This window comes from Triticum aestivum, chromosome 4B (genome assembly GCF_018294505.1).
Source record: "Triticum aestivum cultivar Chinese Spring chromosome 4B, IWGSC CS RefSeq v2.1, whole genome shotgun sequence".
NCBI classification, from domain to species: Eukaryota; Viridiplantae; Streptophyta; class Magnoliopsida; order Poales; family Poaceae; genus Triticum; species Triticum aestivum.
Window position 1 is genome coordinate 635,691,338 of NC_057804.1, and position 72,089 is coordinate 635,763,426.

The 72,089-nt window shown below is 47.7% G+C and overlaps 2 protein-coding genes across 2 annotated transcripts; both read left to right on the forward strand.

Moving 5' to 3' along the window:
• Window positions 1-5,449: 5,449 nt before the first annotated feature.
• On the forward strand, window positions 5,450-7,228 carry LOC123093742 (nuclear receptor coactivator 2). The gene is made up of 2 exons (XM_044515773.1): window positions 5,450-6,402; window positions 6,542-7,228. Exons 1-2 carry the CDS (start codon window positions 5,758-5,760, stop codon window positions 6,842-6,844), a joined length of 948 nt encoding a protein of 315 aa, XP_044371708.1. The 5' UTR covers window positions 5,450-5,757; the 3' UTR covers window positions 6,845-7,228.
• Window positions 7,229-22,478: 15,250 nt separating this feature from the next.
• On the forward strand, window positions 22,479-25,432 carry LOC123089507 (cation/H(+) antiporter 15). The gene is made up of 3 exons (XM_044511172.1): window positions 22,479-22,750; window positions 22,852-23,844; window positions 23,932-25,432. The coding sequence occupies exons 1-3, from the start codon at window positions 22,547-22,549 to the stop codon at window positions 25,189-25,191; spliced, it is 2,457 nt and encodes an 818-aa protein (XP_044367107.1). The 5' UTR covers window positions 22,479-22,546; the 3' UTR covers window positions 25,192-25,432.
• Window positions 25,433-72,089: the final 46,657 nt, after the last annotated feature.

Below are 72,089 nucleotides of genomic sequence, written 5' to 3' on the forward strand. Positions count from 1 at the left end.
TCTATTTATTTAAGTTCTCCTATAGGAAATTAGAACATGAAGATAGAGAATTAATGAGAAAGATTATGGATGAAGAAATAAAAACAGATTTGGGAATGAAGGATGACAACACTTGAAACAATGTCTTATGTCTAGCTAGGGGCATAAACCAATAGCGCTTGTTGGGAGGCAACCCAATAGTTATCTTTATTTTTTTCTTTTTATTTCCTTTTTAGGAGTGTTGACACAATTATGCTACTGTTATGGTTGTGTTTTTATGTATTAATTAGTGTTCGTGCCAAGTAAAACCTTTGGGATGATTTGGTTGATAGTTGATTTGATTCCGTGTCCATGCTAATTTTTGGAGTAGAGGAAAACATCCACACATAAATGAACGGATGATCATGGCAAATTTAGCTTTGTAAGCATTTTTCAGTAGCATGGCAATCCTAAGTACGTATACCATGGTAAAATTAGCACTTTACTTAAGTTGTTCAAAAACATGGAAAACTTCTTTAATTCTTAAGATGTTCAAACACATGACATCTTAAGATGTTCAAAAACATGGCAAACTTGCCATGGCAACTTAAGATGTTCAAAAACATTTCCAACTTAAGATTTTCAAAAACATGGCAAACTTGCCATGGAAAACTTAATATGTTCAAAAGCATGGCACACTTCTTTAATTAAGTTATTCAAAAACATGCCAAACTTCTTTAATTTAGATGTTCAAAAACATGGCAAACTTGCCATGACAACTTAAGATGTTCAAAAACATGACATCTTAAGATGTTAAAAAACATGGCAAACTTGCCATGGAAAAGTTAATATGTTCAAAAACATGGCAAACTTTTTTAATTAAGTTATTCAGAAACATGGCAAACTTCTTTAATTAAGTTGTTCAAAAACATGGCAAACTTCTTTAATTAATATGTTCAAAAACATGGCAAACTTGCCATGTCAACTTAGGATGTTCAAAATCATGACATCTTAATATGTTGAAAAACATGGCAAAGTTGCCATGGCAACTTAAGATGTTCAAAAACATTTGCAACTTAAGATTTTCAAAATACATGGCAAACTTGCCATGGAAAACTTAATAGGTTCAAAAACATGGCAAACTTCTTTAATTAAGTTATTCAAAAACATGGCAAACTTTCTTTAGTTTAGATGTTCAAATAAATGGCAAACAGGCCATGGCAACTTAAGATGTTAAAAAACATGACATCTTAAGATGTTAGAAAACATGTCAAACTTGACATGGCATTTTAAGATGTTAAAAAACATGACATATTGATGTTCAAGACATGGCAAACTTGCCATGGCAACCTAAATCAGTAATTTTATAAATGTATCTTTTACCATTGCAATTTCAATTGGACCCCTATGGCAAATTTTAATTTCACACCATGGCAATTTTTAATTAAGACCCCATGGCAAATTTACATGTGCATTTTTGTCATGTCAATTTTTGTTCATAGTTTTGTGTTGATTTACACACTCGGCAGTTTTCTCATACAAAGCATGCCAATTTTAATTGGAATATGATGTTGGCAAAATTATATTATGGCCTATGGCAAATTTATTTTTATTACCATGGCATTTTTATTGTTTGAACTATGGCAAATTCATACTTCATAATACGACAAACAAATTGTACAAGTGTGAACCCTTATTAGCTAAGTTTCCCATGATATATAGAACATTTTCCATCAAAGGTTGACACGGCCAATGGCAAAAACTTTTAAATCTACCTGTTTTCTCATTTAATAACATATTGTGAAACTTTTCCAGTGCATGTTGTTTTCTCTGTTTTTTACCATGACAAATTTATTTTTATATTCTACGACAAATTCATCGAGTATGCCATGAATTGTTTTTTAATTGTGTCATGACATTTTTTTCCCTGTTTTTTTACTTTTCGTTTGTTGCATGCAAGTAATTTATGTGTTTGAAAGATGCCAAAGTTTAAGTAATTTTGATCTGTTGATATGGCATTTCTCAGAAATCTTTTTGTACCATCCTATATGTCCATTTTTAATGTGTTTTTTTCACAATATGAAGGCAAATTTTGCACACTCATATGTCACCAAGTGTGTTTGAACATCATGGCAACCTCATGATTTTTTTTTGTAATATAACTTCTTTTCATAAATATAGTATCTAAATATATGGTATTTGTTCACTAGAGCATCGCAACTTTTTGTCGCGTACTATGGATTTTATAGATCATTCTTTTTTTTTGCGGGGAGATTTTATAGATCATTCAAGGATAGTTTTCTTGGTCCAGTGCATTTTTAGGCCTATTTTGTTTCTCTCTATTTTTTTGGAGAGGCAGTACCAGTTTTTGGGCCTGCAGAAAATGCAATTCTTTGTTTTTTTATTCTTAATTCATTGCCATTTTTGGGCTGGTCCGTTCGATCCATTGGGCTGGCCCGATGAAGGCGAGTGGGAGAGGTAACGAAATCGTTCGTTCGGTCCTCTCTCCTGGATTTAATAAAACGTCCAATCTAATTCCTCCCCTCCCTAAATGTTAGGGTATTAACGAGGTCCAAAATTGAAGGTGTGACTGGTCGGCCAATGGTGCATTTTCACGGTCCTTGCTTGCCCCCGTTGAGAGTCTTCTCGTGCCTCACGTCTCTGCCCCTCTCCCTCTCTCTCTCCGGTGGTTCTGCCGTCCGGCGTGAGGATGGGTTAGGTGGTTGGCCTCCTGTTCATAGTAGTTTTAGGTTTAGTAGTACTGTGAGACTTGCCTCCGTGGCATTTGGCTTTATGCCGTTTTGGATCTCTCCATCGACGCGTCCGGGCAGCGTCTGGTGGTCTCCGGCTGCCTCCCAGGCTTGTCGTCCATGGTGGACGGAGGCAGTTGGGAGTGGATCTGGCACGAGCTCTCTTCCCCTAATAAGCCCGAGGTCTTCTTAGATATCGAGGATTGCCCTCTGCAGCAGCTTGCTCTTTCAGGTCACTTGGGTCGTGGATGAGGAGCAGGGGTGTTGCAGATACATGAAGCTTGCAGGTCGTGTTCGAGCATATCAGCAGCTGATTCCATGGTGGAGCGACGACGCCCTTGGTTGGCTGCCGGTCTCCGCTGGCTCGCTGCTTCTTCTGGCTGAATGGCGGCCGAATCCATTCCTCCCGGCGTGTGTGCCTTATGGAAGGCAGATTTAGCTGCGGTTCAGAGGCCGTGGTGTGCAGCTGATGCAGCCATGGCGATTTCGTCACGCCAAGTGGTTCGTCCCCGGCGGCGGCGAGGTTCAATCCGGGCGGTGGCTGCTAGGGACCCGATCGCGTTTCTTGCTTTCAGTTTGGGGTCCTCCATGTAAAAGTCAGGGGCTTAGTTGCAATTTCCTGTTTCATTTGGATCCTGATGTAAAATGTGCTTTGATGCTTATCTAATGAAAGACTGGGTCCTTCGGGACCCTTCTGCTGTTCAAAAAAAAAAGGTGTGACTGGTCACTTGGACGTATGCATGGCTTTATATGCACTAAAGTTCACACGTTCGCCAATCCCTCATTTTACACATGCATTCTTATTCAAATCCGGAACTTTTCTTCCATGTGTTTGTATAGAATCCCACAGGCCAAAGGAGACTAAAAAACTGGAAAAGGGATGGTTTTCAAAATCCAACATAAGACATCTCCAACAGTGACCCGCAAATTTCCTCCTACATCCGCCCGTGGAAAGGGGGCCCAGTCCACAGACACGGATACCGAAGGCCGCCATCCAACCATAGTCGCATACATTGCAAACACTTTTTCAACAAATCGGATGAAATTTATGCAAACATGGGCGGATTTCATATAAACATGACATATTTAATACAAGACGGACAAAAATGGTTACATTTTGGACATGTTTTTAACTAAAAGGATAAAACTATGTGCACGTACGGGCGCGCGGAGCTCCACTCCGGCGACATGGATATACTACACTAGTCTATGATCGGCCACGGAGGATCACTTTGTCTTCCTCATGGACTACGGGAGCCCCGGATGTATATTCTTCCCTCGTATCTTTACTATGTCCGGTTGCACCGCTCATCGAGGTGACAAAGAGGGTGCTTCATCCGGAAGGGAAGGGGGTCCGCTTTCGTGGAGCCCAGGATGGCCTGACAATGGTCTGAGATCAAGAAGAAACCGGACATGTCACCGGTTGTACAAGCCGGCGATGGCCATTTTGGAATCCAAGCAGCGGCGGCCTAACATATTCTTCTTTCCCTCGATGTTGCCAAGATGGACGCGACATCCACCAACTCGTCGATCTCCGTGCAACCGACATCTTTCTCTGTTGGCAAGGCGTGGTTACGTTGACGGCGGATGGCGCGGTCGCAGGCATAGGATGCGCAGTACGACGCGATGTCATCCACGGCGCGACGATGCCTTTGCCATCGTGTCGTCCTGGAGCAACTCGCTGCTCCTCCACGAGCTGGCTTGGAGCGGCGAAGTGCTGAACCACGCGCCAGCTTGGGGCTGCAACTTCCTCCGTCGGGCCAGGTGATGAACCCCAGCCGACTTTTATGCCAGAGCACTGCTCTTCCTGCTCGTGTGGAGCCATAAAAGGGTGAAGAAAATGGTGAAAGGAGGAGATGGGGAGCAAACTTGGTGGTGCGATTCTTGCGCAACGTTTGGCCTCGTTTAAATAGAGGACAGACAGGAGGAGCTTGCCTGGCGTTGCGTTTAATGTCGGCCCGCTCGTGAACGGGCATGTGGCCGGGTTAGGTTCCTCGGCTTCCACGCGGGTTTAATGGAGGCGTTTGAATGCGACGAGAAGGCTTGCTCAGCCGAGCGTGCAGCAGGCGGCGCCTTCGGCCGACTCACCGCTTCAATGGCAGATGCAGCGAAACGTTGCGTCCACCTTGAGCCGTCTTCAATATGGAGCGGGCTTTTTACAGTGGCATGAATACGGGCAGCTAGCGCTAGGCGGGAACGCGTGCGGGCGAGGAAAAAGAGGTTTGGGTGGACCAGGGCGGTCAGAAGCCGGCACGAGAGCGACCGGGACTCCCGCAAAGCCTCCTAATTTGTCTTAATTTTGCGGGAGAAAGTACGTGCGGACCACGTTGAATGGACCGCATTAGATGGCTTTCCATATGATGTTTGGACAACGTGATCCGAACCCATGCGGGAGGTTTGCGGGTCGGCGACGACCACACACACCCCCATTCGTGTAGTACCTCCCATCCGGAACCACCTTGACACGCGTTGCACCAGGGACACGTTAGGTGCTCCCGAGACCACACTACCACTACACTCCCTGACGCACAGGATAGCTGGAATGATTCTCCACAGAGCCACACACCACGCGAGACGTGACGACGGCTACGTGAGCCTCACTCCGCCGGATCACTCTCCGGTCTCCAGTATCCAGCTAGTAAAAAAGCGCAAAACAACACGGCCCGGAAAGGGAGCGGCCACACCGTAGACGGTAGACGGTAGACGGGACGTGTGGGCGAGGCCGTCCAGCCGAGCCAGAGGCCACCCGCACCGTCCGTTCCCGCGCCGCGCCCACACCCCACACCCCACACCCGCGCTCGGCCGTGCTTCACATGGCGGGCAGAGCAGAGGAGGCCAAACCCAAGCCGCCGTTCTTCTCCACCACCTGATTCATCTCGCCCGCGCCCATAAAACCGACGCCCTGCGCTACAACAACCTCCAACAACCAGTGTCAGCAACAACAGTCCCCACCGCCCACAAGACCCTCAACTGAATTCACACCACGCCGGTGCCGTAGTCTCAACCCAGCTGCTCGTGCCGGTGCCAGCGGCAGCGAGAACGAGGAGCGATGCTGGTCAGGAGCGCGTCCACGCCGGTGCTCGGCACGCTGCACGCGGCATCCGGGACCGGCGGCCACTCCCCGGCCGTCCACTTCGCCGAGTCCTCGCCCACGGTCGCCTACCACCCGCCGGCCATCTCCTGCAGCCTGTCCGCCGGCGGTGGCGGCGGCTCGGGCTCGGACCACGACCGCTCCCGCGGCGGCGGCCTGCGCCGCGCGTGCTCGGACGGCAACCTCGCCGCGCTGGGCGGCCCCGCGGACGACGACCACCACCACCTGCCGCCGCGCTCCAGGCCGGCGCTCGAGACGATCCAGTCGTTCACGGCGCGCGACGGGGCCAGGGACGAGGAGGAGGAGGAGGACGACGACGCTGACCAAGAGACGAGCTTTGGGCAGTTCGGCTTCGGCAGCACGTACGCGCAGGAGCACCCGCTGTTCCTGGCCAGGGGCCTCGGGATCGACCGGCTGGGCTCGGGCCTGCTGAGCGCCGACTGCGGGGGCGGCATCGACGGCGGCGCCGGGGGCAGCTACCTGGCGGCCTCCGGCGGCGGGGGAGGGGACCGCTCCGGCATCGAGATCCACTACAAGAGGCTCATCGGCGAGGACCCCTGCAACGGCCTCTTCCTCAGGAACTACGCGCAGTTCCTCAACCAGGTACGTACAGTACCACCCTCGCCGCTCTGCTCCGGCGCCGCCATTGCCGCCGCGGCCGGCGACTGCAGTTCAGAACTCAGATCCGGAGATGAATGTTCTAACAAAGGCGCCGGCCGACGCGATGATCGGAATGTTGCAGGTGAAAGGGGATCGGCGGAGGGCGGAGGAGTACTACTCCCGCGCGATCCTGGCGGACCCCGACGACGGCGAGCTGCTGTCGGAGTACGCGAGGCTGGTGTGGGAGGTGCACGGCGACGAGGAGCGCGCGTCCAGCTACTTCGACCGGGCGGCCAGGGCCGACCCGCACAACAGCCACGTCCTCGCCGCGCAGGCCGCCTTCCTGTGGGACACGGACGACGGCGCCGGGCCCGAGGACGACGATGCCATGAGCTACACCGGGTTCCCGGCCGCTCACCCGTCCATGGCTTCCGCCACGAGCTGAAAGAAAGGAACCTCGCCGCCGTGCCGTCCCTCTCTGAAGCTGACGTTGATCGGAGCTCGTGTGGTTGCTTGCTTCAGACCTTCAGTAGCAGATTCCCACATTGTCCTTGTAGGCGGTCAGCGTGACTTGCATCGGAGTCTCCGCCTTGTACTTCTGTGTCCTGGCGTTGAAATCCTTGCAGAAGGCCATCAGATTGAGCCTGTAGAAACCCAGAGCTGGCCCGACAGGCGGTGCGGGGCGCGCAGCTCCAGCAGGAACTAGGAGGCGGATTGTCGCTAGAATAGGCTTCCGTGTTGCCACATCTTTAAGTGTTGCCATGTTGCTCTCCTTTAGCAGATCTGCAGTGAAAACCGGCATCAATCAATATGACAGGTTTACTAGGAACTACTTATCTCAAGTTATCAGTACCTAGTGGGATATAATAAGTAACTGAAATGAATATCCACTCAAAAGAGTAATTTAAGTGAAGAACAAACAAAGATTTCTGAAACAAAATGTTCTTATCAAAACAAAAGGTTTCTGAAGTAAACTCAAAGTGTTCTTAGTCCGCCTTCTTAGAAACTTGTCACTTGAAAAAGGTGTACAATTTCCTAAAAAGGTGTACAATATCCATGCAATTTGTTGCAAAAATGTTCCCACATAATAAACTTTTCCTAAAGAGACTGTTTTAGTAAAGGGGGTTTCTTCAGCAAAAGCATGTGTCCAAGTCACAAAATGTAGTCTCCTCAGTTACTTCCCTCCAATCATTACCCTGAACTAAAACACCATTTAATAAACATAGCATAAGGCTACGATAGGCTAAATAACCATAATTGTATGTCTAAGTTACAAATTCAGACTTCGTCAGTTACTTGCCTCCAATCACTGCACTGAACTGAAAACACCATGTAACAGATATACTATAAGGGCAAGATATGTTAAATACCCACTAATTGTATGCCCTTTAGCACAGCCATAGGAACATAGCACAACACCTCCCACTTGGGAAAATTCAAACTACTAAGAACTTCCTAAAAATAGGCATGCCACAGCCGTTAATGTCTGAACTGTAACAAAGCAGGTACAGGAAAAAGTTCTTCCAAGCAATGTAATGCTTCAACCATGTTTCAGTATCTAAATAAACAAGATTCTACAATGAGCAAAGAAGCAGGTACAGAACTGTAACAAACCTCGTGATGCAATGGTATCTAAATAAACAAGATTCTACATTCACATTAAACACCAACTATCTGCAGGTCATTTTCCTGTAAATTGAGAAAAACGAGAAGGCTCCGGCTCTTCACCCCAAATGAGCAAAGAAACTGTTTTTGGAGGAGTTTAGTTAACAAAGGCATGCATCTAAGTGACAAATTCGGACTTCATATGTTACACACCACCAATCGTTAGTTCATTACTCTTGAACTGAAACGACACGTTGCAAACATACATTAGGCAAAGATATGCCTAATACAAAATAATTGCATGTCCTTTAGCACTGCCATAAGCATATAAAACAACACCTCCCGCCTAGAAAATACTACCAACTATAATGAGAAACTTCCTGAAAGTGGCATGGCACGGCAGTCAATTAACAGTCTGGAACTACACTAGCATCTGCTGATAGCCCAGGCAACGAAGCAAGTACACAGGACAAGGTTCTTCCTAGCAATGTAATGCTTGCTTGGAGCCAGTTTGAACCGAACCTCTTGGTGTGGTGGCATCTAAATAAACAAGATTTCTAGATTCACATTGAACACTAGCTAGCTATCTGCAGGCTGTTCTCAGGGATAAAAAAAAGGGTCATGGCTGAAACAGCCTATCATTTTATTTTAACCCAAAATTCTCACTGAAGCTACTACTAATAGACAGGTCAAATAATTTCTTGGCATGATCATGGACATTCTCTAACACTGAAGATGTAGCAGGGCACGGAAAACTTCACAAAGAATTTCAAGTCTGCCGCCAAGAAGGAGCACTCTCTGCAGCAGGAGTTCCAGCACGGCGTTCCTTCAGATCTAAACACGCAAATCTATTCAGACGCCATGGATGGATACACGCCAATGACATGAAGGGGATACCAAAATGGCGGCATTCTTCGCGGCCGCGGGCGATGGGCCAGAGTTTCTCTCGGGACGAGAACCTGAGTTCCGATCCCGTTGTGACGGAGCAACACTAACCTGCGTGTACGTCGTCCGGTCGCCCGCCGCCGTAGTTGCCGCCGGCCAGCCAGCCGCCTGCCGCACGGGGAGCAAAGCACGGACGAAGGTTGGAGAATGACTGCGGCTGGGCCAAAACCCTAAATCGGCCTTCTGTCGTCACATTATGCAGACCCAACAAGGGGAAGGAGGGCCGGGATGGGCTGGGAGTGTACAACAAGGGGAAGCTAGCCCACCAGAGCAGAGTGGGCCGGCCTGGCATAGACGACACTCATACACATGCACACACATTCATCCCTATGACTTGCATGCACGCACGCACACCTTACCATATAAGCAGCTCGTCTTGAGATTGACGAAGTCGCCACATACGCCTTCGTAGTCGCGGAAACTTAAACCCTAATGGGCTAGGGATAGCAGCTGTCCTTCTAACCATCCAATCACAGATTGGTTCACATTTTTGAAAACATTTCAACACCCCTTATTAGATGGTAATCAAAGTAGCGTCACTTACTAGCACAGGTGTGATGGCGGGCTCATCAAAAAGCACTAGGGGTGAAAATCTAGCAATTCTAACCAATTCATTTACTACAAAATTTTCTTCTCTATGGCAGTGCTCCTACCGAACTTGAGAAAAATCTTGATCCATGTGATAACAATTGTCAAATATTGCTGACACCACCCCCGAGAAAAAATGAGTTCTATATGGAAGTCGAAACCATGATACTTCGCGAGAGATTGTACAGTCTTGTGCATAAAGTTATCAACTTTTTTCATAATGTTCTCAACTTTTTACGACACCCTATAGGGGTCATATAATGACAGTATGACACTATGCCAAGTTTCATAATTTTCGGACCTCATTTGCATAGTTTCTTAAATCCCAAAGCATTTTGCTTATTTTAATGGCTAAAAATTCATTTAATGCGCTAAAAATAGCAAGCCAACCCAAAAGTGTGACCTGACTATATTTATGCAGTAAATACAACCCCACAATAAAATAGAATACAAAATATAGCTCAAACAAACTAACACCATATGATTTGCAAAAAGTCCAAAAAGAAACATTAGTGGCGGGGAACTAAGAGTACACGACATTGCTAATATTTTTCACTGTTGGGGGTTTTTTGTCGGCCCGCCACTGGTTGCTAATACCTCTTTGACACTTGACCAAAAACGCAGGCGGCCAACCCAAACCCTTATTTCCACAGATCCCCTTCTCCTTTTCCTAGTGAAGAGCCTGCTGGCTTGGTCATCTCGTCGACACCTACGTCCAGCGCCGCCCCAGCCCCGTCCCTCTCATCTTCCTCGTATTCCCCTTTTCTTCTCCTAGCTAGCTATTCTGCGTTGCGCCGGATGTGGGCGGGGCCGGGTTTGCGCCACCGTCGGATGTGTATGTGTGTGTGTGTGTGGGGGGGGGGGGGGGGGGCATCGGGGCAGGGCGCCACCGTATGTGGTTGGGGGTCCGCGTCACCAGCTGTGGGTAGGGTTTCACACCACCGGATGAGGGTGGGCTTCGCGCTGCCGGCACGTGGGGTGCACCTGGAGACTTTTGCTTGATAGGTGTTTGTGATAATGATTGTATAGAGGCAAAGACTTATAATTATGTTGTTCTTAATACATGTGAATGGGTTTTTTGATAATGTCTATAGGGGTAAAATGATTCATGTGCGTAACATGATGGTGTGCCAAATCTGTAAATTTGACAATGCAAACAACTTGTTATCTGGATTGTCATCCGGGCTCCACTTGAAGGAGGGATTCAAAGAATCAATAGTAATAATCTTTAACTTTAGCATACAATTGTAAACATATCTGTATTTCTTTTATTGTCTTTACATTAATTATTTACTGCAATTTTTCTATATTGTTGCATAGTGTATCCCATGCAACGTAAGGATGGAGTTCGATGATGCAAGATGTGGCACTGTGCTCTTCGAGGATGACGAGGAGCATTCATTCAAAGTTGAAGTGCACAAAGAACAAGAAAGGGACCTCGTATGCGATGATGGATGGGAGAAGTACATTACAGGATGAACTCATCAGAGGAGAGTATATATGTTTTTAGTTGAAGGAAGCGGTCCCCGGGTTAAGGATTTTTATATCAGCAGCCCTACTGAGGGTGATCCATTTGATTCTCCCAATTTCTCTCCAAGAATGAAGAAGCTTACAGAGAATGAGACCAGCAATCTCGGGGAGATCCTACCACCCACCGAGAACTTCCTGGGGGTGCCCTTTGTGCACCATTTGACTAAGACAAACATCGTCACACACATCATGGTATGATTTTAGTATTCTGTTCTTTTTTCTCTAACACTGTGGATATATCTAATTGCTATTTTTTTTGCTTTTAATCCAAAGGGGGTCTTAAAAATTACATCTTCTTTGAAGGTGATTTCCGCTCTGAACATCCCGTTGTATGCCTTGGAGTAGGGCCCGTCACAACTGTTAGTACAAGACAGACAAAGAGGGGCGCATATCCTTCAATGAGTCCGGCTGTGAGGAGTTTCTCACATGAAAGAGACTGAGGGTTAGCATACCTGTGTCAATCACACTACGAAACAATGGCCACAAGACTTGCAGATGATGGTTGTCTTTGACCTAATTTAGAAACAGGCAGCAGGACAGGAATAAGGCAATGAAGTGGTTGCTAGTTTCTTAAGATGAATGATACATTGTTATTTTTGTTTGCATTCTAGTGGAACAAAAATAGAGCATAGATGACTGCTTTGAAAATGGATAAAGATTGGTTCAACTATGTTAATAATTATTTGAGTATTTCACTCTTTACAAGTCATGTGTACAAACACTGCCACGACAACAATATTTTTTGGCCTGGATGCGCTACCAGTGGTGCTTTGGTCTGCTCGCAATTGCTACTATCACCTAGCAGCGGCGGACGCCCTTCTCACCATTGATGACCTATTAGCATCGGTGTGGGGTCAATGGTGGACGCCCTCCACAACAAAGCCCACTATTGTTGAGTGCGGGCTTTTGGTGGCCGCGCTACAGGCAGGCCGGTATCCTGTGCGTCTGCTTGGGCCTGGGGATTCGGAACCCGTCAATTCGTGGCAGTGTTGTGGCAGGCCTAGTGAAGAGAATACAGTCCGTGATACGCCTATCTGCCGCACAGGCGTATTCTGTTCCACCCATTTCTTTTACCTGTTCGCACGCCTAGAAAAGACGACGTGTCCTGCACCAGAAAGGCTGGCCCATGTCCGTGACCTTATCCCTAACTCGTGAACAAGCCGTCGCTGCACACCTGCTCTGCCCCTCCGTCTCTCTCTCTCTCTCTCTCAAATCCGACGGCGGCACTGGTTTCTCTCCGGCGAGCATCTCCCTGGCCCCTTGTCAGATTCCAAGTTAACTGACGAAGTGTAAGTTCAGATATCGCTTCAGTCATATGGGAGATCCAACGGCTAGCGCGATCTTGCCTGATCCAACGGCTCTGACAGACCCTGTAGCTTTCTACCCGTGGCTGCTCCTTTACTGTTTACTGTAACTGTCGGTGCTGTAACTTTCAGTTGTAAGTGACTATATAAACCCACGCCCAGCCGCGTGCGGAGTAATGAAAAATCATATCAGAAATACCTAGCTACTTTCCCTTCTGTTCTTAGTTTTAGTAGTTATAGTAGATAAATTCCCCACTGATCGAGGGTACTCCACATCGGGAGTCAGTTCGAGCTGTAGATCCATGTTGGGATCTGACAATTGGTATCAGTAGCCATCGATCCTCGGCGGCGTCGGGCGGCGGTGATCTGGTTCGTGGAGGCGTAGGCGGCGGTAGACAAATTCGGGCGCAGATCTATAGCTTGAGATGCGGTTGCTGGGCTCAATGTTACAGCAGTAAAATCCCGTGATCCAGGCAGGTTCGTGCGCCAAGGGAGGCGCATCAACGGGCAGCGGCAGCGGGCTGTGACAAGGAAGGGTTCCGGACCTGTTCCGTGGTAAAATTCCGGACCTTTCTTGCAGTTCGATGGCGAAATCGAAGACCCAAGAAGAGAAGGCGGACGCTCAAGAGGTGGCCGCCATGAAGCTCAATCTGGATCAAGTCGGGGCAAGGACAGAGGAAATCAGTAGCAAGGTGGATGGGATGCAAGAGCAAGTCACTGCCCTGAATGAAACCATGAAAAGAATGGAATCATTGCTGAAGGAAAATCGGACACCTAGCACTCCACCAAGAACCGGTGAAGGAGGAAGGGAAACAGAAGCAGGACAGAAACCCCAAACCCAACCCAACCCAGATCAGGCAGAAACGGTGTTGTGGCACACAGAGCCACCACACTGGAGAAGACGACCAGATCAAACAAGGGATGCTGTCAGGTATGAGCCCCTGGAGTCACTACAGGAGTTGCAGGCACATATGGAGGAAGCGCCTGAATACTGGGAGCGGGAGACATCACAATGGGAGCAACCTCAGGCTTACCACATGCCACAGATGCCTCACGCGCCACCAAATGCATACCAGGAGCAGTACCCCCCTTGGACTATGAACCAACAATCCCAATACCCCCATAACCCACCCTTTTTCCCACAACACCCACCCCAAATACCCAGCAATTACCCAAACCATTTCTACACAACATCCCTATACCCTGCAACCCAAGGACAACCACAGTATCCATATCAGCAACACAACCAACCACATAACTACCCACCTTGTAATCAGCCACCACCTCCTTATACACACCCTCAACCTCCACCACATCATACCCCGCCCCAACCTTGTTATCCCCCACCACCCCAGCAACCACAATTCCAACAACAAGTGCATGCTCCATATCGGCAGCCACAATTCCAACAACAAGTGCCTGCCCCATATCAACAGCCACAACACCACCAGCAGATACCTGCTCAAAATGCATACAACCAGAGAGGAGGGGGGTTTCCCAACAGAGAGGACAGGCCTCTCGGATTCGATAAAGAGGCCCAATTCTATAAATCAATTGCTAAAGCACCAAAAATGGATTTTCCAAGATTTGATGGCTCAAACCCCCATGAGTGGTTGAGGCTCACCGAAAAATATTTCTCCATGGTGTTCATACCTGAAAATGCAAAGTTTGACTATGCCCAAATGTACGTCATAGGAAAAGCTGACACCTGGCTCAGAAATTCAGGTATCCTGCAATCCAATCCCACCTGGGACTCCTTTTGCAAAGCCCTGTGCAAAAGGTTCTCAACCACCAGTTCATATGAGGCAGTAGCAAACTTCAACTCAATCAGACAAGGCTCTAGCTCTGTCACAGAATACACTGACAGATTCGAAGAGAAAATGGCTTGTTATAAAAAAGAAAATCCTGACGTCAATGAGCAATACTATGTCAAGTGTTACATCAATGGACTAAGGTAAGAAATCAAGCATTATCTGAAGCCATTCAAGCCAGCCACACTATATGATGCAGTGGAGACTGCTAGAGATATGGAGTTGGGAGCTAATGTAGCACAAGGGAAAAGATATCAAACCTCTGGGTTTTCCCAGAGAAGCACAACAAATAATACTTACCTGTCCAAGCCCAGATTGCCAGAAAATGTGCCTAACAAACTACCAGATAAAACTGGGACTAGACCAGAGGCTAGATATAAAGAACCGGGACAGTGCAGATATTGTGGACAAAGATGGTTCCTGGGACATAAATGTGCCCAATATAAAACATTGAACTTACTGGCAGCGGAGGAAGAAGTACAAACTGACTGGGAAGAGCAATTGCAGAACACAGACAACCCCAATGACACTGAGCAACCAGCCACTTCTCCTACTGAGGAAGAACAACTTATGCTCATTTCCATGCAAGCTATCAAAGGAAAAAGCATAGCGGCCACATTCACCTTATGGGTCAATATTGGTGGAAAAAGAGCCTTGGCCCTAGTAGACTCTGGGAGCACCAACACCTTTATTGACATGTCGTTCGCAACCAAAACAAACTGCACCATAACAAAGAACAATTTACAACCAGTACACATAGCTGGAGGAGGAAAATTGCAAACTGGAGCCCACATACCTGCTGCTTGTTACAACATCCAAAACCATCAGTTCGCCAATGATTTCAAACTCCTCCCTCTCAAGGGATATGATATCATCCTAGGATGTGATTGGTTGTTGGAGCACAGCTCGATATCTCTGGACTTCGGTGAAAGATTAATGACCATCAACTAGAAGAGGCAAAAGTCTGTCACACTCCAAGACAACACATTTGCAAAAGGAATTCCACCAATTACAGTGTCCAAGTTGATGTCCATTCAATCCAAGATCACAGAAGGATACCTTCTATTTCCTATGTCTAAAACAGCTGACACTGACACTGTGGTTCACCCTGAAATACAACAAGTGTTGGAAGAATTTCAGGATGTATTTGAGACACCTACAAGGTTGCCACCAGAGAGGGAATTTGACCATGCAATCCCCCTAAAGCAAGGTTCTGAACCCCCTAATCTTAGACCCTACAGAGTGCCCCACCAGCAAAAAGAAGAGATGGAGCAGCAAATTAAGAAATTGCTGGAGGCTTCCATAATCCGACCTAGTGATAGCCCGTATGCAGCGCCAGCACTGCTTGTTAAAAAGAAAGATGGCACCTGGAGGTTATGCACTGATTTTAGAAAATTAAATGACCAGACCACCAAGAATAAATTTCCAATACCCATTATTGAAGACTTGCTAGATGAGCTGCATGGGGCCAGTTTTTTCACAAAGTTGGATCTGAGATCTGGATATTACCAAATAAGGATGAGGAATGAAGATATCCATAAAACTGCTTTCACTACTTACCTGGGCCATTTTGAGTACTTGGTTATGCCTTTTGGCTTAACAAATGCACCAGCAACCTTTCAGGCACTCATGAATTTCATTTTCAAAAGGCACATCAGGAAATTTATCTTGGTATTCTTTGATGATATATTAGTCTACAGCAAAACTCTCAAAGAGCATATCCAACACCTCAGAGAAACACTTCAAATTCTCAGAGAGCAGCAACTTTATGCTAAGATGAGCAAGTGTGTATTTGCTGCCCCCCAGGTGGAATACTTGGGCCATATAATATCTTCAGAAGGAGTTGCCACAGACCCAAATAAAATTCTCACTGTCAAGACCTGGCCCTTGCCAAAAACCATCACACAGCTGAGGAGTTTTTTGGGAATGGTGGTTATTACAGAAGGTTTGTGCCCAACTTTGGTCTCATATGTAGGCCATTACATGATATGCTAAAAAAGAACTCTTTCAACTGGACCGAAGAGCAAACAACAGCATTTAACATGCTTAAACACAAACTGACTTCTGGACCAGTCTTGGCACTTCCTAATTTCAAAGACAAGTTTGTCTTAGAAACCGATGCAAGTGGGCAGGGAATAGGAGCAGTGCTAATGCAAAGTGGTAGACCACTTGCATATTTCAGCAAAACTCTGGGAGTTAAAGCCGCTGCTATGTCTACTTATGAGAAGGAAGCTCTAGCAATTCTGGAGGCCTTAAAGAAGTGGAGACACTACTTCCATGGCATGGAATTAATTATCAAGACTGATCAGAAAAGCCTCAAGTTCATTACTGAGCAGAAAGTTTCCGAGGGACTCCAGCACAAACTATTACTCAAACTCTTGGAATTTAACTATTCCATAGAATACAAGAAAGGGAGAGAAAACAAAGTTGCGGATGCCCTGAGTAGTAAGGATAATTCACTCATGGCAATTACAACTTTCACCCCCCTTTGGATTGAGGCGGTGGAAAAGAGCTATGAGCAAGATGACCATTGCAAACAACTCCTGCAACAACTCACTATTGCACCTGATCCAAATTCCGAATACACCTTATCAGGAGGAATATTGAGATACAAAGGGAGAATTTATATTGGCAAAGAGGATCATGTCAGGCAGCAAATTATCAATTCATTCCACACATCTGCTATAGGTGGTCACTCTGGTATGGTGGCTAACTATCAGAGGATAAAAAGGATATTCTACTGGCCTGGAATGAAAAAGGAGGTCCATAAATTCATTTCTGAATGTGCAATATGCCAACGAGCCAAAGGCAGAACACTGCCACTACCCAGGCCTATTAGAGCCACTGCCTCTCCCAACACAAGCTTGGACAGATATCACAATGGACTTTATTGAAGGATTGCCCAAATCCCAAGGGAAGGAAGTTATTCTGGTGGTAGTGGGCAGGTACACCAAATATGCTCACTTCATAGCATTATCACACCCATATACTGTTCACACTGTGGCACAAGCCTTTGTGGACACTGTGTTCAGGTTACATGGAACTCCTGTCAGCATTATCACTGATCGGGACAGAATTTTTACAAGCAATATGTGGCAAGGAATCTTTAAAGCTATGAAAATTGAGTTGAAGATGAGCACTGCACATCACCCCCAAACAGATGGGCAATCGGAAAGGGTGAATCAATGTCTCGAGTCATACTTACGATGTATGGCATTTCAAGAACCAAAGAAATGGGCAGCCTGGCTTCCACTAGCTGAATGGTGGTATAACACCTCTTACCATACTGCAACAAGAGAAACACCATTCAAAGCTCTCTATGGCTATGATCCACCTATGATCAGTGAAGTGGCTATCCCCGGCCCGTCTGATGCTCAAGCAAAAGATTTCCTAAGTGACAAACAGAACACCCTGCGCCAGCTCAAGCACAACTTACAACAAGCCCAAGAGAGGATGAAGAAATATGCTGATATCAACAGATCTGAGAGAAAATTCAAAGTGGGGGGCATGGTCTACTTACGAATGCAACCGTATAGAATGGCTTCTTTTGGACTCAGGCAAGTCATTAAACTCACAACCAAGTTCTGTGGGCCATTCCGAGTGATGGAAAAAATTGGGAACTGCTCATACAGGTTGCTACCCCCCCAAATCACTATTCATCCTGTGTTTCACGTGAGCCAATTGAAGGCACACAAGGGAACCCATGCTGTTCCTGCGCAAGAACTGCCACTGATTGGAGCTGATGGGAGAATCAGAACAGAGCCTGTACACGTACTGGAAACTCGATCACTGCCGCGCAATGGCGTTTTGGTCACCCAGTGGTTAATACAGTGGGCAAACTTGCCACCCGAGGAGCCCTCCTGGGAAGATGCCAATTTCATCAAAAGAGTATTTCCAGTATTCTTCAAAAGCACCATCCAATCTTGGTTTCCTGACAGTAACACTTGAGGACAAGTGTGTGCTTCACGGGGAGGTATTGTCAGATTCCAAGTTAACTGACGAAGTGTAAGTTCAGATATCGCTTCAGTCATATGGGAGATCCAACGGCTAGCGCGATCTTGCCTGATCCAACAGCTCTGACAGACCCTGTAGCTTTCTACCCGTGGCTGCTCCTTTACTGTTTACTGTAACTGTCGGTGCTGTAACTTTCAGTTGTAAGTGACTATATAAACCCACGCCCAGCCGCGTGCGGAGTAATGAAAAATCATATCAGAAATACCTAGCTACTTTCCCTTCTGTTCTTAGTTTTAGTAGTTATAGTAGATAAATTCCCCACTGATCGAGGGTACTCCACATCGGGAGTCAGTTCGAGCTGTAGATCCATGTTGGGATCTGACACCACGTACCCGGTGGTCGTGGGCAATTCGTCTCCACACGCCGGCTCTGCCGTTGGGTCTCTTTTCCCCCAACCTTGACGGCGCCAGGGTTTGTTCTCCGGCGAGATGTGCTCCTTTGGTGTTGAGGTGCCACGGGTGCGTCTTCTTATGGCCCGGCGGTCATGGCCGTGTTTAGATCCGCATCCTATTCTTTGGATTTGAGTTCAGTGCCTCACCACCAACTTTTCTGCAGGATCCATGTTTGGGACGTCAGAGCCGATTCCTGATGTATTCCCCGTGGAGTCGCGGGATTTCATGAGCATCGCCGATACCCAGCTGGGCCGCGGCAGCGAGGGCACACATCTGTGCGGGGACGCCTGCTTAGGTTTGCTCAGAAGCCACTAGCGGCTGGACCATTAGGTAATTACGGATCTAAAAATCTCTCATGTACCATTTTAAGTCGTTTGTTTTCCCGGATAATGGTAGATGCGCCTGTTTGAGATACAAACTTCTTGGCCGGAACGAACCATCACATCTAGTTTCAGTGTGAAGAAAGCTATTGTTGTTGTGTATAGATTGATTTTCAGTATGGAAATCCTGTGGTGAGAGCTGGAGATTTTTGTTTTGGTTGGTATTTCAGTTATGGGATTTGTCAACACCCCGCATCATTATTATTTGTGTCGGATTTTTAGTTGCTGCAGGTGATTTTGGGATCTGTATTCAATCTGGAAAAATCGATGGGCATCTCATATTTCTCCATTAAATCAGCCATGCTATACTTGACAATTACTGAAATATTAGGCCCTGCTGTGCAATTGTTTTTTTTTCGTATCATGTTTTTTGATGCAAATTGGTTAAATGACACTGATTCTGCCGTTTAGTGCCAACATTGAGAAAAAGTAGGATGCATTATGTGTTATGGTTTTGAAACAATTATATTCTTTTCTATTTTTCTATCATAAATATGCTATGATGTTCTTTTTGCGAAGAAAATGTCGTATGATGTTTACTGAACTGTCAAAGCATATTATAAATGGGCAAACAAATATATGTTACCACTGATTCATCTTCTTCCTCCCAATCCATCAGCGGCTGTCCCCCGTGGATGAGTTTGCCGAAGCGCGGCAAGGTGGACCATACATGTAATGAAGGGCCCCAAATCTTCCAGTCGGATGGAGTCAGGGGCTTCTCTTAGTATCATCGAAGCTGAAATTTGCAACGCTGCTGAGCTTGGAAGTGGTGGGCAAAGTGGTGGATTCCCCCCTGAAGCCGGTGTGTTCCAAGTTTGCGCTGAGTGGATGGACCATGTATTTTTGTCAAATTCTTAACGATGTCTCTGTAGTTCTTTGTGATTTACTACAACAATGGCTCCTATACTATTTAGTCGCTGAAAATTCCATTGTTATCAAGAGCTTCCTTTTATTCTTAGTAATTCATACGGCACAGTTCTGTCTATTGAAGCTGTCCTATTGACAACTGTTGCTGTTTCATATGATACTCTCTTGACAGCAGGAACCTGATTCATGTATGATTTTGAAATGGTCAATCCTTTTCTGGTCTGCACATTTGTTGGAATTTTATGGAGCCAACTCTATTGTAGGTTTCATCTTATAATCCAAACTAATAATTATGATCTTGTTGAAACATGTTTGGTGATTAGTACACTTCAGAAATCTTGAAAAGAGTATTTATGCTATTATTGCTGACCACAATTTATTTTACTTTTTGATAATCATGATTGAAAGAGCCTGAGTTATTTTTGTATTACATTTTGTTCTCTAGTGCGCAAGCTGCTTGTTTCATTGTTGAGTAGATGACATTGGCTTGATAGAAACCACATTAATCTCAAATTTTTGATATTCACCATGTGCTTTTCTTTGTTGGCAGCACGAATGATGCAATAATTGAAGATATGAAGAAGGCTTACATGGACGCGCAAGAGATCGAGGAGTAGAACAAATAAGCTTTATGCAATGGATAATTTGCAAGGCAAGGTTCTCCATGCCTGTATGTACGTTGCTGCTTTTGGAATTTGGCAGTTGCTTACTGGTAATGTTTCATGATTGATGCTGAATTCCTAGATGCATTTTGTAAACATTTGGATTTGTCCAGGGGCATGCCTGTATGTACTAGATGTTTACTTGTTTTCACTTATCTGCAGAAGTGGTATGTTTCCTGTGAGATTAAATTAACTAGGTCCTAATTATGTATTATGTGAAATGGTATATATTAATGGATGTGTATTTTCTGGTTACCATACCGTGGTACTTGTCCTGATGGAACGGATTACCTACTTCATTGTTATTGGGCGTGCGATTATGTTAATGCTGACTATAATTACTTCATCTCTCTAGCGGTGCTCTAACAAAATTTAGTCTTTGGAGTAGTCACGTACTCACATGCATGCTCAATATCCTCCAGTGGCCAGGGTGACAGACTGACATCACGTGAGCTTGGTCAGTTGGGCAGCACATGCTGGTATGGGGCATTGGGTGATCACCACCATAGAACAACTGTTGGACATGTACTACAAGCTAGATTCTGTCCCTATCGCTAGCCCGGAATACACGCGCTGGAAAGGCTCTACGATGGGGCAGCATGCGTGAATACAGGGCCAGCTCGGATCCCAAGCACGGACGGGCGGCCTGGATTCCGGCCTGCCTGATGTTCGGCCTCCATTCACATTTTCCGACTATTGTTGGGCAATTTGCGCGTGCCGCTGGTAGGCTATTCCGCAATAGTGCCAGTTTGCTCTCCCTCGCTACACCAAATATATCTCTTTTTGGTCCATGAGCTTCTGAATTAGCACTTGAACCTCCTTCTCACGCATACGGTTTCAAGAACTAAAAGGGCCAACCTTCAACTTTTCAGGTTTATTCTTTAGTTTTGAAATACGCTTTTCCTTGCCTTTAAAGTATCACAGTCCCACCTGTGAAAGTCCACATGCGCAACACGCGTATGTATAAAATAATGGTAAAGTAAAATAATGCTATGAGTTTGTACTTCTTTAACTTTTGCTTTGGTAAAAAACCTCATGAAAATTAGTAATTAGGGCATGTACAGTGGTCAATAAGATTGGTTTATCTTAATCCCACCATGTAATCTAGAGAAGACAACACAAAAGTTGTACGATCAGTTATTTCTTAATATTATCCCTGGTAACTAGATATTTCCAAATATGAGGTGAGATATATTGTTGCTAAGAGACCATTTTTTAATTAAAAGAAAGCATACTTTTTTTCTATGATTTCTCTCTCCTTCAAAATATAATTTATCTTATGTGCCCTCCTAAGATAGCATCATTGCGCATGCCCTTAGATTACCAAAGTACCGTACCAATTTATTGGTACCACGTTTGAGTTTTACCTGCTCAATGATGGGAAGTGCATCTTACCTCAGATTAACGATGAACGTGTGGTCAACAAATTGACAGGATCAACATAAGCAAGTCAATGATAAGCTGATACTCTCTTCGTCCCATAATATAAGATGTTTTTTTTTTCCAGTTCAATTGAACTGCAAAAACGTCTTATATTATAAGACAACTAGTTAAAAATCAAAATTTTAAATTAGTGCAGCTATATAGCAAACAGCAGCCAAAGTGTTAGCGCGCTAAATGACCCCAAATGGCGCTAAACAACTTAGCGTGATGCCCCTCCAAACGGTATAGCGCTGTAATAAGACATAGGAATTTGTTCAAGGACAACATAAATTGCTAAATTTGTTAAAAGGTAGCAGGACACAACACATCATAATTCGAATGAGATTGATATTCTATAAAAATTGGAAGCAGGAGCGAATGGGTGAGCAAATGAGATTTAGCCAAGTTTACAACACACACGCAACCCTATTCCGGGGCGCCTTCCTCCCTCGACCACTGCCATGAAAACCATGGGCGTCCCTCCAAAAATAGCCCAGGTCTCTCGCAGCCACTACACCTCCCTCCACGAGCGCATGCAATCAAGGAGACTCGTCAGGGAGGCCCACGCCGGAGCCGAGCTAAGCTAGGCAGCGGCAGGGCCGTCCAAGTACGGCGGCCGACTAGCTAATGCGGATCGAGGCGAGGAAGATGGGAAGAGTCTCCCTTTGCTCGGAGGACGTCGATCCGCTGGTGTGGACGCCGGTCCCTGGCATCGCGGTGGACACGTTGTTCCTCCTCGTGATCCAGGCGCTGGCCATCATCCTCGTCTCCAACCTCTTCCACTCGTTGCTCCGCCGGTACAACCAGCCGAATGCCATCTCGCAGATCCTGGTAATCAATCAATCTGACATTCATTTCTCTGTCCGGGGCGTGGTTGAGAAAATGGGCAGTGCGGCATGTATGTATGATATCTGGCGTGGCGTGGCGTGCAGGCCGGCATGGTGGTGGGCGGCATGGGGCTCCGCAACGCGATCGTGCACATCGACGTGGACAACGTGGAGGACATGTACAACGGGTACATCGCGGCGACGCGCATCCTGTACATGTTCCTCGTGGGCCTGGAGACGGACATCGCGTCGCTGCGGAGCACGGCCCGGCGGTGCGTGGCCTTCACGTACGCGACGGTGGCGGCGAGCCTCCTCCTGGCGGCCATCGTGTCGAGCGGGATGTACGGGAGCATGATGCACTCGCCGGTGAGGACGCCCGAGATGCTGGCGGCGACGCTGATGGTGGCGCTGACCAACACGTCGTCCGTGTCGGTGGCGCGGATCGCGGACGACCTCAAGCTGACGGTGACCGAGAACGGGCGGCTCCTGGTGAGCGCGGCCATCGGGACCAACATCATATGCGTCATCGGCGACGGCGTGCTGCGGTCCACGAGGATGGCGAGGGAGAACAGCATGGACTTGTCGCAAGGCTTGGTGGTGCTAACCGGGGTGGGGCTGGCCCTGTGGCTGGTGCGCCCCGCGGTGACGCGCGTGAACCAGCGCAACGTCGGGCAACACCATGTGAGGAGACGCGACCTGGCCTTCATGATCTCGGCCATCTGGATCGTCGGAAACTTCCCGCAGAAGCTTGGCTTCGACGGGTTGCCCACCAGCTTCGCTCTAGGGCTGGTGTTCCCGAGGGAAGGGCCCGCGGCACGGTCCGTCGCGGACGCCCTGGTGCCACCCGTTAACGGATTGCTGATCCCCTTCTACTTCGCCACCATTGGGATGCGGATGAACTTCAACACCATGTCTGGCGCCATCATCCTGCCCGGCATTCTCATGATGCTGCTCGGCCTCGTCGGCAAGGCCATCGGCGCGGCGGTGGCCTCCGCGTACCTCAACATCCCGCTCTGCGACGCCCTCCGCTTCAGCGTGCTGCTCAACGTGAAGGGCCACGTGGACACCATGAACATGCAGTTCGCCAAATCAGAAGGGGTACGAAATCATATTCATATTTGAGTAAGATCATGAACGCCAAGGTCTAAAACGTGATCATGAACTACGAAACCGTGGCGCATGCAGGTGTGGGCGGAGCAAGCACTGTACGCGATGATCATCGGCAACCTCGCAAGCACCCTGGTGGCTGGTCCGGCGGCGGCGGTTTTCGTGCGCAAGGAGAAAGAGGCGTACGCGATGACGCACCAGGCCCTGGAGTCGTTGCGCGAGGAGGCGGAGCTGCGCATGATGACCTGCTCTAACAGCGCGCACTCCATGCCCGCCCTGCTCAGCCTGGTGGAGCTGATGGTGATGGAGCCGGCCAAGCAGCCCGCGGTCCAGGTCGTCCACCTGTTCGAGGGCGGCCATAAGCGTGCCGCTGCGGCGGCCGCGGCGGCGTCATCGGCGACGCCGTACCTGCCGCCAATCATCGACGAGTATGACGCCGGACGCGAGGCCATCAACGACATGAACACGGTGGTGGACCTGTACCTGCGGTCGACGGGCATCGCGTTGCAGCAGATCGACGTGGTGTGCAGCAGCGCGTCCCGGGACGTGGACGCCGTGTGCCGCTGCGCCGGGGAGGCGCGCGCCTCCCTGCTCCTCCTCCCCTGCTACAGGGAGCAGCGGTACGACGGCAAGATGGCGTGCCGGCTGGAGGAGCGGCGCGAGCTGAACGTGGGCGTGCTCGCCAAGGCGCCGTGCACCGTGGGCCTCCTGATGGACCGGCCCTACAGGAGCAGCGGCGCCAGCTTCCAGGTCCCCACCAGCGTGGACACGAGCACCAGCACGCTGCTGCACCCGTGCAGCGACAGGGCGGTGAGGCACGTCATCGCGGCGGTGTTCCTGGGCGGGGCCGACGACCGCGAGGCCGTCTCCGTCGCCTCCCGGCTGGCCGAGAACCCCAACATCGGGCTCACAGTGTTCCGGTTCGTGAAGCTCAGCACGTACGACACGGTGACGTCGTCGACCTCCAGGGCGGCGGCGGCCGCGGAGGGCGAAGGGCTGGGCCGGCCGTTCAACGACGCGGAGGTGGACGAGCGGTTCATGTGGAGGTTCTACGAGAACTACGCGGCGACGGAGATGGCCATGTACGTGGAGAAGGTGGTGGAGAGCCCGGCCGACGTGGTGGAGACGCTGGAGGCCATGGCCGGGATGTTCTCGCTGGTGATCGTGGGGCGGGCCGGGCGGCAGCCCAAGGATCTGCTGGTCGGGCTGGACGAGTGGGCGGAGGCCGGGCGGGAGCTGGGCGCCGTGGCGGAGATCCTGGCGTCCAATACGTCCATGGAGATGGGCTCCGTGCTCATCATGCAGCAGCACAGGGTGCTTGTGCAGCTGCCCCGATGACCTCTGCAGAGCCGGCGCACGTACGTACAGTATGTAAGAACGTAACATAGTGGTTGCTACAGTATATAATTCGTCACAGACAACATGCAGCTTGTGTATACTTAGACGAGTACGATTAGGACGATGCAGAAACTAACGACCGTTGTATTGCTGTGTGGGCATATGTAAGATCCGAGTCTAGTACTACGTAGGTACACACATCATGTACTTGTCAAATACTAGTAGTTGGGTGAGAATATCAGCACCGATTGTTTCGTGTCTTGACTCTTTACCAATCCACATCTAACGGTAGTCAGTCACCTCAGCCGTTAGTGGCACACCGGTTCAGAGATGAAACTGTAAAACCAGAGACCCGTTGCGCCGATGGCGCAAAAAGCATCGGCCAGCCAGGTTTTTAAAGCATGTGTATGTGATAGTTTAATGCATATACTCCTATATGATGTTAGACAAAGGAAACAATGATATAACTTGATGATAGCATATATTGATCTTGTAATGCTGATACATATTGTTCTAAGAAATTTATAATGAGCATAAGTAAATAGAAACTTACTTTTGATACATAGTGTTTTAAGAGACCCCAATGCTGATACATAGTATTGGCGCATCATATAGATGGTTGTAGTTATGAGCCGATGATCATCAGGCAGAGCCATTGATACATATGGCCTAAATATCCATTGGCGGTCCATCATTACCTAAAGCAGATATTCCTTCAATATCATCGTCCAGGCTCTAATAATATCTGTTTGTTTGTTGGAGATCATACTCTGACTGTGTAGTTGCGTCATTCAAACAATCAACAACATATCTTACCTGTGACAAAACATGATTTAGATTGTTATCATTGGATGTTGATCCTCCTGTAAAGTTGGCATCTATTATACGGTAAAGTTCTTTTGCTGCCATGTGATTTCCATTGAGGGTGCTACACTAGTAGAAAACATGGCCGTGGTCCTGGCCAGATCAGAGCATTAGTCTCGGTTCAAGCGGCTAGGACGCCGGCTGGTCCTTGGCAGACATCAGTCCCAGTTCAACTTGGACCTTTAGTCCTGGTTCCAGACACCAACCGGGACTAGAGGTGTTGCTGCCCTTTAGTCCCGGTTGGTGTCTGGACCGGGACTAAAGGGTAGGCCTTTAGTCCCGGTTTTAGACACAAACCGGGACTAAAGTTTTGCCTATATATATCCACGCCCCCCCTTTCCTCTGTTTTTTGGCCATAGAAGGGTGGGAGGTGTGTGTCGTGGTTCTAAGTCTGACAGTAGAATGGGGGGTAGGTATGGAGAGGCAAGATCTTAGCTATGGAGTAGTTGTGCACACAAATGTTTTACGAGTTCAGGCCCTTCTCGGAGGAAGTAATAGCCCTACGTCTCGGAGCCCGGAGGCGGTCGACTGGATTATATGTGTGAGAGTTACAGGGGTGCGAACCCTTCTGCCAGTGGAGGGGGGTGGCTTATATAGAGGATGCCAAGACCCCAGCCAGCCCACGTAACGGAGGGTTTAAAGTACATTAGGGCCGGGCGTTACTGGTAACACCCTACATAAAGTGTCATCATGACCATAAATACTACTTAATTACAGACCGTTTGGATACAGAGTAGATCTTGAACTCCTGGCGGTCGAGTGAGTCTTCATGGTCGAGTGTCTTCAGGTTCGTCGAGCGTCCTCTAGTCCGTCGAGTGGAGTACCTCTTGGTCGACTGGAAGATGGCTTCTTCTAAAAGATGTCCTCGGGGAGGGTACCTTGGACAGGTCCATGACCCTACCCTACGTACATGACTTCATCATTAGCCCCCGAATGGATCGAGGTTTGAGTGAGGAGGGAGTTGGCAATCTTTCCGACCTGCTTTCTGGTGCTGTAAAGGTGTTTTGCTCTGGATCAATGCCTTTCAAGTGAGGATGTCAACTTTCTTTCAGTCGCCTTGATCCATTCTTTATATCTGTCGAGTGAACTTTACGGACTTGGAGATTTCCGAGCGACGGATCGCAGGAGATCTTCCGTCTGACAAGTTATCCTGCGGTTAGCGGATTTAGTGGGATCTGAATTTTGGGAAGCGCGTGAAGCGGAGAAGACCGCGGTACTCGGATGGGATAAGGCAGGGACGCCTCAATTCCCGTGCCGCCTTTTTCGCCACGTATCGCCTGCGCGACTGTTTCGGGATTTGACAGGATTGCCTGAGCCTACCTGTCAGCCACTCGGAAGTGACTCCATATAAGGAACCGGGCGGAGGTTTTTTGAACAGTGCCTCCTCATTTTCCCCTCCCTTGTCTCCAGATTCATCCGCTGTGCTCGCCAACTGCCCAGCGCCGCTGCTCCGTTCCAGCCTCGTCGGCGACAATGGTGAAGGAGAAAACGGCAGCTTTGGAGCGGGCGAAGAAGGCGACGGCGCAGGCGAAGGGGAGGGCGACCAGTCGGGGTGGATCCTCGTCGCGGTCCCGCCTGCCATAGGGTTGGATCCAAGGGGATTGGATCCGTTCGACCATCACCCAGAAGGATCTCGACGACCTGGCCAACGAGGGGCTGATCGAGCACGGAGCAGCGAGGCTTTCGGGGACGGAGTGGCAGCCGCAGCCTCAGGAGGGTGAGTGTGTCCTCCTAGCGACTCATGTCGATCGTGGGTTTTCTTTGCCGCCGCATCTCTTCTTCCGGGGGTTTCTGAACTTCTTCGGGGCTCAGCTCCATCACTTCACACCCAATTCTATTGCCTATCTCGCCGCTTTCGTGTCTCTGTGCGAAAACTTCTTGGGTTGTCGGCCGCATTGGGGCCTTTCCAAACACATATTCACTTGCCGCTCTCAGACGGTCAAGAAGGCCAATCCGAATGACGAGAGAACCCAAGTAATCCAGATGTGTGGGGGTCTTGGGGTCCAGATGAGGAGTAAGAGTGCCTTTCTAGCTATGACCCTTCCCGAGTCAGTTAGAGGGTGGCAGTCGACCTGGTTCTACTGCCAAGACCAGTCGACGCCAGGGCAGTCGACTGGGCTCCCTCCCTTCACCATGCGTCGAGTGAACAAGCCATCTTCTCTGAAAGTGATTCCGGAGGAGAAGGCTCAGGTTAAAATGCTGATGGAGCGGGTAGTCCAACTCATTCGCGATGGCGTGACAGGCATGGATCTTCTGGAGGTTTTCCTTCGACGGCGTATCCAGCCACTCCAGTACCGGGGTCACCCGATGTGGTTGTACTCTGGTACTGAAGACGCCACTCGGGTCCACCCAGAAGAAGTCGACGATGTCACACTAGAGAGGTGGATGACTGCCATTACGGGGAATAAGGACAACCCTCGTGGAGCCAGGAGGATCCCGCCACTCAACCAATCTTATGAGGCAGACAAGGTATGACCACTTATCTCCGATTGTCATCATGCTTCGTCCATTCTGTTTTGATATAGATCAGTCGATCGACTTTTGTCTTGTTTGTTGTCTTTCAGGCCACCACTGAGTTGTACTCGATGCCCAACGGGGCGCAAGCACAGACCGAGGAGGAGGAAGGGAGCGGAGGCAAAAGTCAAGAGGAGTGGGAGTCGGTCGGCGACGAGGATGATGAAGATGCAGACTCCGATGAGGAGGAGGAGGAGGAATAGGAGGAGGAAGTTGTGCCTCCCCGTTCTGAAAGAAGGTCCAAGCTCGTCCACGACCCTGCGGTCGAATGCGGCAAGGGAGTCGTGCCTGCTGGGCAATCGACAAAACGCCCTCGGACGACTTCACCGGCGCCGACTAAGAAGGCGTCGAAGCAACCCCGAGCGGCCCCGACAAAGCCAGCGAAGGCCCTACCGAAGATGAGGATGGAGACCCCGACTGTTTCTGGGTAACAGCATAACTCATGTTTTTTTCCTTTTATCATGGATATATTCTTTGTCGACTCGATCGATGACCGACATATTTTTGAAATCGCAGTGCTGCTACTTCTGAAACTTCAGCCAGGCATGAGGATCAAGAAATGGAAGATGCTGCTACTTCTCATCCTGGTATGATCTGCGCAGTTTCTCTTTCGGTCGATTGGATCTTTATTTTTGACTTTGAACCTTTTCTGCAGATCCACCTAGCGTTATCATCGATCTCCCTGATGATGACGATGAAGCGCCGCTGAGGCAAAGGAGGAGCAGGAAGTCGACTGCTGGCAAGACTGCTCAGGTTGCGTCAGCACCTGAACTGTGACGCCCGGGTAATTAAGCTACAGTAATCCCCACTAATGTTGCCACGTCACCTCGGTGACTGTGGATAAACTCGCGTTAGATCCGAACCCGTTCTAAAACAAAAATCAAAACAAGAGCAAAGATAAAAAGTTTCAAAACCAAAACTAAAATGTTCGGGGGTTGTCTAAAATAGCAAACCTAATTATGGTGGGGTGCACAAAATTTTGTAAAATGTTTTGGCATTTTAATTAATCTAAAACAGAAAGTAAGAAAAGGGAAAAATATAAAAAAAGGAAAATAAAACAAAAGAGGTGGGGGGAAGGAACCCCCACTGGCCCATCTGGGCCAGCCCTTCCCCACCTGGCCCAGCCAGCCCCCCCGAACCCCCCCACCTGGCCCCCTCACCCCTGGCCCAGCCCACTACCCTGGGCCGGCCCAGCCGGCCGGCCACTTAGCCCTCCCGCGGCTAGAAACCCTAGCCGCCCCACCTCACTCGCCCCCACTCGCCCCCCCGCCCCGATCCCCTTTCCCCTGCCCCCGCCCCGATCCAGATCGGGGGCGAGACCCCCGTCGCACCCCTCATCGCCGGCGGCCCCCGCCGCCCCAACCGGTCGCCTCCACCCCCCCTCCTCCTCTCCACCGCCCGGACCCCCTCCTCCCCTCCGTCGCCCCCACGCGCGGGGCACCCGCCACCGCGGGGTCAACCCCGGCCTCCCCCGCCTCACCGGACGCCCTCCCCGACGCCGGCGACCGCTTCCCCGCCCGCCTCCTCGCCGGACGTCAGCGAGCTCCACCGCGCCCGCCCCCCTAGACCCTACGGGCCCCGCTGTGAGCTTCACATCTCCCCCCCTTCGCTCCCCTCTCCCCTCCCGCGCGCCACCATAGCCCCGCGCCCCGTCGCCGGCTCCGGCCATCCGCGGCCACGCCGCCCCCCCCGTTTCCCTCTCCTCCCCCTCGCCGAACGGCGCCCTCGCCCCCCCCCCGGCCACCGACCCCCCGGCCTTCCGACGTGCCCCCCCCGGCGACGCGCGCCGGTGCCGACGCCGCGGCCAACGCCCCCGCCGCACCACGGCGGACCGTCGACTCCCGCACCACCTCTCGCCGCGGCGGCCGCCCCGACCACCACCGCGGCCCCGCACGGCGCTCGCCCCACTCCTCCCTGCCGCTCCGGCCGCGCCGGCCCCGTCCACCGCTCGGTCGCCTCGCCGGCGCCGCTCGCAGCCCGGCCAACCTCACTGTGGCTGCGGCCCCTCCGGCCGTCGTCGTGGCCTCGGCCTCCCCCGCTGCGCCCCGTTCGGGCGCTCAACTGCGCCTCTCCCCGTTCGCCCGCCCCGGTTGGGCTGGGTCCCTGACCAGTGGGGCCGGCCCCACTGTTAAAACGAAAATGAAAAAAAAGGGAAAACTAAATATTAAAAATAATAATTAAAATATTAATTAATTAATTAATTAATTAGAGAATTAATTAACTTAATTAAATCAGATTAGATTTAACCTAATCACTAATTAAAGCTATTTAACCACTGTTAATTAAATCTGATTAGGTTAATTAGATAACAGAGAATGACATGCGGGACCCACCTGTCAGGGTTGACTCAGTCAACCCCTGTTGACTGCTGACGTCAGCATGACATCATGCTGACGTCAGTAATACATTTTTTCGAATTAATTAAATAAATAATTAAATTTCAGAAATTAATAAAATCTTTAGAAAATCATATCTTTTAATCCGTAACTCGGATTAAAATGTTTTCAACATGAAAGTTGCTCAGAACGTCGAGACGATTCCGGATACGCAGTCCGTTCGTCCGCCACACCCCTCTAACCTATCGAACCCGCAACTTTCCCCCTCCGGCTCCTCTGCCCGAAAACACGAAACACCGGGAATACTTTCCCGGATGTTTTCCCCCTTCGTCGGTATCACCTACTACCGCGTTAGGGCACACCGAACACCGCGTATTGCCTTGATATATTTTGTGGTGCTTTGTTTGCTCTGTATTCATTATTTCTCCCCCCTCTTCTCTCTGGTAGACTACGAGACCGACGCTGCTGCTGACCAGTTCGACTACGGAGTTGACGACCCCTCTCTCTTGCCAGAGCAACCAGGCAAGCCCCCCCCCCTTGATCACCAGATATCGCCTATTCTCTCTATACTGCTTGCATTAGAGTAGTGTAGCATGTTACTGCTTTCCGTTAATCCTATTCTGATGCATAGCCTGACATTGCTGCTACAGTCATTGATACCTTACCTGCAATCCTATATGCTTAGTATAGGATGCTAGTTTATCATCATTGGCCCTACATTCTTGTCAGTCTGCCTTGCTATACTATCGGGCCGTGATCACTTGGGAGGTGATCACGGGTATATACTATACATACATACATACTATACAGATGGTGACTAAAGTCGGGTCAGCTCATTGAGTACCCGCAAGTGATTCTGACGAGGGGGCTGAAAGGACAGGTGGCTCCATCCCGGTAGAGGTGGGCCTGGGTTCCCGACGGCCCCCGACTGTTACTTGTGGCGGAGCGACAGGGCAGGTTGAGACCACCTAGGAGACAGGTGGGCCTGGCCCTGTTCGGCATTCGCGGATACTTAACACGCTTAACGAGATCTTGGTATTTGATCTGAGTCTGGCTACGAGCCTATACGCACTAACCATCTACGTGGGAGTAGTTATGGGTATCCCGACGTCGTGGTATCAGCCGAAGCACTTCAGACGTCAGCGACGGAGCGGCGCGCGCCGGATTGGACTGGAACGCCTACTAGGCTAGGTCTGCTTCGGCCGCCCTCGCAACGTGCAGGTGTGCTCAGGGCGATGGGCCCAGACCCCTGCGCGCTTAGGTTTAGACCGGCGTGCTGGCCTCTCTGTTTTGCCTAGGTGGGGCTGCGACGTGTTGATCTTCCGAGGCCGGGCATGACCCAGGAAAGTGTGTCCGGCCAAATGGGATCGAGCGTGTTGGGCTATGTGGTGCACCCCTGCAGGGAAGTTAATCTATTCGAATAGCCGTGATCTTCGGTAACAGGACGACTTGGAGTTGTACCTTGACCTTATGACAACTAGAACCGGATACTTAATAAAACACACCCTTCCAAGTGCCAGATACAACCGGTGGTCGCTCTACCTCAGGGATATGAGGAGGGGATCGCCGGGTAGGATTATGCTATGAGATGTACTTGGAGATGCTACTTGGAGGACTTCAATCTACTCTCTTCTACTGTTGCAAGACGAAGGTGACCAGAAGCGTAGTCTTCGATAGGACTAGCTATCCCCCTCTTATTCTGGCATTCTGCAGTTCAGTCCACTGATATGGCCTCCTTACACATATACCCATGCATATGTAGTGTAGTTCCTTGCTTGCGAGTACTTTGGATGAGTACTCACGGTTGCTTTCTCCCCCCTTTTTCCCCTTTCCTTTCTTTCTGGTTGTCGCAACCAGATGCTGGAGTCCAGGAGCCAGACGCCACCGTCGACGACGACCCCTACTACACCGGAGGTGCCTACTACTACGTGCTGCCCGCTGACGACGACCAGGAGTAGTTAGGAGGATCCCAGGCAGGAGGCCTGCGCCTCTTTCGATCTGTATCCCAGATTGTGCTAGCCATCTTATGGCAACTTGTTTAACTTATGTCTGTACTCAGATATTGTTGCTTCCGCTGACTCGTCTATGATCGAGCACTTGTATTCGAGCCCTCGAGGCCCCTGGCTTGTATTATGATGCTTGTATGACTTATTTTATTTGTAGAGTTGTGTTGTGATATCTTCCCGTGAGTCCCTGATCTTGATCGTACACATTTGCGTGCATGATTAGTGTACGGTTAAATCGGGGGCGTCACAAGTTGGTATCAGAGCCGACTGCCTGTAGGAATCCCCCTTTCCAACTCCTTGGCCGAAGTCGAGTCTAGTCGTTGAAAAACTTTTACTAACATGGCTGTGTGGCCCATGGGCCCACGTCGCCATTGGGTGGTATTAGGATCTTTTACTCCTCGACCTTTACTCTGGGATTCTGAACCCTCTTCTATTCGGGTTAAACGATTTTTTTCTAAAAACTAACTTTAGGTTCTCGAAAATACTTTCTCCCGGAGAGCCCCTTCAGTCCTAGATGGTCACCGACTGCATCAGAAGATTTCGGAGATACTCTTTGATATTCTCTCGAGACTTTGTGCCCATCACTTTTGCTATTCCCGACCACCGATAAATCCTATGGATAACTACTTACACTTGCCATTCTTACGATCATTCCCCATTGTTCTTGTTATTACAAGATACCCTGAAATTCTCTCCATTGATCCGAGAATATCTTGTGCCTACTGTCTTGCAATTCCTTGTCACCTGAATACCCCTATGGATAATTCTCGCACTTGTCGAGTAACCGCTTATCCCCAGTTGTTCATGTGTTTCACGAAAGTCTTCAAAATAATATTCGATCTTCCGAAAATCCTCTGGAGCCTTTGGCTCTTGAAATTCTTGCTTGCTTGCATTATGGATAATCCCATAAGTCTCGTAGTCTTAATGACATTCCTTGTCATTATCATTTTGAGTCTGTTGACTCAATATGTTTGCGAATACCCGCAAACATCATTGATCCTTATAAATTACCTTTCCGGCTGAGCTGCCATTCTTTTAACTGGAATTGGTTCTCGACCAATCGAATTGTCTTTGATTGTACCCTAAGGCTATTCAACTTATCCACCCCTAATCAGAGCATTGCTTCTGATCCCTTGATTTGGGAATCATAATTCCTTTGCATTTGACAATTGAGTTAGTCAGTTGTTTCTATAATCCGGTGCACTTGCATTCCTTCTTCCTTTGATAGAGTATCGATACCCACACCAACTCCGTTGTGGACCATCGGTTCCTTTGTTGGATTTTATGTCCCTTCATAATTAATCACCTTGTGAGCTCTTTCCCCTGATACATAATGCCTTTGGTACATTGTATCCTCTGCTTGACCAACAATGCTCTACTTTCGAGCTTGTATTAATTACCCCGAAGTTTGTGGTATATGTTCTAAGATGCCCCGATGGGTTGAACCTATGCCTTCCTTAATATGTGTGAACTCGGAAGATTTCACGAGTCATACTCATCTGGTATTTCACCAGGTAAAACTTTCAACACTAATGCTTCTATCGAAAGCGAGAAGTGAATGGAAGATTATGCATTGAGGAAGTGGGAGTCGACCTTGAACTTTGTGTTCATGCCCATGGACACGATGTAGATCTTCTCATCGAAGCTTCTTTTGAAATTAATTATTCCCTTGGTATAAGTTCATCTTATATCTGGGATCTGGCCTTTTTCAATCGTGGTTCCGACCATGTTCTCTTTTAAATACCATTTCTCGTGCAAGTTTAAGCACTTGTCTTCTGTAGAGCAATACCCCGTCCAACCTCTACTTTGATCTATCATCGAGTATTACCCCCCTGGTATCTCGAGATTATCATGGAAACTGCATAACTTCTTATGAGTTCTTCATCAAGTGCTACCTTCCCACTGATTCCAATTTTTCACGGGCTCTGAGTTATTAAACACTCAAAGACACCGATAACTGAACCAAGTCCGCACTACGGTTCAACAACTCTTCAGTAAGCTTCTATAAGTACGAGTTTGTACCCGATCACGCCATTCCTAGCCTGTTTGGCTATATCATTGTCGTGATGATTTTAACTGTGCTACCCGGTCCTTCTTCTCGGAGCACAATTTTCGACGATGAATTAAGCTTACGTCGATTTTCCTCGTCATTCCCTTTCACCTTAAACAACAAGCTTGAGTTCGAGTTTATGTCGTAACTGTGGTTCCAATAACCTCTTGCTTCATCATTCCCTTGACTTGATGTCGTCGCTGATTGACTACATCTGCATGAAATCTCTCGACAATTGTGTCGTGATCATCATCAACCTTATGAGCTCTACCAGGAATTCAATTGAATTCATGATGGGTAATACCATCCTTGCCCCTCGATGATTCCTGTTCTCATCGACCACTTTATTTCCTTCCGTTCAACACAACTTGTTCTTGTTTTGTGTTATACCTTGAGTTCCTTGCTACCCAGCATTGTTCTTCTTTACCTTGGATATTACCACCTTTTATGTCAAGAATATCGTGGGAATTCACCACCTCTTAAGAATTCTTGGTATGTGATACTTCTCACCATCACCATTCTTTCTTGGGTCCTCGTGTTGATTCCAACCGGGGGTACCAACAAGTGAGCGGTGCTGTTTGGATTCTGCCTTCTAGCAACCCTATTGCTTTGAAGTTAATAGTCGACGTTCATTCTTAGTCTATTGATTATTGAATCACCATTCTGACATTGGTCGTGCAACCCAACCCGTATTGCGGGCGCACCGTTCAACCAATGTTTAATTTGTATGTTTTCCTCGAGCATATCCCTTATATCGTTTAATCTGACGGATGTTATCCCTTATCCACATAATTGTGGAGATCCATCTTTTTGGATACCTCGTGAATTATCGCTGAGTCATCAGCCACCTCCTCATCCTCTCCTTGGGTTAATGATGAACTCTTGATAACGGAAAACACTTCATAGTTCATTTCCCCGAGAATCTTACAATGTCATCTCGTCAATTTGCGTTGCACCTTTTCTTCCCAGGTATCCTGAGTCTGAGGTACCATGACACCAATTGGACCTGAATCTCGGTCAGATATGATGGTTGGGACAACTTTCCAGGATTTATGTTGTTGGTCCTTTGATGACCCGGTAACCTGATGTCATGCCTAGCACCCCCCCCGGCTGGAGGACCTATCCTTATAGATTCCTTTTCAGCAAGGTTATCCGTTCATCCATGAGGAAATTGTAAGACTTATTCTACAAGTTATTCCTGATGGATCCTTCGTGTTTCCAAAGTCTGATCTTCACATGAAGACCATGTCAATGCTATCTCGAAGCATGTCTGCGATACTCTGATTTTCAACAAGAACATCCGAAGCCCAATGCTAAATGTTTCTTGCTCAATTATCCGAACACCGTTGTATGGGTAATGTCATGAAATTTTCTCCCCTACCTAAAATGGTTTTCTACCTACTATCCTGTCATGGATATCATCTGCTTGTCCTTGGGAAGGATATACCCTCGAAATATGTGTTTAAACATATTTTCCATTCCATTGTTCTATTTGATCTGATGATCACCTTTTCCTTTCCATTGTTTGTTTAACCTTTCTTGTGGTCTATATGATCTAAGCAGTAATGTTCTCCTGCTTATGTAAACACCTCGGTGTACAACTCTGTCAGCAAGACCCTGTTACTATTGTTGAAAACATTCCGGTAACCACCGATGGATGAGAACTTTGCCTATTGGCCCGCCTCGTTCAACGAGCAGGAAAATGGTTCTCTTCGTCCCTCGCCCTTGGTATCGATGTTGTTGCCGACATATCTGACAGGCTACCCTTTGACACACCTTACTATCATGACCGTGCAAATGTCGGCCCCCTTCCTACTTTCAACCACATGGTGGGCCCATAACCCACAGTTTCACAGGATCGAAACCTGACTCTCCTATACACCCTGTCGCCAAAGTTATTCCTACAGCTTGACTTCGTATGTAGTTTGCGAGCCACCTTCCTAGTGATCAATTCTGGTATCGGACACAATACTTATTCCTGTTGCTCTGAACCCCATTCACACTCTGTTTCAGGCAATGAACGATTGCCTATCCGCTTGGAACTTCTTATTGCACCGTCTTACTTTGCTCTCGATGTGTTTCATTTGTTCAACTCGAGAGATACTCATATGTTCATACTTGGGAAACCCCCAGAAGATTTTCCCTTGTAACATCCTATCGTTGTAGAGCTGCCCCTTACTTATTCGTAAGTACGATGGAGATCCTGAAGAAAGGATGACAAATTGATCATGGTGACTTGAAGCAGTGAATTGAAGACATCAACGAAAGGAATTAACTTCTTCGAGAAGATCCGTTAGAATATTGTAACCAGAACTTTCCCCCTTGCTCCCCTCTTAATCTCGGGACGAGATTTCTTGTAGTGGAGGAGAATTGTGACGCCCGGGTAATTAAGCTACAGTAATCCCCACTAATGTTGCCACGTCACCTCGGTGACTGTGGATAAACTCGCGTTAGATCCGAACCCGTTCTAAAACAAAAATCAAAACAAGAGCAAAGATAAAAAGTTTCAAAACCAAAACTAAAATGTTCGGGGTTGTCTAAAATAGCAAACCTAATTATGGTGGGGTGCACAAAATTTTGTAAAATGTTTTGGCATTTTAATTAATCTAAAACAGAAAGTAAGAAAAGGGAAAAATATAAAAAAAGGAAAATAAAACAAAAGAGGTGGGGGAAGGAACCCCCACTGGCCCATCTGGGCCAGCCCTTCCCCACCTGGCCCAGCCAGCCCCCCCGAACCCCCCACCTGGCCCCCCTCACCCCTGGCCCAGCCCCCTACCCTGGGCCGGCCCAGCCGGCCGGCCACTTAGCCCTCCCGCGGCTAGAAACCCTAGCCGCCCCACCTCACTCGCCCCACTCGCCCCCCCCCCCGCCCCGATCCCCTTTCCCCTGCCCCCGCCCCGATCCAGATCGGGGGCGAGACCCCCGTCGCACCCCTCATCGCCGGCGGCCCCCGCCGCCCCAACCGGTCGCCTCCACCCCCCCTCCTCCTCTCCACCGCCCGGACCCCCTCCTCCCCTCCGTCGCCCCCACGCGCGGGGCACCCGCCACCGCGGGGTCAACCCCGGCCTCCCCCGCCTCACCGGACGCCCTCCCCGACGCCGGCGACCGCTTCCCCGCCCGCCTCCTCGCCGGACGTCAGCGAGCTCCACCGCGCCCGCCCCCCTAGACCCTACGGGCCCCGCTGTGAGCTTCACATCTCCCCCCCCTTCGCTCCCCTCTCCCCTCCCGCGCGCCACCATAGCCCCGCGCCCCGTCGCCGGCTCCGGCCATCCGCGGCCACGCCGCCCCCCCGTTTCCCTCTCCTCCCCCTCGCCGAACGGCGCCCTCGCCCCCCCCCCCCCCCGGCCCCCGGCCCGGCGACGCGCGCCGGTGCCGACGCCGCGGCCAACGCCCCCGCCGCACCACGGCGGCCGTCGACTCCCGCACCACCTCTCGCCGCGGCGGCCGCCCCGACCACCACCGCGGCCCCGCACGGCGCTCGCCCCACTCCTCCCTGCCGCTCCGGCCGCTGCCGGCCCCGTCCACCGCTCGGTCGCCTCGCCGGCGCGCTCGCAGCCCGGCCAACCTCACTGTGGCTGCGGCCCCTCCGGCCGTCGTCGTGGCCTCGGCCTCCCCCGCTGCGCCCCGTTCGGGCGCTCAACTGCGCCTCTCCCCGTTCGCCCCCCGGTTGGGCTGGGTCCTGACCAGTGGGGCCGGCCCCACTGTTAAAACGAAAATGAAAAAAAAGGGAAAACTAAATATTAAAATAATAATTAAAATATTAATTAATTAATTAATTAATTAGAGAATTAATTAACTTAATTAAATCAGATTAGATTTAACCTAATCACTAATTAAAGCTAATTAACCACTGTTAATTAAATCTGATTAGGTTAATTAGATAACAGAGAATGACATGCGGGACCCACCTGTCAGGGTTGACTCAGTCAACCCTGTTGACTGCTGACGTCAGCATGACATCATGCTGACGTCATAATACATTTTTTCGAATTAATTAATAATTAATTAAATTCCAGAAATTAATAAAATCTTTAGAAAATCATATCTTTTAATCCGTAACTCGGATTAAAATATTTTCAACATGAAAGTTGCTCAGAACGACGAGACGATTCCGGATACGCAGTCCGTTCGTCCGCCACACCCCTCTAACCTATCGAACCCGCAACTTTCCCCCTCCGGCTCCTCTGCCCGAAAACACGAAACACCGGGAATACTTTCCCGGATGTTTTCCCCCTTCACCGGTATCACCTACTACCGCGTTAGGGCACACCGAACACCGCGTATTGCCTTGTTATATTTTGTGATGCTTTGTTTGCTCTGTATTCATTATTTCTTCCCCCTCTTCTCTCCGGTAGACTACGAGACCGACGCTGCTGCTGACCAGTTCGACTACGGAGTTGACGACCCCTCTCTCTTGCCAGAGCAACCAGGCAAGCCCCCCCCCCTTGATCACCAGATATCGCCTATTCTCCTCTATACTGCTTGCATTAGAGTAGTGTAGCATGTTACTGCTTTCGTTAATCCTATTCTGATGCATAGCCTGACATTGTCGCTACATCTGTTGATACCTTACCTGCAATCCTAAATGCTTAGTATAGGATGCTAGTTTATCATCATTGGCCCTACATTCTTGTCAGTCTGCCTTGCTATACTATCGGGCCGTGATCACTTGGGAGGTGATCACGGGTATATACTATACATACATACATACTATACAGATGGTGACTAAAGTCGGGTCAGCTCATTGAGTACCCGCAAGTGATTCTGACGAGGGGGCTGAAAGGACAGGTGGCTCCATCCCGGTAGAGGTGGGCCTGGGTTCCCGACGGCCCCCGACTGTTACTTGTGGCGGAGCGACAGGGCAGGTTGAGACCACCTAGGAGACAGGTGGGCCTGGCCCTGTTCGGCGTTCGCGGATACTTAACACGCTTAACGAGATCTTGGTATTTGATCTGAGTCTGGCTACGAGCCTATACGCACTAACCATCTACGTGGGAGTAGTTATGGGTATCCCGACGTCGTGGTATCAGCCGAAGCACTTCAGACGTCAGCGACGGAGCGGCGCGCGCCGAATTGGACTGGAACGCCACTAGGCTAGGTCTGCTTTCGGCCGCCCTCGCAACGTGCAGGTGTGCTCAGGGCGATGGGCCCAGACCCCTGCGCGCTTAGGTTTAGACCGGCGTGCTGGCCTCTCTGTTTTGCCTAGGTGGGGCTGCGACGTGTTGATCTTCCGAGGCCGGGCATGACCCAGGAAAGTGTGTCCGGCCAAATGGGATCGAGCGTGTTGGGCTATGTGGTGCACCCCTGCAGGGAAGTTAATCTATTCGAATAGCCGTGATCTTCGGTAACAGGACGACTTGGAGTTGTACCTTGACCTTATGACAACTAGAACCGGATACTTAATAAAACACACCCTTCCAAGTGCCAGATACAACCGGTGGTCGCTCTACCTCAGGGATATGAGGAGGGGATCGCCGGGTAGGATTATGCTATGAGATGTTACTTGGAGATGCTACTTGGAGGACTTCGACCTACCCTCTTCTGCCTGTTGCAAGACGAAGGTGACCAGAAGCGTAGTCTTCGATAAGACTAGCTATCCCCCTCTTATTCTGGCATTCTGCAGTTCAGTCCACTGATATGGCCTCCTTACACATATACCCATGCATATGTAGTGTAGTTCCTTGCTTGCGAGTACTTTGGATGAGTACTCACGGTTGCTTTCTCCCCCTTTTTCCCCTTTCCTTTCTTCTGGTTGTCGCAACCAGATGCTGGAGTCCAGGAGCCAGACGCCACCGTCGACGACGACCCCTACTACACCGGAGGTGCCTACTACTACGTGCTGCCCGCTGACGACGACCAGGAGTAGTTTAGGAGGATCCCAGGCAGGAGGCCTGCGCCTCTTTCGATCTGTATCCCAGTTTGTGCTAGCCATCTTATGGCAACTTGTTTAACTTATGTCTGTACTCAGATATTGTTGCTTCCGCTGACTCGTCTATGATCGAGCACTTGTATTCGAGCCCTCGAGGCCCCTGGCTTGTATTATGATGCTTGTATGACTTATTTTATTTGTAGAGTTGTGTTGTGATATCTTCCCGTGAGTCCCTGATCTTGATCGTACACATTTGCGTGCATGATTAGTGTACGATTAAATCGGGGGCGTCACAAGTTGGTATCAGAGCCGACTGCCTGTAGGAATCCCCTTTCCAACTCCTTGGCCGAAGTCGAGTCTAGTCGTTGAAAAACTTTTACTAACATGGCTGTGCGGCCCATGGGCCCACGTCGCCATTGGGTGGTATTAGGATCTTTTACTCCTCGACCTTTACTCTGGGATTCTGAACTCTCTTCTATTCGGGTTAAACGATTTTGCTAAAACAAAACTAACTTTAGGTTCTCGCAAGTACTTTTCCCGGAGAGCCCCTCACTTCAGATGATCGCCTGCTACACCAGAAGATTCCGAAGATACTCTACGATGTGCTCTCGAGACTATGTGCCATCGCTTTTGCAATTCACTTCCATCGATAAATCCCTCTGGATAACTACTTACACCTATCGTTCATATTGTCATCCCCAGTTGCTCTTGTTATTACAAGATGTCCTGAAATACTCTTCGATATTCTGAGAATTCTTACGCTTACTGCCCTGCAGTTCCTTGCTGCATGAATACCCCTACGGATAATTACTCGTGCTTGCCGAGTATCCGCTCATCCCCAGTTGTTCTTGTGTTTCACAAAAGTCTTCAAAATAATATTCGATCTTCTGAAAATCCTCTGGAGCCTTGGCTCTTGAAATTCTTGCTTGCTTGCATTATGGTTAATCCCATAAGTCTCGTAGTCTTAATGACATTCCTTGTCATTATCATTTTGAGTCTGTTGACTCAATATGTTTGCGAATACCCGCAAACATCATTGATCCTTATAAATTACCTTTCCGGCTGAGCTGCCATTCTTTTAACTGGAATTGGTTCTCGACCAATCGAATTGTCTTTGATTGTACCCTAAGGCTATTCAACTTATCCACCCCTAATCAGAGCATTGCTTCTGATCCCTTGATTTGGGAATCATAATTCCTTTGCATTTGACAATTGAGTTAGTCAGTTGTTTCTATAATCCGGTGCACTTGCATTCCTTCTTCCTTTGATAGAGTATCGATACCCACACCAACTCCGTTGTGGACCATCGGTTCCTTTGTTGGATTTTATGTCCTTCATAATTAATCACCTTGTGAGCTCTTTCCCCTGATACATAATGCCTTTGGTACATTGTATCCTCTGCTTGACCAACAATGCTCTACTTTCGAGCTTGTATTAATTACCCGAAGTTTGTGGTATATGTTCGTAAGATGCCCGGATGGGTTGAACCTATGCCTTCCTTAATATGTGTGAACTCGGAAGATTTCACGAGTCATACTCATCTGGTATTTCACCAGGTAAAAATTTCAACGCTATAACTTCATCGAAAGCGAGAAGTGAATGAAAGGGTATGCATTGGAGAAGTGGGAGTCGACCTTGAACTTTGTGTTCATGCCCATGGACACGATGTAGATCTTATCATTAGAGCTTCTCTTGAATTAATTATTCCCTTGGTATAAGTTTTTCTTATATCAGGGATCTGGCCTTTTGCATCCGTGGTTCCGACCATGTTTGTTCTTCTTTGATTCCATTTCTCGGACAAGTTAAACAGTTGTCTTCTATGGATCAATACCCCAGTCCAACCTTTACTTTGATCTTCTGTCGAGTATTACCCCCCCTGGTATCTCGAGATTATCATGGAACTGCATAACTTTTTATGAGTTCATCAAGTACTACCTTCCCACTGATTCCAATTTCTCACGGGCTCTGAGTTATTAAACACTCAAAGACACCGATAACTGAACCAAGTCCGCACTACGGTTCAACAACTCTTCAGTAAGCTTCTATAAGTACGAGTTTGTACCCGATCACGCCATTCCTAGCCTGTTTGGCTATATCATTGTCGTGATGATTTTAACTGTGCTACCCGGTCCTTCTTCTCGGAGCACAATTTTCGACGATGAATTAAGCTTACGTCGATTTTCCTCGTCATTCCCTTTCACCTTAAACAACAAGCTTGAGTTCGAGTTTATGTCGTAACTGTGGTTCCAATAACCTCTTGCTTCATCATTCCCTTGACTTGATGTCGTCGCTGATTGACTACATCTGCATGAAATCTCTCGACAATTGTGTCGTGATCATCATCAACCTTATGAGCTCTACCAGGAATTCAATTGAATTCATGATGGGTAATACCATCCTTGCCCCTCGATGATTCCTGTTCTCATCGACCACTTTATTTCCTTCCGTTCAACACAACTTGTTCGTGTTTTGTGTAAACTTTGAGATCACTGCTACCCAGCATTGTTCTTCTTTACCTTGGAATATTACCACCTTTTATGTCATCAATGTTATGAGAATTTCACCACCTCTTAAGAATTCTTGGTATGGTGAAACTTTTCACCATCACCATTCTTCTTGGGTCCTCGTGTTGATTCCAACCGGGGGTACCAACAAGTGAGCGGTGCTGTTTGGATTCTGCCCTTCTAGCAACCCTATTGCTTTGAAGTTAATAGTCGGCCGTTCATTCTTAGTCTATTGATTATTGAATCACCATTCTGACATTGGTCGTGCAACCCAACCCGTATTGCGGGCGCACCATTCAACCAATGTTTAATTATGTATGTTTTCCTCGAGTATATCCCATTATATCGTTTAATCTGACGGATGTTATCCCCTTATCCACATAATTGTGGAGATCCATCTTTTGGATACCTCGTTGAATTATCGCTGAGTCCATCAGCCACCTCATCATCCTCTCCTTGGGTTAATGATGAACTCTTGATAACGGAAAACACTTCATAGTTCATTTCCCCGAGAATCTTACAATGTCATCTCGTCAATTTGCGTTGCACCTTTTCTTCCCAGGTATCCTGAGTCTGAGGTACCATGACACCAATTGGACCTGAATCTCGGTCAGATATGATGGTTGGGACAACTTTCCAGGATTTATGTTGTTGGTCCTTTGATGACCCGGTAACCTGATGTCATGCCTAGCACCCCCCCGGCTGGAGGACCTATCCTTATAGATTCCTTTTCAGCAAGGTTATCCGTTCATCCATGAGGAAATTGTAAGACTTATTCTACAAGTTATTCCTGATGGATCCTTCGTGTTTCCAAAGTCTGATCTTCACATGAAGACCATGTCAATGCTATCTCGAAGCATGTCTGCGATACTCTGATTTTCAACAAGAACATCCGAAGCCCAATGCTAAATGTTTCTTGCTCAATTATCCGAACACCGTTGTATGGGTAATGTCATGAAATTTTTCTCCCCTTACCTAAAATGGTTTTCTACCTACTATCCTGTCATGGATATCATCTGCTTGTCCTTGGGAAGGATATACCCTCGAAATATGTGTTTAAACATATTTTCCATTCCATTGTTCTATTTGATCTGATGATCACCTTTTCCTTTCCATTGTTTTGTTTAACCTTTCTTGTGGTCTATATGATCTAAGCAGTAATGTTCTCCTGCTTATGTAAACACCTCGGTGTACAACTCTGTCAGCAAGACCCTGTTACTATTGTTGAAAACATTCCGGTAACCACCGATGGATGAGAACTTTGCCTATTGGCCCGCCTCGTTCAACGAGCAGGAAAATGGTTCTCTTCGTCCCTCGCCCTTGGTATCGATGTTGTTGCCGACATATCTGACAGGCTACCCTTTGACACACCTTACTATCATGACCGTGCAAAATGTCGGCCCCCTTCCTACTTTCAACCACATGGTGGGCCCGTAACCCACAGTTTCACAGGATCGAAACCTGACTCTCCTATACACCCTGTCGCCAAAGTTATTCCTACAGCTTGACTTCGTATGTAGTTTGCGAGCCACCTTCCTAGTGATCAATTCTGGTATCGGACACAATACTTATTCCTGTTGCTCTGAACCCCATTCACACTCTGTTTCAGGCAATGAACGATTGCCTATCCGCTTGGAACTTCTTATTGCACCGTCTTACTTTGCTCTCGATGTGTTTCATTTGTTCAACTCGAGAGATACTCATATGTTCATACTTGGGAAACCCCCAGAAGATTTTCCCTTGTAACATCCTATCGTTGTAGAGCTGCCCCTTACTTATTCGTAAGTACGATGGAGATCCTGAAGAAAGGATGACAAATTGATCATGGTGACTTGAAGCAGTGAATTGAAGACATCAACGAAAGGAATTAACTTCTTCGAGAAGATCCGTTAGAATATTGTAACCAGAACTTTCCCCCTTGCTCCCCTCTTCATATCTCGGGACGAGATTTCTTGTAGTGGAGGAGAATTGTGACGCCCGGGTAATTAAGCTACAGTAATCCCCACTAATGTTGCCACGTCACCTCGGTGACTGTGGATAAACTCGCGTTAGATCCGAACCCGTTCTAAAACAAAAATCAAAACAAGAGCAAAGATAAAAAGTTTCAAAACCAAAACTAAAATGTTCGGGGGTTGTCTAAAATAGCAAACCTAATTATGGTGGGGTGCACAAAATTTTGTAAAATGTTTTGGCATTTTAATTAATCTAAAACAGAAAGTAAGAAAAGGGAAAAATATAAAAAAAGGAAAATAAAACAAAAGAGGTGGGGGAAGGAACCCCCACTGGCCCATCTGGGCCAGCCCTTCCCCACCTGGCCCAGCCAGCCCCCCCGAACCCCCCCACCTGCCCCCCTCACCCCTGGCCCAGCCCCCTACCCTGGGCCGGCCCAGCCGGCCGGCCACTTAGCCCTCCCGCGGCTAGAAACCCTAGCCGCCCCACCTCACTCGCCCCCACTCGCCCCCCCCCCGCCCCGATCCCCTTTCCCCTGCCCCCGCCCCGATCCAGATCGGGGGCGAGACCCCCGTCGCACCCCTCATCGCCGGTGGCCCCCGCCGCCCCAACCGGTCGCCTCCACCCCCCCTCCTCCTCTCCACCGCCCGGACCCCCTCCTCCCCTCCGTCGCCCCACGCGCGGGGCACCCGCCACCGCGGGGTCAACCCCGGCCTCCCCCGCCTCACCGGACGCCCTCCCCGACGCCGGCGACCGCTTCCCCGCCCGCCTCCTCGCCGGACGTCAGCGAGCTCCACCGCGCCCGCCCCCCTAGACCCTACGGGCCCCGCTGTGAGCTTCACATCTCCCCCCCCTTCGCTCCCCTCTCCCCTCTCCGCGCGCCACCATAGCCCCGCGCCCCGTCGCCGGCTCCGGCCATCCGCGGCCACGCCGCCCCCCCCGTTTCCCTCTCCTCCCCCTCGCCGAACGGCGCCCTCGCCCCCCCCCGGCCACCGAACCCCCCGGCCTTCCGACGTGCCCCCCCCCGGCGACGCGCGCCGGTGCCGACGCCGCGGCCAACGCCCCCGCCGCACCACGGCGGCCGTCGACTCCCGCACCACCTCTCGCCGCGGCGGCCGCCCCGACCACCACCGCGGCCCCGCACGGCGCTCGCCCCACTCCTCCCTGCCGCTCCGGCCGCTGCCGGCCCCGTCCACCGCTCGGTCGCCTCGCCGGCGCCGCTCGCAGCCCGGCCAACCTCACTGTGGCTGCGGCCCCTCCGGCCGTCGTCGTGGCCTCGGCCTCCCCCGCTGCGCCCCGTTCGGGCGCTCAACTGCGCCTCTCCCCGTTCGCCCGCCCCGGTTGGGCTGGGTCCCTGACCAGTGGGGCCGGCCCCACTGTTAAAACGAAAATGAAAAAAAAGGGAAAACTAAATATTAAAAATAATAATTAAAATATTAATTAATTAATTAATTAATTAGAGAATTAATTAACTTAATTAAATCAGATTAGATTTAACCTAATCACTAATTAAAGCTAATTAACCACTGTTAATTAAATCTGATTAGGTTAATTAGATAACAGAGAATGACATGCGGGACCCACCTGTCAGGGTTGACTCAGTCAACCCCTGTTGACTGCTGACGTCAGCATGACATCATGCTGACGTCATAAATACATTTTTTCGAATTAATTAAATAAATAATTAAATTTCCAGAAATTAATAAAATCTTTAGAAAATCATATCTTTTAATCCGTAACTCGGATTAAAATATTTTCAACATGAAAGTTGCTCAGAACGACGAGACGATTCCGGATACGCAGTCCGTTCGTCCGCCACACCCCTCTAACCTATCGAACCCGCAACTTTCCCCCTCCGGCTCCTCTGCCCGAAAACACGAAACACCGGGAATACTTTCCCGGATGTTTTCCCCCCTTCACCGGTATCACCTACTACCGCGTTAGGGCACACCGAACACCGCGTATTGCCTTGATATATTTTGTGGTGCTTTGTTTGCTCTGTATTCATTATTTCTTCCCCCTCTTCTCTCCGGTAGACTACGAGACCGACGCTGCTGCTGACCAGTTCGACTACGGAGTTGACGACCCCTCTCTCTTGCCAGAGCAACCAGGCAAGCCCCCCCCCTTGATCACCAGATATCGCCTATTCTCCTCTATACTGCTTGCATTAGAGTAGTGTAGCATGTTACTGCTTTCCGTTAATCCTATTCTGATGCATAGCCTGACATTGTCGCTACAGTCATTGATACCTTACCTGCAATCCTAAATGCTTAGTATAGGATGCTAGTTTATCATCATTGGCCCTACATTCTTGTCAGTCTGCCTTGCTATACTATCGGGCCGTGATCACTTGGGAGGTGATCACGGGTATATACTATACATACATACATACTATACAGATGGTGACTAAAGTCGGGTCAGCTCATTGAGTACCCGCAAGTGATTCTGACGAGGGGGCTGAAAGGACAGGTGGCTCCATCCCGGTAGAGGTGGGCCTGGGTTCCCGACGGCCCCCGACTGTTACTTTGTGGCGGAGCGACAGGGCAGGTTGAGACCACCTAGGAGACAGGTGGGCCTGGCCCTGTTCGGCGTTCGCGGATACTTAACACGCTTAACGAGATCTTGGTATTTGATCTGAGTCTGGCTACGAGCCTATACGCACTAACCATCTACGTGGGAGTAGTTATGGGTATCCCGACGTCGTGGTATCAGCCGAAGCACTTCAGACGTCAGCGACGGAGCGGCGCGCGCCGGATTGGACTGGAACGCCTACTAGGCTAGGTCTGCTTCCGGCCGCCCTCGCAACGTGCAGGTGTGCTCAGGGCGATGGGCCCAGACCCCTGCGCGCTTAGGTTTAGACCGGCGTGCTGGCCTCTCTGTTTTGCCTAGGTGGGGCTGCAACGTGTTGATCTTCCGAGGCCGGGCATGACCCAGGAAAGTGTGTCCGGCCAAATGGGATCGAGCGTGTTGGGCTATGTGGTGCACCCCTGCAGGGAAGTTAATCTATTCGAATAGCCGTGATCTTCGGTAACAGGACGACTTGGAGTTGTACCTTGACCTTATGACAACTAGAACCGGATACTTAATAAAACACACCCTTCCAAGTGCCAGATACAACCGGTGGTCGCTCTACCTCAGGGATATGAGGAGGGGATCGCCGGGTAGGATTATGCTATGAGATGTTACTTGGAGATGCTACTTGGAGGACTTCGACCTACCCTCTTCTGCCTGTTGCAAGACGAAGGTGACCAGAAGCGTAGTCTTCGATAAGACTAGCTATCCCCCTCTTATTCTGGCATTCTGCAGTTCAGTCCACTGATATGGCCCTTTACACATATACCCATGCATATGTAGTGTAGTTCCTTGCTTGCGAGTACTTTGGATGAGTACTCACGGTTGCTTTCTCCCCCCTTTTTTCCCCTTTTCCTTCCTTTCTGGTTGTCGCAACCAGATGCTGGAGTCCAGGAGCCAGACGCCACCGTCGATGACGACCCCTACTACATCGGAGGTGCCTACTACTACGTGCTGCCCGCTGACGACGACCAGGAGTAGTTAGGAGGATCCCAGGCAGGAGGCCTGCGCCTCTTTCGATCTGTATCCCAGATTGTGCTAGCCATCTTATGGCAACTTGTTTAACTTATGTCTGTACTCAGATATTGTTGCTTCCGCTGACTCGTCTATGATCGAGCACTTGTATTCGAGCCCTCGAGGCCCCTGGCTTGTATTATGATGCTTGTATGACTTATTTTTCTTGTAGAGTTGTGTTGTGATATCTTCCCGTGAGTCCCTGATCTTGATCGTACACATTTGCGTGCATGATTAGTGTACGGTTAAATCGGGGGCGTCACATGAACCATTGGTTCCGGAGGGGAGCAATGTTGCTCGGGCTACTGTGTCTTTTGCGGATCCGTTGACAAGTGCCCGTCCTCCGTCGTCGAGTGCTGATCCACCTTCTCTCTTCTCCACATACCACGTCTCGGAGGACCAGGCAGGCGCTGCCAAGGAAGCCATACGCCAAGCGGAGATCATGATGGAGCAGGTGAAGGCAATCCGAGTCGCCAGCCAAGCAGCTTACGACGCGAGTTCAGCTCTTCAGATCAATGTCTAGGTTAGTTGAACACCGACTGAAAATCTTAGTGTTTGTCATGCACCCACTAGGTGTGTCAATTGGAATGTCTGTATTACTGGGGGCACGCTGAGTGCACCCACTGGGTGTAGTCCCCGAGACTACGGTGGACTGCTTGCAGTCGACTGTAGTCTTTAAGCCTTGAACTTTCTCATTTTTACTTGTTTCACTTGAACTGGTCGAGTGGAATCATGGAACCGGTGGGGGCACGCTGAGTGCACCCACTGGGTGTAGTCCCCGAGACCGTGGTCGACTGCTGGCAGTCGGCTATGGTCTGAATAATTCTTCGTTTTTTTGTGTCTAACTGCTGACAGTTATATGTTTTCGATCGACTGGTCGACTCTGAGTCTAGCTGATAGAACTAGTGGGGGCACGCTGAGTGCACCCACTGGGTGTAGTCCCCGAGACTACAGTTGAATGTTTAGATTCAGCTGTAGTCTTAGAAACACTACAATTTTTTTTCTTTAGTCATTCGGAAGTGATCTGTCTTTGATGACTGTCGACTGATCTTTCGCAGAAATCTTGTGACCTTGTTTCTTGTTATACCGAGTTGGAGAACAAGCATATCCAGCTTGAACTTGATCTGAAGCTTCTCCAGGAGAACTTCACGAAGGCGAAGGAGGGGGCAAAAGGTATGTTTGGTGAGAATCTTGACGACTGTCTTTGCTTCTTGCCTTTCTCCGAGTCTGATCTTATTGTGATTTTGCAGATAAACTGAGAGATGCTCTGAAGAAGAAGGACCTTGACCTCACCGAGGCGCAAAAAGCGGCTTCGGACAAAACCAAACTTGCAAAAGAGAAGTTGGCTTCGGTCAACAAACTTGAAGAGGAAAACACTAATCTGAAAGCTGCTCTCGACGTGGCCAACCAGGAGGTCACTCGACTGAAGAATGACAAGATGGTCCTGAGTGACAAAGCTGGCGAACTGGTGGGAAAGAAGAATGACTTGGAGGTTTATCTGGGAGGACTCGCCAAGAAGCTGTTCCTCATGCTTGAAGGTAACCCTTTATATCCGACTGGTAATTACTGACTTACTGTAGGAGCATTAGCTTATCCTTGAATCGTGTCAGCAGAATTCTGCCAAAACTTTGAAGAAGAGACTAGTCGAGTGGAGACTGGCTTGGACCCCATCAACTCTCCAGTGAAAGATGAAGCCGCTATGAACGTGCTCCGCCTCGAGTCTCGTGTTGCTGCAGTGGTCGACTACCTTGCAAGACTGAAGGCTACAACGTCGTGCATCTATATATCCTCTAGCCAGAAGAAACACTTCAGAACGACCTCGAGTCTCTGATGACTCGACTGAACGAAGTTTCAAGTCGAGTGCAAGAATGGAAAAAGTCTTCTGCCAGGTGTGGTGCCGACGTTGCTCTGTCCTTAGTCCGCGTCCACTACAAGGAAGCGAGAGAAGACAAGCTGGTGTCTCTCAAGGTGGTCAATACCAGGAAGCATGAATTCCGTTCTTTCATGGAGACCTTCATTGCTGCCGCCACTCGGATCGCAGACGGGATCAATCTGGACGAGTTTGTTGCGCCTTCCAGCCCTCCGCAGGAGGGGTAAAAAACTTCTATGCTTGATGCTTTGAATTTGCCTCGGAATGCCGAGTGATTTTTGTAACCGATAAACCTTAATAGGCTTGCTGCCTGAGCACTTCTGGATCCGTAGGACGTTATCTGAACTTGGTTTGCCGCTGAAATATGTTTGCTTCTGCTTTCGAGCAACCATCTTTCTTGGGTTCGAATATATACTAGTGTCTGTGATGCTCTTTTGCAGGTAGGGACGAAGCATAAATTGCAATCGACTTGTACTCGTCATGTTTAGGCTAGTGCTGGGCTGTAGCTAAGCCTCTCGAGTGGGAGATTTGTTCTCCACTCGACAGGATTTTCGAAACTTAGGCGAGCACTGGGCTGCAGCTAAGCCCCCGAGTGAGAGTTTGCTCTTCACTTGGTAGGATTTTAGAAACTTAGGCGAGCACTGGGCTGCAGCTAAGACCCCGAGTGGGAGGTTTGCTCTCCACTCGGTAGAATTTTAGAAACTTAGGCAAGCACTGGGCTGCAGCTAAGCCCCCGAGTGGGAGGTTTGCTCTCCACTCGGTAGGATTTTAGAAACTTAGGCGAGCACTGGGCTGCAGCTAAGCCCCCGAGTGGGAGGTTTGTTCTACACTCGGTAGGATTTTAAAAACTTAGGCGAGCACTGGGCTGCAGCTAAGCCTCCGAGTGGGAGGTTTGCTCTCCACTCGGTAGGATTTTCGAAACTTAGGCGAGCACTGGGCTGCAGCTAAGCCCCCGAGTGGGAGGTTTGCTCTCCACTCGGTAGGATTTTCGTGGCATAGTTTTGGAGGGGAAGGTAGCAGTCGACCTGCACTTCGTCCTCCTTGCGGAGCACACGTTGTATTTGTGGCGTAGCTCGGAAGGAGAAGGCAGGAGTCGACCTGCGCCTCATCCTCTCTGCAGAGCGCACACTGTATTTTATACTTAGGCGAACACTAGGTTGCAGCTAAGCCTCCGAGTGGAAGGCTGGCTTACCACTCGGTAGGATTTTGTTGAAACTTAGGCGAGTACTTGGACTGCAGCTAAGCCCCCGAGTGGAAGGCTGGCTTACCACTCGGTAGGGTTTTCAAAAACTTAGGCGAGCACTGGGCTGCAACTAAGCCTCCGAGTGGAAGGCTGGCTTACCACTCGGTAGGATTTTTTTGAAACTTAGGCGAGTACTTGGACTGCAGCTAAGCCTCCGAGTGGAAGGCTGGCTTACCACTCGGTAGAGTTTTCAAAAACTTAGGCGAGCACTGGGCTGCAACTAAGCCTCCGAGTGGAAGGCTGGCTTACCACTCGGTAGGATTTTGTTGAAACTTAGGCGAGTACTTGGACTGCAGCTAAGCCCCCGAGTGGAAGGCTGGCTTACTACTCGGTAGGGTTTTCAAAAACTTAGGCGAGCACTGGGCTGCAACTAAGCCTCTGAGTGGAAGGCTGTCTTACCACTCGGTAGGATTTTGTTGAAACTTAGGCGAGTACTTGGACTGCAGCTAAGCCTCCGAGTGGAAGGCTGGCTTACCACTCGGTAGGGTTTTCAAAAACTCAGGCGAGCACTAGGCTGCAGCTAAGCCCCCGAGTGGGAGGTTTGTTCTCCACTCGGTAGGATTTTAAAAACTTAGGCGAGCACTGGGCTGCAGCTAAGCCTCCGAATGGGAGGTTTGCTCTCCACTCAGTAGGATTTTCGAAACTTAGGCGAGCACTGGGCTGCAGCTAAGCCCCCGAGTGGGAGGTTTGATCTCCACTCGGTAGGATTTTCGTGGCATAGTTTTGGAGGGGAAGGTAGCAGTCGACCTGCGCTTCGTCCTCCTTGCGGAGCGCATGTTGTATTTGTGGCGTAGCTCGGAAGGAGAAGGCAGGAGTCGACCTGCGCCTCATCCTCTTCGTGGAGCGCACACTATATTTTATACTTAGGCGAACACTAGGTTGCAGCTAAGCCTCCGAGTGGAAGGCTGGCTTACCACTCGGTAGGATTTTGTTGAAACTTAGGCGAGTACTTGGACTGCAGCTAAGCCCCCGAGTGGAAGGCTGGCTTACCACTCGGTAGGGTTTTCAAAAACTTAGGCGAGCACTGGGCTGCAGCTAAGCCTTTGAGTGGAAGGCTGGCTTACTACTCGGTAGGATTTTGTTGAAACTTAGGCGAGTACTTGGACTGCAGCTAAGCCTCCGAGTGGAAGGTTGGCTTGACACTCGGTAGGATTTTGTTTAAACTTAGGCGAAATGTATTCGCAGCTAAGCCTCCGAGTGGAAGGCTGGCTTACCACTCTGTAGGATTTTTTTACAAACTTAGGCAAAACGGACTCGTGGCTAAGCCACCCACTGGGGGACTGATTTATAAGAACAAAAGCAATAACAATCACTGGGGAAAATTATGAAACTCTTGGCTTTGATAAATAAACTACAGAAGTACTTTTATTACAACTCATCCGAGTGAAAACTTAAGTATAAAAGGGGCGGAGCAGCTCCGCGTTCCATGCTCGGGGCTCGTCAATCTGGTGCTCGACATTGTAAAGGCGGTATGCTCCATTGTGGAGAACCTTGGTGACGATGAAGGGACCTTCCCAAGTAGGAGCAAGCTTGTGTGGTTTCTGCTGATCCACTCGGAGAACTAAATCTCCCTCCTGGAAAGCTCGACTCTTCACGTTTCTGGCATGGAAGCGACGCAAGTCCTGCTGGTAAATGATCGTTCGGATCAAAGCCATCTCTCTTTCTTCTTCTAGAAGGTCGACCGCGTCCTGTCAGGCTTGCTCTGCTTCAGCTTCGGTGTAGAGTTCGACTCGAGGTGCGTTGTGAAGCAGGTCACTCGGCAAGACTGCTTCAGCTCCGTAGACCAAGAAGAACAGAGTCCTCCCAGTCGACCGGTTTGGCGTGGTCCTTAATCCCCAAAGCACCGACTGAAGTTCGTCGACCCATGCACCAGCTGCGTGCTTGAGGTCGCGCATCAGTCGGGGTTTCAACCCTTTGAGAATTAAGCCATTTGCTCGTTCTGCTTGTCCATTCGACTGGGGGTGAGCGATTGAAGCATAGTCGACTCGTGTACCCTGAGATGTGTAGAAGGCTCTGAATTCCTCGGAGTCGAAGTTTGACCCATTGTCTGTGATGATGCTGTGTGGAACTCCATATCTGAATATCAACTCCCTGATGAAGCTGACGGCGGTGCCGGCATCCAGATTCTTGATGGGTTTAGCCTCAATCCACTTGGTGAACTTGTCGACTACTACCAGCACATGGGTGTAGCCGCTTCTGCCTGTTCTCAGTGGTCCAACCATATCCAACCCCCATACAGAGAAAGGCCAGACGAGTGGAATGGTCTTTAAGCCTGAGGCGGGTTTGTGCGACATATTGGAGTAGAATTGACATCCTTCACACTTGTCGACTATCTCTTTTGCCATCTCATTTGCTCTGGGCCAGTAAAAACCCGCTCGGTATGCTTTAGCCACGATGGTCCGAGAGGATGCATGATGGCCACAGGTCCCTGAGTGGATGTCGTTGAGAATCATTTGACCTTCTTCCGGTGTTATGCATTTCTGGCTAACTCCAGTAGCACTTTCTCTGTACAACTGTCCCCTCATGACGGTAAAGGCTTTGGATCGGCGGACGATCTCTCGAGCCTCTTCTTCATTCTTGGGGAGTTCCTTCCTCAGAATATAGGCGATATAGGGCACTGTCCAGTCGGGAGTGATGACCAGAACTTCCATGATTAAGTCGACCACAACTAGGACCTCGACTTCAGTCGGATCTATGGCACTTTTTGGGTGCGGGGCTTCCTCGGTGAAAGGATCTTCTTGAACCGACAGCGTGTGAACATGTTCCAAAAACACGCCACTCGGAATGGCTTCTCTTTTGGAACCTATCTTCGCCAAGTCATCGGCTGCTTGATTTTTCAGTCGGGGAATGTGATGGAGCTCTAATCCCTCAAATTTCTTCTCCAGCTTTCTGACTGCATTGCAGTAACCAGTCATGGCTGGGCTTCTGACGTCCCACTCCTTCAGCACTTGGTTGACCACCAAATCCGAATCACTGTAGACCATGAGGCGACGGACGCCGAGTGAAATGGCCATACGCAACCCGTACAAGAGTGCTTCGTATTCAGCCTCATTGTTGGAGGAATCAAAGTGAATCTGGAGTACATATCTGAGCTTGTCTCCTCGGGGGGAAACCAACACTACCCCGGCACCGGAACCATTCAGCATTTTGGAGCCATCGAAGAACATAGTCCAGTGCTCCGAGTAAACTTGAGTCGGTAACTGCTGTTCAGTCCACTCGGCGAGGAAATCTGCTATTGCTTGGGACTTGATAGCTTTCTTTGCCTCAAATCTGATATCTAGGGGAAGAAGTTCAATCGCCCATTTTGCCACTCGACCAGTTGCATCTCCGTCGTGCAGAATCTCTGATAAGGGGGCGTCGGTGACGACTGTGATGATATGGTCAGAGAAGTAGTGAGCAACTTTCTTCGTGGTCATATAAATCCCATATACAAGCTTCTGATAATGAGGGTATCGTTGCTTGGATGGGGTCAGGACTTCGGAAATGTAATATACTGGGCGCTGAACTTTGAAGGCTTCCCTTCTTCTTCCCGCTCGACCGTAAGTACAGTACTGACGACTTGTCCTGTGGCTGCAATGTAAAGAAGCAAAGGCTCTTTGCTGATCGGGGCGGCAAGCACGGGCTGGGTGGAAAGCAGGGTTTTTAACTCTGCAAACGCTGCATCAGCTTCAGGAGTCCACTCGAACTTGTCTGACTTCTTCATCAGTCGGTAAAGAGGCAATGCCTTCTCACCGAGACGAGAGATGAATCGACTTAAAGCGGCCAAGCAACCAGTAAGCTTCTGAACATCGTGCACACGCACAGGTCGTTTCATTCGGAGTATAGTGCCTACTTTCTCTGGGTTTGCATCGATTCCTCGTTCAGAAACGAGAAAACCGAGTAACTTTCCACCAGGAACTCCGAATGTGCACTTGGATGGGTTAAGCTTGATATCATACCTCCTGAGGTTGGCAAATGTTTCAGCAAGGCCAGTCAGCAAGTCGGAACCTTTCCGTGACTTGACCACAATGTCAACCATGTACGCTTCCACATTCCGACTGATTTGAGTGAGCAAACACTTCTGAATCATCCTCATGAACGTGGCTCCGGCATTCTTGAGGCCGAATGGCATGGTGACATAAAAGAAGCACCCGAATGGGGTGATGAAAGCTGTTTTGATCTCGTCAGGTCCAAACAGACGGATCTGATGGTACCCGGAATAAGCGTCCAAGAAAGACAGTTGCTCACATCCCGCAGTCGAGTCGACTATTTGGTCGATGCGGGGAAGAGGAAAATGATCTTTCGGGCAGGCCCGATTGATATGCTTAAAATCGATGCACATGCGAAGCGAATTGTCCTTTTTGGGGACCATGAAGACATTGGCGAGCCACTCGGAGTGGTAAATCTCTCGGATAAACTCTGCTGCTAGGAGCCGAGCCACTTCTTCGCCAATAGCCTTCCTTTTCTGGACGGCGAACCATCACAGATGTTCCTTCACAGGTTTTTCCTTTGAATCGACTCGCAGACGATGCTCAGCCAGTCCCCTGGGTACACCCGGCATGTCAGAAGGTTTCCATGCAAAGATGTCCCAGTTCTCACGGAGGAACTGGATGAGCGCTTCTTCCTATTTGGGGTCGAGTGTTGTGGAGATATGAGTCGGAGCAGCGTTGGGGTCGGTCGGGTGGATGTGAACTGGTTTTGTCTCACCGGACGACTGGAACGCTGATTCCGTAGCAGGCTTTTGGCTCGCAACAAATCACTCGGGTCTGCATACCTCTAGTGTTCCTGCCACTCTTCTGCCACCATCTGAGCACCGGTGATCTTTGAGCCTTTCTGGAAGCACCTTCCGCCTTCTTGCGGTTACTAGTGACAGTGATCACGCCTTTAGGGCCAGGCATCTTTAGTTTGAAATACACGTAACATGGCCGGGCCATAAAACGTGCATAAGCTGGCCTGCCCAAAATAGCATGGTAGGCACTCTGGAAATCCACAACCTCAAATGTCAGCTTTTCTTTGCGGAAATTCTTTGAATCACCAAAAACCACATCAAGAGCAATCTGGCCGAGTGATGCGGCCTTCTTTCCAGGGATGACTCCATAGAAACTCATGTTGCTTGTGCTCAGTCTGGACATCGGAATGCCCATCCCTTTCAGTGTCTCAGCGTACAGTATATTCAAACTGCTGCCGCCATCCATCAACACTTTGGTCAGTCGAGTGCCCTCAACGACTGGGTCGACCACCAACGCTTGCCTCCCAGGAGTGGCAATGTGCGTCGGGTGATCAGATTGGTCGAATGTAATGGCAGTCTGAGACCACTTCAGGTAATTGGGTGTTGACGGAGCAGCCATATTCACTTCTCGGTTTATAACTTTCAGTCAGTTTTTGCTCTCAACGTCAGCAAAAATCATCAAGGTGGAATTGACCTGCGGATATTACTTGTCACTGTCCTCCTTGTCCTCAACCTTGTCTGACTCTTTTTCTTTGTCCTTGGACTGCTTCCCTTGGAACTGCTGTATCAGGAGTCGACATTGTCGAGTGGTATGCTTCGGGTAAATGAAATTACCCTCTTCGTCTTTCTTGGTGTGGATGTGACATGGCAAATCCATCACGTCATTTCCTTCTTTATCTTTTACTTTTTTGGGATTCCAAGGCCCCTTGGGCTTCCTTTGAACTTTCCTTGATTCAAGGCCAAGGCTTCTCCAGGAGCGGCTGGCTCGGCTTTACGCTCTTGCTTCCGACTGGAATTTCCACCTCCGGTGTCCTGGGCGACTGACATGTGCTTGCCGCTCCGGAGCCGATCCTCTTCCTCACCATTGGCATATTTGGTGGCTATTTCCATCATTCGACTCAGAGACATGTCTGTGGTTCGACCGAATTTCAGGCTTAGCTCTCTGTACTTTACGCCCTCCTTGAAGGCGCAAACTGCCTGGTGATCAGATACATTCTCTACCGTGTGATGCAGTGTGATCCATCTCTGGATGTAATCCCTCAGAGTCTCATTCGACTTCTGCACACAAGATTGCAGCTCTGTCAATCCTGCTGGTCGCTTGCACGTTCCTTCGAACATCCTGACAAACACTCAGGAGAGGTCTTCCCACGTGTAAATGCTGCTGGGTGTCAACTGATTCAGCCATGCTCTGGCTGACCCCTCCAACATAAGAGGCAGATGCTTCATGGCCACCTCGTCATTCCCGCCGCCGATCTGAACAGCCACTCGGTAGTCCTCAAGCCAAGTATCAGGCTTGGACATACCGTTGAACTGCTGACTCTAGTCGCCAACCTGAAGTTGGGAGGAATCACCGTGGCTCTGATGGCTCTGCTGAAACACTCTGGTCCGGAGACATGCACTCGGCTGCTGGTGGGTACATCTCTGTTATTACCCTCTCTGTGGGCTCTGTTCGGGTCGACCAAACCTTGAATGATTATGGATCTCGCATCAAAGCCTGGTTCCGTGGGGTCGACTGGAATCCTTCGCCCGCCACTGTGTTGGCGTCTACCATCCTGCTGTCGAGGCACATATGATCCACCCCTCGGGGGAGGAGTGGGCACTCGACATCGATCGTTGCGATCGAATAGGTGATCATACTGCTCATAGTTCCTGTACTGATCGTGCCGGTCACCACGCCCTTCACGCCTCGGGGGCGATCTGGGGCTATGAGCCGACTGGACCATATTCGCCGCCACGGATCTGCTATGAATCCTGTTCCGTGACTGCGATATAGCTGAATTCTGATCTCCTGCTGCCCGAAGCAAATCTCTGATCTACATCAAGCCTCTTCCAGCCTCTGACTGGGAAGGCTAAATTGACTCTGCTATACGGGTTGCAGCTGCTAAATTCTAAATCGGAGTTCGATATACCTGAGTCGGGGGTTTAAAGAGTTGGCGTCGACTGGAGTCTGGAATCCGTTGCCGCGCGTGCTCATCGAGTGCCCGCTGAAGGTTCTCCAGTCGAGTGCGCTCAGCCAGGTTGGCCAAGCGCGCGTCCTATAAGGCGCGAGCCTCAGGGGTTTCTCCAACGATCGGAGTGTGAAGTGCATCCATGTTCCGATGGCGAAGCTCTTCCCTCTGCTGCGAATTGAGGGGCTCGGGGAGATATTCCTCGTGGTCGTGCGACGGATCACCTCCGCCGTTGCCTCCCTCGGTGCCAGGAAAGCTGGGGGGAGCATGCGGTCCATTGACCATCAGGACCTCCGCCGCTGCATCACTGCTGTCGCACTCGGATGCAGTCTCTGAAGAGCCAGTCAACAGGTCGAACAGGCCGTAGAGAGATTCCCCGGGCTTGATTGCCGCGACTTGGGAGGTGGTCGACTGGCGAGCCACCGCGTGTCTCACCCACCGCTGAAGCCTCGACTGACCGGAGCGCTTACGCCGGCGGGAAGCGGGGAGGGAGGATGACACGAAAACCGGCCGATACTGGGTTGACGGTTGCCGCAGAAGGACGCCGCGGACGCATGCTCGAAAGTGCGTAGCTCCGCGGACCGGGAGCGCGTCCACGTCGAGCGGAGCCTCCTGCAGCCAGGCAGAGTCGTCGGCGACGAATGTGAGCGCGCCCAGACGGATCTCGCGGCCCTCAACCAAAACTCCACCGGAAACCATGATGATGGGAATCGAAAAGATTGCAACTTCTCCAATAAGTCACTAAGACACCTGCCCCACGGTGGGCGCAAACTGTCGTGGTTCTAAGTCTGACAGTAAAATGGGGGGTAGGTATGGAGAGGCAAGATCTTAGCTATGGAGTAGTTGTGCACACAAATGTTTTACGAGTTCAGGCCCTTCTCGGAGGAAGTAATAGCCCTATGTCTCGGAGCCCGGAGGCGGTCAACTGGATTATATGTGTGAGAGTTACAGGGGTGTGAACCCTTCTGCCAGTGGAGGGGGGTGGCTTATATAGGGGATGCCAAGACCCCAGCCAGCCCATGTAACGGAGGGTTTAAAGTACATTAGGGCCAGGCGTTACTGGTAACGCCCTACATAAAGTGTCATCATGACCATAAAGACTACTTAATTACAGACCGTTTGGATACAGAGTAGATCTTGAACTCCTGGCGGTCGAGTGAGTCTTCATGGTCGAGTGTCTTCAGGTTCGTCGAGCGTCCTCTAGTCCGTCGAGTGGAGTACCTCTTGGTCGACTGGAAGATGGCTTCTTCTAAAAGAAGTCCTCAGGGAGGGTACCTTGGATAGGTCCATGACCCTACCCTAGGTACATGACTTCATCAGTGTGAGCTACTCTGTTTTTTGCCTATATATGCACATGAGATGTTCGATGAAATGACCGAGCCATAGTTAAGCTTTCTCCTCTATTCTTCCTGCAAGCTCCATTTTTTCCAATAATTGTCTAGGTTTGGCGGTGCACCAACTATCCAAGTGTTCTAAAATGGTTAGCAACTTCATCCTTTCATTTCTCACTGCTAGTTTAGCTCATTTCAAATGCTCTAGAAGTAGTGCGGTTTGTGGGTTTTAGTGGAGGAGTGCATGTGTGAGTTTATTTGATTTAGATGCACAATTTGAGTTCAAATTAACTTCTTACTTTGCACATGTGTAGGGTGTCACCCCGTCCCATCCCCATCCTCACCGCTGTCGATTGCCCGCGTCGATCTCGTCGCCGGCACCACCGTGGTGAGCCTCTTGTTCTTATCTTTTTTAAAAAGGAAAAAAATTCTTACTTATATGATTTATATAGCTACTTGTATAACTTTCGTACTTGTATTATTTTTTGTTATTATATAGTGCCATGATTTTGGTATCCGCCCCCGTCGGCTCTTGTCTGGTCTATGATTCGGATGTGGTATATTATCTTTTATAACTATTTGTCACATTTAGTGTTTATGACAATTATGCCGACCAACTGGACATATATGTCTTTATCTAGGAGGTATGTGAACCAAAAATTCCAACCGACCCTCTTGTTGAGAGGTTAAATTTATTTGAAAAATAAAAACAATTATTTGAAAGGAAAATTGAAAAGAATTGAAGAAGAGAAGATGAAATTGGAGTTGCATGTTGCCGATGTCGTCGATCTACACAAGATCCAGATGGATGCAATGCCCTTGAAGATTAGAAAGTTTAGAAAATATGTCATTGATAATGAGGCTTGGTATCATTATGATGTTCACTAGTGCAGAACCAGCCTTTAGTGCCGGTTCGTAACGGCCTTTAGTGCCGGTTCGGCAACCGGCACTAAAGAGTAGGGACTAAAGCCCCCCCCTTTAGTACCGGTTCGTCACGAACCGGTGCTAAAGTGCCACCACGTGGCACGAGCCAGGCCCGGGTGCGTGTAGGACATTAGTACCGGTTGGTAACACTAAGCGGTACTAAATGTTTGGGTGTTTTTTTATTTTTTCCTTTAATTTTGTGTTTTCAATTTAATTTAGTGATGGTTTATATTATAACGAGTTGTTAAATCATTAGGTGAAAGTACCGCAGATTAGTTTCGACTGGATGCATTGGATCCTATAGCTACTAGCTAAGTGATCAAGTATATGCCATAACCATATATATTATACTTGATCACCTAATTAGGTGATCAAGCATAATATATATGGATATGTCATATACTTGATCACTTAGCTAGGATCCATCCAGCTGAAACTAATCTGCGGTTTATTTCATTAAATTATATAATAACTCATCATCATCATCATATTAATATATATATATATATATATATATATATATATATATATATATATATATATATAAACTCTTGCATCATATCATCAACATGAGTATATATACTCTAGCTAGCTATAGCTAAAAATCATCATAGTCGTCATTATCACCATTTAATCGTCATAGTCATTACCGCTATCTAATCACCAAACACTAGCTTAAAGAAGAAACATTCACTTGTACCAGAAGCAAAAATATCATCGAGTTCAACATGATGGGCATGATATTATAAGCGTTCATAACACCACAAAGGCAAATCACTCTTTGAGATTAAGTTCAGGAAGAAGAACATGGACATGAGAGGGCAAGTACTAAGAGCATGAATCACTCCTGCTGCTCTCTCTCGGGTAAAATAGCATAGAACATGTATAGTTCTCCTGATTCATCATACTGGACCATGCAGATGAACCTGTGTCCTAATCGTGGGCTGCGCTTCTCATTGCTGCCCCTAGTACTTCTCTGCGATCGTCAACAATTTTCCTCCAATCTTTCACTATTAAGCATTCATAGCTTCTAGAAATCCTGAATGCACTCATGTGCAATGTAGGATATCTTGGCCGTAAGCTAACAATTGACATGCAACCTTTAGTCTCGATCCCCTGAGGCACAACTGCCATCGGGAGTCCCTATTGAAGAACATCGTATAGTACTTAATTAATATACTTAGCAATGAAAGTTTACCAAAAGAATTATGTATGCAAAAGATGCACTGAGGACGAATAGTAAAATCTTACCATCATTCCTAAATAGATGTGATCGTAGTTCAATATGATCATTATTGGTCGCACATTTTGAGTACTAACATTTCTAAGTGCAGAAAGAAAATTTGTCTTGACAATATGAAGATTCTCAAGCCATGAAACATAATGACTTATCTCCTCGGAGTTTAGTTCAGCTCCGGGACAGTAGTAGGTCCTGTCTACCAAGGCCGCGCTGGTCTTCACAGTATTCACACATAATGAAATCTTTTTCGTCGTCAGACGACATTTCCTATGTTCATATAGGTGAAACATTAAACACTTACTAATTCAATTAATTCAACTAATTCAACTACTTCTATTAATTCAACTAGTTCTGTTAATTCAACTAATTCAACTGAGCATTTACTAAAAATAAACTTGTTCTATTAAGTTTCTTACTAAAATAAACTTGTTCTATTAAAATCTCATATACCTAAATTTTAATTAGTTCAAATAATCTCATATACCTAAATTTTCTTACTAAAAATAAACTAGTTATATTAATTCAACTCGTTCAGCTAAGCATTTACTAAAAATAAACTAGTTATATTAATTCAACTAGTTCAAATAATCTCATATACCTAAAATTTCTTACTAAAAATAAACTAGTTATATTAATTCAACTAGTTCAAATAATCTCATATACCTAAATTTTCTTACTAAAAATAAACTAGTTATATTAATTCAACTAGTTCAAATAATCTCATATACCTAAATTTTCTTACTAAAAATAAACTAGTTATATTAATTCAACTAGTTCAACTAAGCATGTACTAAAAATAAACTAGTAATTCAACTAGTTCAAATAATCTCATATACCTAAATTTTCTTACTAAAAATAAACTAGTTATATTAATTCAACTAGTTCAACTAAGCATTTACTAAAACTAAACTAGTTATATTAATTCAACTAGTTCAAATAATCTCAAATACCTAAATTTTCTTTTTTTGACCATAAAACAGTAGGGTAAGGCCCTACTGTGTGTCATTTTCATTATAATGAATAAAAGTGCATAGTACAATGGTTGTTGGGAGAGCGACCAGAGTGATAAAGTTTACAGAAGATAACAGAAAAGAAAGATAAGATACAAAATTATTCAGATGTTGTCTATCCAGGATGACATGCCATCCTTAAGGCTAGGCTTGGCTTGAAAGTGTTGATGAAGTTAAACTTGCATGAGGCAATGGAGCATGGTATATTTTCAAATATCAGTCCATTTCTCTGATTCCATAAACTCCAGCATCCAACTAGTTATATTAATTCAACTAGTTCAACTAAGCATTTACTAAAAATAAACTAGTTATATTAATTCAACTAGTTCAAATAATCTCATATACCTAAATTTTCTTACTAAAAATAAACTAGTTATATTAATTCAACTAGTTCAACTAAGCATTTACTAAAAATAAAGTAGTCCTATATTCATCTAGCTAACAACTTTTCTATCTAATTCATCTAACATTAATCTAAACAATAGAAAACAGAAAATATGTAAAAATATGTGTGTGTGTGTGTGTAGTACTGCGTGTGTATGTGTGTGTGTAGTGTGTGTGTGTGTGCGTGTGTGTCTATGCATGTGTGTATGTGTGGGTACGAAGAGCGGGCCCGGGGGCGGCGGCGTACGGGCGGCGACGGGGGCGCGGCGTCGAGGGCGGCGACGGGGACGACGTGACGACACGGGCGGCAGGCCGGGGGCGATCGCGAGGCGACGTAGTACGGGGAGAGACGGCGACGACGGCACGAGATGGCAACGAAGGGGCGGCAGGGGCGACGGCGCGCGGCGGCGGCGGCGATGTCGCGCGAGTGGATGAAGTGGTCGATATGGAACTGATTTTTCGTAAGTGCCATATATATAGGAGGGGCCTTTAGTACCGGTTGGAGCCACCAACCGGTACTAAAGGACAATTTTGGCCAGGCCAAGCGGCGGGAAACGAGGGCCTTTAGTACCGGTTGGTGGCTCCAACCGGTACTAAAGGACAACCCATTAGTACCGGTTGGAGCCACCAACCGGTACTAATGGTCGTGCGCTGCCACCCCCGGTGCACTATTTTTAGTCCCACCTTGCCGAGCGAAGGGCAGCCGCACTGGTTTATAAACCCAGCCGTGGCTGCTCTTTCGAACTCCTCTATATAGCAGACTTCTGGGCCTAACTAGGGCGCGCTGTCCTGTGAGCCTGCCAGCCCTTCTGGGCCTGAATTTGCACACCCTAGGTCTGGCAGGCCCACCGGGCAGCGCCCCAACTATTTTTTATATAGTTTTTTTTCTTTTATGCATTATTTATTTTTGAGTAATTTTTATATAGTATTTTCTTTTCTGCTTTATTTTTTTCTTCTATTTATTTCTGAGTAGTTTTTTTGCTGTATTTAGTTTCTTTGTGAATATTTTTGCTTTATATAGTTTTTTCTTTTCTGCATTATTTATTTTCTTCTATTTATTTTTGAGTAATTTTTTATATAGTATTTTCTTTTCTACTTTATTTTTTTTCTATTTATTTCTGAGTATTTTTTGCTATATTTAATTTCTTTGTGAGTATTTTTGCTTTAGTTGCTTCAAATGCTGCATAATGCTTCATTTTGGACTGATTTTCAATTTCACGGTCATTTAGCTATCTATATACCTATACTAATTACAGACTCCCCGTAAATTACCACGTTAATTAGAAATTAAGAGCCGTTCATCTATGTGGGGCCAAATTATTACGGTTTAGATTAACCCTTAGAATTCTCCGCTGAATATGTGCTCAGTTCGGCTAAAAAAATTAGCCCATAAACCTTTCACGGTTAGAAGATGGAAAAATAGGAGCCTGATTTGGTGAGTCCACGTTAGCCTCCACGTTTAATCCTAAAAAGTTAAAATCATACAGTAGCTACAGATCCAATCTTTTTTTTTCTTTAAACGTCTTAGATCTTTTCAATCTAATCGTACCTAAATCCCCTAGCAGTCCACGTTGCCCCTGCTCTCCCGTTTCCTACCAGGATACGTCACCTCCTTCCTCTATCTTGTTTTGTGCTGCTTCGCCGCAACTCCTCAGGACGCCACCTCCTTCCTCAATCCTTTTGTGCTGCTCCGCCACATCTCCTCTGGGCGAAGGTTTTACCATGATGACTAGGTTCTCCTACAAAGCGTTGGCAATGCTCCTGATCAAGGTGCTGACCCCCTAGCCCCTCCATCTATCACCATAACACACCTAGCTGATTGGTCTATGCAGGATCTCCCCGTACACTACTCTAGGTATGATCACCTTGCCAATGGCTTTCTCTCATGGAAGGTCTCGCCATTGTCTATTCTTCTGTATGTATCTCCTTTGCATGCGAGGCTCCAATCTCAGCAATGGCTCAGCCCCCAGGTAGATTTCCTTTCAAACCTTGGTATTTGATTACAACTGTTTTGTCTCTAAATAGGATAATGATCTTCTTCTTATAGTACAATTATATTTTATTAATTACTAACTGACGAATGTTTGCTGCAGTCTACCTACGATCCAATCTTTTAGCATTGATCCTGAGTGTCGTCTATGGATCTTTTATGTGTTGATGGCAGTGCACTTGAAATTAGTTGTACCAAATCTGTTGCTGCTCAGCAATCACCAAAATTGACTTCAAGGTCTTTGTTGATCAATCTGACAGTGATTTGTGATTATCTCTCTCAAATTTATTGCTACTACGGGCATTCAATACACACTGAACTTGACATAAACATTTTGGCTGATTAATCCGCAGGTGCTTGGATGTCATTCTGTGTATAACTTATATGTTTGAATGATATGAAGATTGATCGAAGTATGCTTTTGCTCTTCTTTCTCATGGCGCACCGAGTGAGCTAATGTTGTGTTGGAATGGTGAGTTGTGGTCGTGTGTTTCAGGGTCAAAGATGGTAGTTAGATTTAGGCGAAGATGTGTTCCTGGAGCTACATCCGTACATAATTAGCTTAAGTACCATTGAAAGCATTAACTATTTATACTTATTTTCCCACAATATAATGTGCTACACGGTCATGATTACTAAATCCAAATTTCATGTTTTGGAGTTTACATGTGGGCTGACAGACCGTGTAGAACTTTTTATGCACCCAAAATAACCATTTACAGAAGGAAGTATTCTTCAAAGATAGCAGTAAATTATGTGCGTTAGAAGGAGAGTATTCTTAAGATTTCCAAGTTCGTCAACAAGACTTTTATTTATACTGCTACAAGTGCTTAACTGTGCACGTAACATATTGTTAAAGGTATTATTTTTGTGTTAATTGTGCATGGATGATATATTTCTGTAGGCTCCTTTGGATGATTAAAACGGTAAGATATCTAAGGTCATTGACAAAAGTGGGTTTACATGTGGGCTTACATACCATGTAAATCTGGGTGCTCCTTGAAGCAAACGTAGGGGGTTGTTTTCTTACATTCATATTTTCAATTGGACTCCACGTTCTATTGTCATCCTGAAAGTTAGTCATGTGATCTCCATGGTTTTAACCACATGCTCTCTCTACTAACTCTTCTTAATTTTTTATTTCACGGAGACTTAAAGTTTCTGAAGTTTCGAGCTCCAAATAATTGTTTTACAGATGAGGAGTATTCGGCACAGATGGTACATGATGTGGGTGCGAACATGGTAATATTTCCAAGCACATCTACGAGAGTGTGATTTATACTACTAAAAGTGTTTAACTCTGTATGATATTATTAAAGGTATTACTGCTGTGTTCTCTATTTAGGTAGGCTCCTATGGGCGATTAGAAATGTAATTAAGCTATCGAGTATCATCGACAAAAGCGCGATTTATACTACTTCAATTATTTAACTGTGTAAGATAACAAGACATTCTCCGAAGTCTTATTGATTTGTCTATTTTTGTAGGCTTGCTCCCAGGTTTCTTCTTCACCGGGGAATTTCAGTGACGACTAAATACATGAAAGATAAATTATCCAAAACTACATACAATATGAATATGCATCTTTGTAGTCGAGTTTGAGGTATTTATTTCAGATGAAACCATCTTTGAGTTATTGCCTAGAAATATATATCCAAATTGCATGTTTTCAATTTCACATGCATGCTTGCATACCTCTTAAAAGAAAGTGGTCCAAAGAAATTTTGGGGCAACTCATGGAATTCCTTTTGTTGTTCACATTTCAGTCTGATCGGACCGTCTCTTGATGTCTTCAGAGTAAGTGAAGTGTTATCAGATTCTTAGCAATTAACATGGCTGATCGTCCTTGCTGCCCTCATGCTTGGTGACGATCAAATTTTCTTTGTTATTGCAGGAGCTTTTATGTTTCACAGCCGTCCCCTTCCAATAATTGTATTAGAGAGGGTCTATGTTCATTTTGTTTCTAGAATCCTGTTTGTCCTATGTTTGCAATTTTAGTTAGGCCACCAATATGATAGAAATCAAGTATATGACAGAGATAGGGATAGATGCTGTAGTTTGAAAGAATGATAGGTTTTAAACATGAGCGTGATTTATTCTACTATGTGTGCAACTGTGTAATATATTCTTAGAGCTAGAAGTATTATGTATTCTTTCTCTATTTTTGTAGTTCTACTGTTATCTCTATTTTTTACCATGGAGTTTGCTCATTACTAAGTTGACAAAAGGTAAATCCTCTGAAACAACGCATAGTATAAATATGCAATTTAGTTCAGTTTGTGGTTGCTAAATTACATCTTTGTCTTACCACACAAGATGACATTTGTATGTCTGGAACTATTCAAAGGCTTGCTTTTCCATGCATATTCTTCTTTTTGTTATGATTTATTTCATAACCTTAGTTCACATATTATATGTAAAATTATTCGATGAGATACGAAGAAAATAGAAGTATACAACATTCTAGATGATTAGTGTTTTGTTGATTTACTATTCATTTATCATCGTACGCTTCTCTAAATAACTGACGTACCTAAGCACGCATACATGTTCTACCTTGGCACATGGTCCTCATTTGTTAACCCAGACCGTGCAAAGGTCTATGGAGTTGCCTTTATAATATATAAGCGCACACGATCCTGCATGAGGACTTCGAGAAGTGACCCATTGTTGAAACAAGAAAAAATGATACGTTGAGATAAAACCAGGGAAAATATATGCACTTCTGTCCCCAAGTGGGTTCCACCTAATGGACGCGCAAAGATATATGTAGATGTTTGTATGTATTTTTATCCTTATGAAAAATATTTTTGTGTTATTTTCCATGGGTTATGATCGACCGTATACAAATTGATAGAGCTTCCCATTATGTAGCATTGTTTCGGTAACTTGATCATGTGGATGTGGATAGTTCTTACATAGTGTCTTTGATACCTTTTTATTCTCCATTTAATAAACATCACTAAAAATTCTAAGTTATACATTTTTCAAAATCTAGCCCGTGCGAATGCACGGGTTGACGACTAGTCTAAACAAATTGATGACGTCACTTCGAATGCTGGATAATGCTGGCTCAAAAAAAGTCTAGAGTTCAAATAAGTTTAAAAAAAATGAAGCGCCCGTGTAACAGATGAGTTCTCGTCCGAAACCCTGATACTCCGAAAGAGTTTGTCCAGTTTGTACACGAAGTGCGTCCAGTTTTTGCCGTAACCCTCTCTACTCTTTCGCACATGCTATGCAGGTGAAACGATGATACCATGCCAAGTTTCAACATTTTTAGAGTTCGTTTTGTAGTGATTTTCAATTTCACGGTCATTTAGCTTTGATTTAAACAAATCGGTTATTGAAAAACGGCAAATGATGTCAGAACGTGTTGGAAATTGATGACGTCGCGGGGGATTGAGGGGGAGACCGAGTGAGTGGAGAGAGTGAGGGCGTAAACATGTAAAAATATACATAAAAAATACATTGATCTGGGCAACACCCCAGACACGCCATCGAACTCCAGATCTGGCACCCCCACACAACTAAGACGCCGAAGGAGAAAACCATACCTGCGATCCACGAACCACGAACCCAGCACACGATCCACCATCATCCATATGCCGCCGATGCAGACCACAATCTGCATCCGCTCCTGGACTACCTCCCAAGCTCCGTGCCGGCGCTGGAGCAAACGCCGCCGCAACGGCGAAGCCCGAGGACACAGGTCCACCACGAGGATGTCGCGGCCGCCACGCCATCCTTACTTGAACAGATTGATTTCCAAATCCATCCTTAACCATAGGACCGATCGCCTCGTCGGAGTAGGATCTAAAGAAACTTTATTCAGCGCCGTCATCGCCGCCGCCGAAGCAAAAACGATGAACAACCTAAAAACCTAAACGACGAGAGCATAAAACACGATCCACACGCGTGGATCCGGTGACCCCCCCTCACCACCGACGACCGAAGTCGCCGGTGGAGGGGAGCCGCCGGAGGCCGGCGGCGAAAGCGAGTCCGCTAGCGCTAGAAGCTAGATCGCCTTTTTCTTTCTTCAGGAGAAAGAAAAGCAAATAGTTCACGTACCCCCACGGCGCAAGTTGCCCACGTAATGCTTGTGATACTTTGAGAAGTAACATATTTGAATTGTGCATCTAAACGTAGAAAAAATACATTGATCAGTACCGCCTTTTGGCCAAAACGCGCTACTGCTGCAGAGAAGTACATAAAAATACATTGATCATCAATGATCTTTTTGTATAGAATCTAAATTGTCAATAGGAATCTACCCCGATTTAAGAACCGGCGAAGACTCCTATTGCAGCCTACATTGATCAGTATCGCCTTTCAGCCAAAATGCGCTACTTCTACAGAGAAGTACATAAAAAATACATTGATCATCAATGATCTTTTTGTATAGAATCTAAATTGTCAATAGGAATCTACCCCGATTTAAGAACCGGCGAAGACTCCTATTGCAGCCACAGATCCTACACATAGAGTTTAATGAAGACCAAATGCTTGTGATAGTTTGAGAAGTAACATATTTAAGGTGGTAAAAATCTTGCTAGGGGAGCGAGGTGGGACTAAAAATAGCCCCTGCCACCACCTCTTTACTACCGGTTCGTGCCACGAACCGGTACTAAAGATGCTGGTGGCCAGCCAACACCTTTAGTACCGGTTCGTGGCACGAACCGGTACTAAAGATTCACATTGAACCGGTACTAAAGATCTCCTCCCGCCTAGCCATTTGAACCGGCACTAATGGACACATTAGTGCCAGCTCAAATGCAAACCGGTACTAATGTATCTCAGATTTGACCCTTTTTCTACTTGTGGTTGGATCAATTGTTACCTTAGTTGCGATTTTGATCGCATTATTGCATTTAAATGTTTTACATAGTTGTATGTTAGTTTAAATGTATGTTTTAATTATATGCTCTAGAGAGTTGTATGTTGTTCTATGAGAACTATGTATGAACTTTATGTATTTGTTTTTTCAGTAATAACATTTGATCACTACTGTACTTTGGTTTTAATGTGATGATGAATTTGTATTAATTTGGCCATTTCTCTATTCATGATGTTATGTAATGGTTTTTGATATACTTAATTATATAATGCACGCAGGTGAACCGGCAATGGATGTATGGTGACCGACACACCTCTGACTACATTAAGGGTCTGCATAATTTTCTCGATGTGACTGAGGCAAACAAGAAGAATGGTTTTATGTATTATTCATGTATTATCTGTGGGAATACGAAGGATTACTCTTCCTCGAAAACTCTTCACTTCCACCTGCTTGAGAAGGGTTTCATGCCATAGTATAATGCTTGGACCAAGCACGGAGAAAGAGGGGTTATGATGGAAGACAATGAAGGAGAAGAGGATGATGACAACTATCCTATGTTCCCTGAATACGGTGATACTGCAACGGGGGAAGCTGAAGATCAAGAGGCACCAGATGTGCCCGATGATGATCTTCGCCGGGTCATTGTTGATGCACAAAGAGGATGCAAAAATGAAATGGAGTAGTTGAAGTTCAATCGCATGTTAGAGGATCACAAAAAAGGGTTGTACCCAAATTGCAAAGATGGCAACACAAAGCTCGGTGCCGCACTGGAATTGTTGCAATGGAAGGCAGAGAATGGTGTATCTAAAAAGGGATCTGGGAAGCTACTGAAATAATGAAGAAGAAACTTCCAAAGGACAACGAATTACCTGTCAGTACGTACATGATACATCTCCAATGTATCTATAATTTTTGATTGTTCCATGCTATTATATTACATGTTTGGGATGTTTATGGGCTTTACTATACACCTTTATATCATCTTTGGGACTAACCTACTAACCGGAGGCCCAGCCCAAATTGCTGTTTTTTTGCCTATTTCAGTGTTTCGAAGAAAAGGAATATCAAATGGAGTCCAAACGGAATGAAACCTTAGAGAGCGATCTTTTTGGAACAAACGCAATCCAGGAGACTTGGAGTGGACGTCAAGAAGCAGCCGAGGCGGCCACGAGGCAGGAGGGCACTGAGGGAGTCCTGGATTAAGGGGTCCTCGGACAGCCGGACTATGTGCTTTTGCTGGACTGTTGGACTATGAAGATACAAGATAGAAGACTTCATCCCGTGTCCGGATGGGACTCTTCTTTGCATGGAAGGCAAGCTTGGCGATTCGATATGTAGATTTCCTTCTCTGTAACCAACTCTGTGTAACCCTAACCCCCTCCCATGTCTATATAAACCGGAGGGTTTAGTCCGTAGTACAAGAATAATCAGAATCATAGGCTAGCTTCTAGGGTTAGCCTCTACGGTCTCGTGGTAGATCAACTCTTGTAATACTCATATCATCAAGATCAATCA

Bases quoted from the DNA above. Each gene is read 5' to 3' on its own strand.
- LOC123093742 (XM_044515773.1), top strand. From the start codon at position 5,758: ATGCTGGTCAGGAGCGCGTCCACGCCGGTGCTCGGCACGCTGCACGCG. The intron at 6,403-6,541 runs GTACGTACAGTA...GGAATGTTGCAG, and splicing joins ACGCGCAGTTCCTCAACCAG to GTGAAAGGGGATCGGCGGAG.
- LOC123089507 (XM_044511172.1), top strand. From the start codon at position 22,547: ATGCGGATCGAGGCGAGGAAGATGGGAAGAGTCTCCCTTTGCTCGGAG. The intron at 22,751-22,851 runs GTAATCAATCAA...CGTGGCGTGCAG, and splicing joins ATGCCATCTCGCAGATCCTG to GCCGGCATGGTGGTGGGCGG. The intron at 23,845-23,931 runs GTACGAAATCAT...TGGCGCATGCAG, and splicing joins AGTTCGCCAAATCAGAAGGG to GTGTGGGCGGAGCAAGCACT.